A 72,089-nucleotide genomic window follows, 5' to 3' on the forward strand; every position below is an offset into this window, starting at 1 on the left:
ATTATGTCATCCTTTCTTTCGAATACATGGCTACATTGGTTGCGTAAAATTCATTCATAATTTTACAAGAAAATAGAGAAATTGAATAAGTCAGTGCTTAATTTGTATTTAAGAAATCATAGAAGCAGAAAGCATTGTCATCCGACGTGTCCCTCAATGGTATTTATCTTGCAATTAGAAATTATTGCCGACGATAATTTACAAATATATGTAACACTCCCAAACGTGTCCTTCCCCCCAAACGTGTCCACTATTTTACGCCAGAATGTCTCACGTCTTTTAGCGCAAATACATGGATGTCCTAAATGAAATCGATAACGTTTTTGGCAATTCTATTAAGAGGGAAGCAATTCATGAGGTAGCCATTTATTAGCATTACTTTGTTCAATGTCGATTTTGTAAATTTAATCTGTATCATATGAATTAAATTTTGACTGAAATTGCTTATTGTCCAGTTGCAAGTATTTCATGCTCATTAATAGCGAACATGTACAAAAAATTAAAGGTAGTTGAATTTATTGTTTACTTTGTAAATTATTTGTGTATTATAAACTCCAGTGATGTCTTTTATATCAGTTCGACGGCGATCGTTCAGCAAAATTTACTTCCATTTATTCAACAGTTCTGATATTTTAAAAGCTCACCAAATAATAAACTGTTATTCAGTTTAAAAAAAAGGTTTCGAGCATCACTTAAGACACACGATTAAACATAACGTCCAATGGCAAATATTTCATGCATTATTTGATTGACATCATGTTAAAATTTAGATAGGTTCTACAAATGTATTATTATACCGGGAGCCAGTCCACATTTGTCAACACTGGTACATGTATTAAGCAGTACTTTGATAGTGAACAAATGTATCCTGTGGAATTATTTAGTAAAAACTCCCTGGACGATATGTCAAGCTACAAATATTACAATAAAGGAGATATCGTTGATTACAGAATCAATCCTGATATGAACAAAGGGACTGCTGTTTTAAGTAGCGTTTTCTAGCGAAGAGGTGAAGTAATACAAATAGATAAGTGTCCTAGACAAGGCACATTTTACACGTTTAAAAGATGATATAACAAATTTCTATCTTCAAATAAACAGACACTAGATAAGAATGGTACAATAAAAATGTATTTTTACTAATTGCAAATTAAATTTGTACTGTATCTATTAACTTCAAACTGTTGATTGCATATTGTCCAATTGTTTCATGCATATTTAGAGAGAAAATAAAAGTTCTAATGCGCAGAGAAAGGGACATTTTGACCAGCCGTATATGTACAGTTTGTACAAACATGTTTGCTTACAATTTACATACGACAGAGCCGAAATGACGCCCCACTTTTACCCAGCTTATACTGCCGGTTTAAAAAGACCTTACGACTTTATCTTTATTTTTAATGAAATGATGAAATTATTATACATTAATGAAATAGCACTAACAAAATAACGCTTGATATGGACACGTTCGGGAATTAGTTGAAAAATGGACACGTTTGGGCGCCCATACGTGTTTTGCAGTTCAGTGACGTCGATGTGGACACGTTTGGGGGAATAGGACACGTTTGAGGGGAAGGACACGTTTCTGAGTGTTTCTGAGTGTTATAGAAGGCGTTTACCAACATTAATAACCCTTTTTTTTCTTCTAAATACGTTGAGTGTGAGACACTAGTATAAATTAATCTTTATACATGTATAAGGCGGTGTTTTTGCAGTTCTACAGACACTTACTTAACACAGCTTTCTTATTCGAAGTTCATGGGTATACTCGAAATTTCGGTCGCATCACTTTAAAGTCTTGTAATCTTGTAACAATCTTTTTTATTAGAAGTTTTTATGTTCCCTCAATATGTATCACAGTGCAAATGACTAGTGTTCTCTTTCAAGCGACTCTGATGCAAACATTCCGTAACTCTTGATTGCAATTTTTACAGCAGACGCGAAATGTACAATTGATTCAGGAGAGTTCACGTGTCTATCATCGCCTCACAGAAACTTTCATTCTTAAATACAAAACAACGCATGTAAAAACTATTACGATTATGAGATATTTGTCTAATTAGTTTTGCATAGGTTAGAATAAGAAAAAGATTTTCACGGTGTGTGCTCTGATGACAGATCCAAATGCATTCATATTAGTCGCTGCACAAGCGTTTCATGGACAAAGGCTTTTTGGAATCCAGAAATAAAGTGCGCGAAAAATGTTCACGGTAGTTTAAACCAGATTATTTTTAGGCATTTGAGATAGCAATGAGAAATCATGATAATAAGCCTCCTACTCGAGGCATCAGACGTCTCCTTAAAATGTCAGGAGACATGCTAGAATAATAAGTTCTGAAAAGAATCTGATTGGTTTCAGCAGTGATGACCATAACAATCGCCAGTATCATTAAAAAGTCTTCGGAAAATCAGGAACTGATATTGACAATGACAGTACCATGCAGATTCCACTATAATTAACCAGGGAAAACAATTTTCTCGTTGGTCGTAAAGTGTAAATAAATATCTGTACTGGTCAGTTATTGTTTTCTCTGCGCACCTTATTGACCATATGTCAAAATATGCATTTGAAACTAATTGGAAAATGCATGTGTTGATCATCACAAATGTCAATTAAAATTTCAGTCGGGTGTTGAGTGGCGGCTATCCACTTCAGAAATGACAGTGTATAGCAAACTAAGTTTAAAACAATTTTTTGATAGCGCTTGTGTATGTCAAAATTTAAGACACTTTACATATCTAAAGTATATATATGTGGTAGTTTTCTACGTTTCCAGTCGACTCTTGCGCAACTAATAACTTAATATATTAACGTGTATACATTTTCAATCTAGTTTAAAGATTTCAATTCGTAAACAGTGGTATGCAAAACAAATGAAGGTGTAAAACACATTTTCATTCAACTAATCCAAAACTGTCGATATATCGTATAAACCGTAGCATTCGTTCTTATACGGATTATAATATCAAGTTGTCACAGTACATTAATGGTAACATTTATTGACAACACCGGACAACTTTATGCAATATTTCAATCATAAATCGAGGATCAAACACTTGGATTGAACATATATCGATTGACAAGAAAGACGATGGACCCCGAACATTGCGTGAATTCAAATAGAACTTTAACCTACAGTGACCTAGGCTCCTAGTGAAGATTTACTGAATAAAGAGAAAGAAGCCAGCATTAGCGTTGATTTACTGAACAAATATCCTTGATAAACTATGTGTTGGTATACATGTCAAACATTCATCAATTAACAAAATGTTTTACTTTTACATTTTGCCAAAATACTAAATGACTTGCTCCAAGAGCAATTTAACATAAATAAGAAATAAGTCACAATTCATTTCCTACGTAGCATCTACGAAATATATAGAAACATAGGAATTCTAATGGTGATGCAAGATCATAACTAACACAATGCCGACTGAGTGTCTGGACGTGCGGGGGGGGGGGGGGGGGGGGGGGGGGGGGGGGGGGGGGGGCTGGGGTCGTTTATTCTGTAAACATTTAATTTTCACCCCTTTTTTCTCTAATCTTCAAAAAATTAACCCCTTTTTTCTCTAATCTTCAATAATTTGACCACGCATTTCTCTAATCTTCATTTTTTTGCCCTTTATTCTCTAATCTCCATTTTTTAAGGGCATTATTCTTTCCAAACCCTCATACAGAATGGGTTAAAAAGGTGTTGGTCTTGTGGAAAGTTAGCCGTTATTGGTATTCTACCCCATTGTTCGCTTCTTAATGTCTCATTGTCTTGTAGAATTAATGAATGTTTGATAATTTTCATTTTTTAGTGTGCAAACTCCTAAAAGATGGTTGACGTTAAATATGGCGTAGGCTCCGTTATTATCACAAAAAGGGGGCCTATATCCATTTGTGATCGTGGGAGGCTACCATGACCCGTGATAGTGCGAAAATGAAACATGTTTACATGCAAATCATTTTGTATATCAATACATCTATAGCTTAGTTACAATGTGTTCTCTAATCTTGTAATACACAGTAATATGTTATTTGTTGTTCAATGACTTATAAATATAATAATGTTAACATTATAGTTGACATATGCTTTTTATTACATATTACTGTTTACGTTTACATTGAACAGAGTTTCTGTTCTATACTCGACTTTCTTTGAATGTTTTGGTGGAAGGTGTTCTTCTTGAGGTCGTGTTAATGTTGCATGGGAACGATATTGGTAATACATATTTAGCTACATAACACTTAAAGTGTTAAATGTTTGTTATCTGTCATCCGTTACAAAATGTTGCAATATCATAACTCGGTGTAAACTATCTTTCGTGCGTGCCTTATCATAACTCAGTGTAAACTATTGTCGATGCATTCTTTGGCAATGTTACACCATCATAACTTAGTGTAAACTCTTTATCATGTGTTTCTAGACAATTTTATACACTGTTATAACTTATTTTCCGTGTGTTCCTAGACAATGTATATATCTTCCGTGCGTTCCTTGGCAATGTTACACTATAATAACTTAGTGTAAACTATTTTACATGTTTTCCTTGACAATTTTATACACTGTAATAACTTATATATTCCGTGCGTTCCTAGGCAATGTAACACTGTCATAGCTGAGTGTAAACTATTTTCCGTGTGTTCCTAGGCAATGTAACACTTGTCATAGCTAAGTATAAACTATTTTCCGTATGTTCCTAAGCAATGTTACATTTGTCATAGCTTTTTGTAAACTATTTTCCGTATGTTCCTATGCAATGTAACGCTTGTCATAGCTTAGTGTAAACTATTTCCCATGTGTTCCTAGGCAATGTAACACTGTCATAGCTTAGTGTAAACTATTTAACGTATTTTCTAGACAATTTTTTACACTGTAATACGTTAGTTTCCGTGTGTTCCTATGCAATGTAACACTGTCATAGCTTAGTGTTAACTATTTAACGTATTTTCTAGACAATATTTTACACTGTTATGTTATTTTCCGTGTGTTCCTAGACAATGTCATTCCTTAGTGTAAACTATTTTAAGTGTTTTCTAGACAATTTTTTACACTGTAATACGTTATTTTCCGTGTGTTCCTATGCAATGTAACACTGTCATAGCTTAGTGTTAACTATTTAACGTATTTTCTAGACAATTTTTTACACTGTAATACGTTAGTTTCCGTGTGTTCCTATGCAATGTAACACTGTCATAGCTTAGTGTTAACTATTTAACGTATTTTCTAGACAATATTTTACACTGTTATGTTATTTTCCGTGTGTTCCTAGACAATGTCATTCCTTAGTGTAAACTATTTTAAGTGTTTTCTAGACAATTTTTTACACTGTAATACGTTATTTTCCGTGTGTTCCTATGCAATGTAACACTGTCATAGCTTAGTGTTAACTATTTAACGTATTTTCTAGACAATATTTTACACATTTATGTTATTTTCCGTGTGTTCCTAGACAATATTACAATCCCACAACTTAAGTTAGTGTTTCAGTCATTACTTGGTGTAAATATCCGTGTGTTCCTAGAACATTTTACAGGGTCATATCGTAGTATTATAACTGTCAAAGTGTTAATGCTTTTACTGTCATGTGTTTACAACATTTTATGTAAAATTTACTTTGATATAAAGTTGTTAGTGAAATGAGGAACATATATTTACTGTTCCTAGGTGAAATTTAAGTTGATTTGTCTTTTTACACTACAAATTCTGTAATACAACTCTGAATGTACAGCACATATAGCCCTTAGAAGCATATTGAACTATAGATAAGGACCAAACTAACAATATTTTGAACTTCTAGGGAACATTTCTGCATGACATATTTTCATTTCACTTCAGATGCTCCAGAAAAGAAGGCAAACTGAATATTTACACAAGGATTCAATAAAACTGAACTTGGGGCCATTTTGCAATTGACATTGACAAATGTAAAGATTCTTCAATGGAATGTATCTGTCAAGTTTGGTTTTTTATTCAACTTTCAACAAGTTTTCTATGGTTATCTTTCATTCAGCCAATCAGAAAAAATACCATTGCGGTCATGTTTACTTTACTTTGAACTTTGGTAGATAGTTGTCTCATCGGCAATCATACCATATCTTTATATTGTTGACAAATCAATGAAACAACAGTTAGAAAGAATCTTATATAAGGGACATTTCTTTTATGGCTGTTTAAATATGTTACATTCTCAAGATGAAGATTAAAATATGGTACACTAATACTGTGCAATACGAAGGTACAACGAAATTACAATTTTCCATGCTGATCTCTGTGTAGCTTCAATGCAATGATTCAAGACATGGAGGTGTTGTGGAAACAAAGATGAAACCAGTCCTTCCATTTTGTAGGAGATATAATGTAATGAAATAAAATTAAATTTTAACGTACCATATGATATCACAAGGTTTTCCAAGAACTATATCTTCAAAGTAAAATGTTCCTTTATTCAATCATCTTTAAAATATGATACGTCTAGAAACTATGAAAGAATTTATATGACCATTCAAATTTGCAATCATGAATTATGAAGACAAGAAATAATTTCAGTTTTCAAACATTTTTATTTCTGTCATTATGCATTTTGATTCCTTTTTCATAAAAAAAAATATACAAACATAACTGGACATATGCATAATTTGTGTCAAAGTACAAAATAATTCTTAAAATTTACAAAGTACAAAAATATCAACTAACATTCAACTCCATAGACGTACTTTTACATCTAACTGCAATTTGATTGCAAAATAAAGTCAGGAAAATTCCAATATACCCAAAAACTATTTTGTTATCTACTAACACTGTTACAAAATAACAAATAGTTTTGACTCGCCAACTTTCTGATTGAAATTTAATAGCTGTATGCTGAGAAAGTTCTGTCAAAATATTTAGAAAAGTTAACCTCAAAGTTGATACAAACTTTTTCATAAACATTATGCAAGTATATACACCCCAAACGCTTCTTCTAACATCTCATTTCTAAACCCTAGATGAAAGAAAATATTATAAATCTGTTATAGCCTACTGTGAAACAGAAATTTTTATTCAATTAGCTGCCTATTTTCTAGATATAACTAGTTTATATAAACAAGGGATTTATAGAATTAACTTTTAATACTCATAAGGGATTATTCTCCTCTAAAATAAATGAAAAATATGAAATTCTCAAACCCATGCATGCAGTGCATTAGTTCATTCTTCAAAGCAAAAATAAGATATGTTATATTAAGACACTATGGAACTAATCATAGTGACAAAGTAGAAAAATGTACTGACAAAAGTTTTGTATATTTCAAAAAACTCATTTGACAAATCTTAATATTTCTCTTTAATTAAGTTGTTAACTTGAAGTTTTTAAAAACATAATTTGTAAAACACAATTGATCAAGATCATCATTGGAGATTTTTACAATTTTTCATTATTCTTTTGTTGGGTTGTTGCCATGTCTATTCTAATTTTACATCATGCCAGTTTTATTCAGAGTTGTTTTAAATTAAAATAAATGTCATACTTATCTGGTTTAATCTTTAATATGACTTTCATTATTACACAACTTCACTATTAATACAGATGCACGATAAAATCTTGAACAAAACATTACAAAAACTATTTATTATTGAGAGAAACACATATTTTCAAGAGGAATTTATATTTAATTTTAGCCCAATATATTTAATTTGATAAGTTTATTGGTTTACAATTACCCTAATAATACCATGCAGATTTGAGCAAGTTTACATTTTAAAGAACACATTGCCATCTAATTTTCATGTACATGTTATATAAGCTGAAACGGCATCATTGAAATCAAAGACCTAAAGCACTGTGAGACAAGAACTAGAGTGTCAATGAGCCATAACTTCATTCCAACATACATGTACACATAGAAAGAATTGATACATCTAATGAAAGTTTTGAGAGACCAAATCTTCTACTTCCAAATAAATAAATTAAATCTCTAACATAATGTTAAATAAGTGTCTTGTATCATTCAAACATCATTTAAACCACATTCAAGACAGTTCTCCATAATAATCGGTTCTGTGTATAAAACATCTATTTGGGACAGTCTCACAACACACTGATAAGTGTTCAGCTCCTCATACAGGTCATACTTCAAAGAACACATGGTCCATTTCTGAAAAAGAAAATGTACAAGATGTTAAGATTTTTAGGAGAAAACTGTCCATTTAAATATATTCTTGAGTCTTTCAATTTCATAGCAGTAGAGTTGGAAGTTGTTTAAGTGACGATTGCAAACATAACTAACTAAAGTGATAATAGAAGCTTTAAACATGAAAAATAAAATTAAAATCATTTGTCCCTACAATTTTGAGTTTCTTGCCTACTTTTGTCAATTGGCAAAAGGTTTTGTGGAGGCAGATTTAGAGAGGAAATAGGTGTACATTCCTTTGAAAACAAAATATATGATTATCTCCCTTGTAAGTTTGATATGAGTATTGTTTGATGCAAGCAGCACAAAAAAAAACATTTTTTTATGTATATAATCAACTCAAACTTATTATTTACCTGATCAAAAGATGTTCATGGAAAACCTTTTACAATCCTGTCTTTAATTGGTTTTACATCAGCTCTTCCATACAGTATGAGGTACTACAATTTTCTTCAACCAATTCCACCAGTTTTATCCACCTTCAAACTGGAGAACATCACTTTTTTTTTTAATTTGATAGCTTTATTCAATGTTTCCCCCATATATGTACAGAGTTTCATAATTGGAAGATTGTTGGATTTTCATATTTTGCTCGTCTAGAGCAGAGTCAGAATGTATTCTTCATTACAATTCCACGTCAAAATGTTTTGTAGAAATCATGTCAATATTTTGTAGAATCAAAACAGCACTCACATAACACAACATTTAAAGTTTCATAAATATTGTTTTTGAACACATTTTAAAGTTATATCACAGACAACACTATGGCGGTAAAGTCAAGACAGTATTTGATTGGTCAGACTACACAGTCAATCACTGGTCCATTTTCTTGTTGGTCGAAATGAAAAATATTTCTCGGATTGTCTGTATGATACTTTAATTGTCTGGACCCGTGCTGTTCGTTCATTTTAGATGGACTATACAGCAGGGGTTGGGAATGTGAGATTTTTCTCGGTGAGAACAATGAGTCTGAGTTTCCAGAATGTTTTCCCTGTTTTCCTTTATGCTGCGTTCTGTTGCCTGAAAAGATAAAACAAAGCATATGTATAATAGTGTTTAATTTATAACAGTATAACTATCCTCTGTCGCATAAGGAAAACTTTTAAAGTTCCAAAAAGAAACAGTTGTTGAATTAATTTCTGTAAAATATCTTATTTTTGATTACAAAATATAAAAAAAAATACCAGATAAATATTTACTCAATCAGTATTGGTTTTGCAAATCAATTTTAAAAGCATTTCACACAAATCACAGTTTTCAATAAAGTATCAACAGATCAATATAATTATAGAAATTTATAAGCCAATAAATAATCTCCACCTCAAATATTTTTGATTATTTACACTTGTTTAGAACAGGTGCCCCCAATTATAGAATTTGGACACTATGGACAGATGGAGTGATACTTAGTATCAATACAACTGTTCTAATTGAATTGCTGGAATAATTTTCCTCTGTCAAAATATTTCCTTCTTGTTTATTTTTTCTCTCCCTGATAATTTTTTTTATATTTCAACAGCAGGTCAATTTTATTTGTTTTTACAATGTCTCTTATTACTTACTATCAGAATTGTTTTCTTTAAACCACTAATTTACTTAAATATTTTTCTTGAGAAGGCAGATTTTTTTTCTTGTGCTTCTAGACATACTATCATTGAAGAAAATAATTGATGAATTTAATCATAAATACAACTATATAGCAATGATCATTAAAAATGTGATATGTATTATTTTCAAATCCTTACATTTTTTATCCAGTAGAAGACAATTTGTATATTCTATCTGGTTTTAAAAGTCTTAATTTATTAAGTTTGATGGAGGTCATATCATATTGACACTACATCATTTTGTACTGAAAAATCAATTTTTGGTCTGTCCAACAATGAGATATGAGATATATGAAGAAGAAATACAAAAAGCTACAGAAATGTTTATATAGAGGAATCTCATTTCTATTGACTTAATTGATTTATATTATAGAAATAACTACATGGAACAGATAATTCAACAAATCTGGGAGATCATTTTCAAAGAATCTTTAATGAAAAGGAATCTAGGCATACTAACCCTTTGGTGTGTTTATTTTCATCATACTATCAGATGATAAAGGTTCTTCACCACTGAGGTTTAAATTGATAATTCTGTTTTCTTAACACTTTAATTTAGGAAGTATTGGTCATTCCTGGGTCTATAAACTTTTAATGTTTATAATTTTTATATCTTGTCTATTTGCATTGAAAACATTATGTAAAAACAAAGATGTTTAACCATTGATTTCAGTTGGATGAACTTGGGTTCTTATCTTGACTTTGTACTTCTGAGCTATATAATAATGTTCAAACATATCTGTCTTTGTGGAATGTGGGACGAAAATGAACTGAGTTTTAACATTTTACTATATTCTTATAGCATCAGACAAGTTTTGGTCACAAAGTGTCAAGTTGTATACAAATTTTCCCTTCTAGTCCTTCCCGTCCTAAACTTTACAATTATTTCACATCTTTCCAAACTTTTTACTAGGTTCACATTTCTATTCTTTTACCTGTAGAATGTGGTGATCGACTGGTTTCATCATCACTGTTACCCCGCCCACTATCACTGGTAGATCCTATACTGTGACTATCATCTCCTTGTCTTTTATCTTTATCCTGAAAAATAAAAGTTAGTTGGTTAGGATTTTGTTATGTTGATAATGAAGCTCCCTGAGAGCCCACTGTCACATGAACAAGTGAGGGATTTTTGCTTATTGTCCAGTGGTTAATATTTCATAGCGGAAATTATTGAAGAATGTTTTTCTTCTACATAAAAAATAAACTTTTCTGGTTCTCTGTACACGCAGTGGAAATCAATCGGTCAAGCTTTTAGTCACATCAGTAGTTTTATATTTTAATTAAAAATTAGAAAAATACATAAATTGACAACATGTGCCAAGGTCCATAACTCTTGCCCTTAGGTCTTCTAAAATTACAGGAAATAAGTAGAGACTATGTAACTAGCAGATTGTGATAAAGATGTTATCAATATTTCCCTAACCTAAGGTCCAAAATGAGTTATACACAATGATAGGATGTAGATATGGCTAGCTGTGGGTGGACAATACTCATAGGTTAGAGTTCAAGGACATTTGGTTTACCAGTATATCAAAAAATATAATATAGCTCTTTTTATTGAAAAAACGTAAATTTTGAATAAAAAATATGTTTGATGCTATATTCCTCACAAATTAAAGTCAGTTAGCAAAGATTTTATCAAAATACAATAAATCATTTAATTTCACCCTTCATTGGACTAACACCATAGAATTTTCTGGCCCGAATATTATCTTTGCTAAATAATTACTAACAAGTTTTTTTCTTTTTTTCTTTCAAAGTTTGTTTTGGTCATTTCTTTTCAAGTGGGTTGGACCTCTGACCCTAACTGGGCACAGAGCTAAGGTCAGACCAAGTACAACTTCAAACATTGAGAAGCTAATTATGTACCATGTATATATAATAAACAGTGTGAGTTTTTAATTAAAAAGTCAGGTACTTTTCATTATAACGTAGAAAAACCATTGTACCCATGGATGAGTTATCAATAACAACGCCTAAGTGACTTTTTTATCATTATGAAAAACAGGCTTTACAAACTTTATTGAATAAGTTATGAAAAGTTAGTGGTTTTTTATTATCATAAATAAAAGCATTATATTTTAGATAAATTATCTTGCTGTTTTGTATTAGAGGGGCTTATTGTCTGCACTTTTTTCAATGGGTGTTATAGTGAAAGAGAAAATCAATTTCCATGGTTAAATTTTGTCATTGCTTAATCATCTCCGATCATTATCGCCATATTAAATATGAAATCTTTGTCAAAGCGCTGACACTTTTTATAAAAGGTGTATAAAGTAGCTGAAGTTCCACACATTATAGGCTTAGCTCTAAAAATTAAAACTTCACAATGTTTGCATTATTCTCAGTTTATTTATCAATTTTGTAAATTATGGGGTGGCAACCCTAGATAACAAGTGTGGTTTTCTGTTAAATATTTTGAGAAAATATTTTCTGACTTTGTATGACACCTATGATGAATCAATTAAGCCAATTTGTGTCCATAAAACCAACCTTTGTCCAGTAATTGATTGGGTGAGAAATGAGCTACATGTATTAAAATTTTATAAATTTGTGAATTTAAAGAAAGGACAAATTCTATAAATCTTGGAACTGAACAAGACAAATCAATACAGTGAAATATTGTAAAATTGGCTAATTAATATGTTAAATGGGAAGACATGTTATAAATATTTAATTAACTTCCCGTAACAATTCATAACTATAAACCATATAGTGTTATCAATCAACTGAAAAAACGTTTCACAAAATTATTTGTTTATCAAGACCTTAAAATGGTGTAATACTAAATATATACTAGTAGTTTATAACATCTACAAGGAGTCACTATACCTTATCAAACTGTTGGAGGTATCGATAGAGTTAGTTAGTTGAAACGAAGGACATTTATGTCAGTTTCTTTCTGGTAGAGTCTAGCAAGACCAGACAAACATTCATTAGTTTGTAATTTGGTAGATATTAAAATCTAAAGTTACCCTAGTTTCCCAACCCATCCAAACTTCAAACTTCTTTTTTTAAAACAATTATCTGCCTACGTTATTTCTTTAAAACATATAAATCTTCAATCTAAACATAACAAACACCACAGATTTCTAAGCAAAACTATAAATTTTACAGTAATTCTTAATTTTACTGATTCTTACAAATTTTTTCCTAATTAAAAGTTATGTAACTCAATACAAAAAATCTGATGTCTCCAATTAACATTTTTTTCACTTTTTTATTGTTATTTTCAGAACACAGAGAAATTCATTCATGAAGCACTTACTAACAACACGTCTGCTAATAACTATAATATTAAAACCAACTTCTAAATAATTAACACCATACTGGGTCGGAAGAATCAACCTTCATTGAATTAACATGCCATGTTGACTGAATTTTTTTAATTATAAGATAAAGGGAAACAGGATTCAGCATTAATGTTTTAAATACACCTGCTTAAAAGTAATTACGTTTTCACATTGATCATTTCAAAAAGTGAAGATGAACTGAGGTGTAGTGAATTAGGTTTATACAATTCTCATGTTTGTGTCAATTAACAAGAATAAAACATGCTGTGTTTTTTCATTAGATATTAGAAGATCAGATATTGCTGCACTCAGCAATGCAAAAGAAGCTCCTTGTGCAGTAAAGTGTAAGTTTAACACTGATGATTTTTTAAGTAGACAAAAACATTAAAATTCACATTTTATTGATAACCAAACATGAAATATAGCCTCAGTATGTCAGTACTTTATCTATATCTTAACCTGATTACATCAAAATTGAAAGCCTCTCCCCGTATTTTATCTGCCACCCACTGGGTTTTGACAAATATTGACAATTTTACATCCTAAATTTTATAAATGTTCACTGAACAGGCTTCCATTGCCAATCATCGAAATCATTCTATAAGTTTTGATAAAATTTAGTAGAAAATTCAATTAACATTAGATGGTTTTCTTGTGTTCATTTCAAATTTGAAGTCATTGAACACTTGATCGACTTGATCGAGGTGTGAATTCAAAATCCCTTTTTAACAACTAAACACCATCACAGACCCTGGCAAGCTTGAAATATTTCCAAATAAACTTGTAACAATAATCAATGTGTTCAAACGCTTGGATGATCTGGCTTTTGTTAGTTTATCTGCATCTTTGGGCTTGATTAAATTTAAATTCAGATCTTTAATTGGTGATGAAAATCTTGGATGACATCTTTCATGCCTCGGAGGTTCTTGTCAGTATGTTTTTTGGTTTGTAATTTACAAACTATAATTTTAAGACCTGTATAATTTTAAAATATGACTGTATTACTGAATCAGCAAAGTCACTTAACTGAAGTTTTTTTCTTCAAAAAAATTCTATATTTTACTATAAAAAAATAGTTATAAGTTGACATTAATAAGGAAACTATTTTGTCTTATATATTCATCTTGTGACTTTTTTATTTTAAATTAAATGATTCCAATTCAACTCCACAAGATGCATATATTTTAGAAGCCTTCTTTCTATTTTAAGCGCATTTGAACATAATTCAACAATCTGCTGAAATGTGACATATATATAGCAGTGAAAAAATAAAAAATAAATTAAGTTATCAACTGGAAAAAAAACACAAATTTTCTAATTAAGTTCTTGCATACAAAAGAGTAAAAGAAAACTTTAATTTATTGAAAGTGAAAGTTATTTCCTATTATGAATTAACCTATGACAAAGATACTGCAGTTTGAAACATTAATTAAGTTCTTTCATACAAATATATAGAGTAAAAGAAAAGTTTAATTTATTGAAAGTGAAAGTTATTTCCTATAAATAAATTGACCAATGATAAAGATACTGCAGTTTGAAGCATTACATTTGTCATCTACCTTAAATTAACTGCAGTTTTTTTTGTGTATTTAACCTTCCGACAGAGGTAAAACAGGTAAAACAACATCATCAATAATATTTAGTGATAGGATTTATGAGTTTTAAGGTGAGAATGGTATTCCCTGACATTCCAAATGATGATTTCAGTGCTAATTTACCATTCCCTAGAACATGATTGATGGTGTCCCTTAATTACTGTTAAACTTGATAAACTACTGACTTATCTCCCTGCTTCATTACTTTACCAGATTCAAAACTCCTAAAATGGAGAACCAACTGTCAAAATTTAAAGTCAAAATCCCCTCCAAGACGTAAACAGATTTTTTTTTGTATAGTTTAAGTGTGAGTACTTCAATTTGATGAGCTTTTTGTTTTTAAGTGGTGCCAGAAATTAGTCTTTCAATCAGAGACTATCTATTTGGGTGACCAGATCTCGAGGACCAGATACAAGTGTTAAGGCCTGGAGTAGTAAAAACATGCACACTTTAAGCATTATAGCATTATCTTTCACTGCAGACAAATTTTGAAACATCAAGTCTCTTTCACTATGTCCTAATTGTTCCTAAGACAGTTGGTCTAGTCTATTTCGGCCATTTTGAATTTTATGCTCTTGATCATTTTTCTAAAACTTTAATTGGTTTCTAGCATGTGCAATATTAAAATGGTTTTAAAGGAACTACTGGAGTCATGTGTGCATGGAAAATCCTATCATATCTTGAAGGAGAATTAAATTTGATTTAAAATTTACCAATTTGAATCCTTATCAGTATCACTATCAAACAATGAATTAGAAACGGAAATCATTTTTCTTCTCTTACCCATTAAAAACCTGTTTTCAATCATTCAAGAGCCAAACTATGCTAATTACAACAAGTAACATTTTTAGATAAAAACAAATGCACTATTAATTGCATGTTTCATTTCAAATCTGCCTGTCTTGACATTGAGAATGTTATGGTTGGTTTGTGTGAAGCAATACAACTTTAGTGAACCACCTAATCCAGTACACCTTCCAGGACATATTATCTCTCTAATAGTTTATCTTTAGACCTGATGTCTGGATTGATAATTATAATAATCACAAAACTATCTTCATTTTTTAAGGCTTATGTCAGAATGTCATTTACAAAGGTGAGATATCTTAACGTTTTTTTTTGCTATTACACACTGGTGTACTCATTAGCATTTTACAAGATCTGTGCATAAAAGGGTGATTCAAAATATGTTCTTCTTGGATGCTGGGTATGTCTGAAGGACATGTGCAAGGGTTGGACTATACATAAATATGATTTCAGAGTACAATTACTTATCATTTATGAGGGGGAATAGAACCTTTATCAGGACTCCAGGATTGAATGTTTTTTAAAAGCTCTGGATTTTGGGATTAACCTTTTCCGATTCAAGGTTGTTTTTTTTAAATTTTGGGATGGCAGGATTTAAATTTATTTAAATTTCAGGACCTCATGATTTTGTGTTTTTAAGCAGCGATCTAGGGATCAGAACTCTTTCTATCCCCCCTCATTTATGGGTTGTTGAACCATTGACCCTGCTAATTTCAGTCCTGTCTAAAATATTTTGGATAAAACCATAAACAAATATACAGATGCAGACCTATTTGTCTTTTGTTGAAAGACTTCATGTTGACATTAATATATCTTTTAGAGCTTTGTTTTGTAAGGTTGCTGTCAAATACCTAATATCTTCTTTATTTCAAAGATTGTTCCATGTCTGGATGTCTGACCCCTCAAGTCATTTTAAAATCTTCTTTTCAATTGTGAAAGATTTATATTTATAACAACTGTGTTGTAAAAAATATCAAAACTTAAATTTATATGAGCATGTGTTTTGGAAAATTTAAATTCATTAAATCAATTATTTATTAGCTAAAAATACAGATTGGAGTTAACTGAAGTTCACAAACTATTTGCTCCAAGAGATAAAACTTTAGTTTAAGAGCACCTCAGACTCATAAAATTCATGATTTTTGTTGTAATCTTGTTTACAAAATATTTATGTTCCTACAGATCTGTCAGATTTACTAATGTCAGTAGCAGTCAAGAGCTTATCAAGGAGATAGCCACCAATGTGAATGGGACTAATAGGCAAAGTTTTTTTTATCATGTCTTTATCTTGGTATCTTGTAAAACAAGTTACTGCTCTTTGGATTCAGCTGAAGATAAACTGCAAAATGAATGAGATCTCAGTTAGTTGTCTGACCGAAATGAAGTTGAGTCCGTTCCATGGACCCAGCTCTCATTTTCACTTTTGCCCCAAATCTTTCTGCAGCATTAACTGCTTGAGGAATGTACATAAAACTTATTCTGACATTAGGGTATTAAAAAATAAAGTTGAGAATTAAAGATATTTTAATGAGGCTGGAAAATGACAGGGTTAACACTTAATAATTTAGATCTGACCAGATTTCATCTCTGTGTACCAATGTTTATGTTGACAATATAATTATCACCTGTCCTCCAAGTTGACAAATTCAATACCAGTGGAGGGATGTTTGGCTAGTACTTAAAACAGGGGATTTTTTTCACCTGTCCAGTTTAGGAAATCAAATATAATCCTGTCCAAATAAGTCATTGAGAAAAAATTTGACCATCAATGAATTGAGGGTATTAAACTTATGGTATAAGTTCTTATTCTAACTAAAATAATTCAAGCCCTTTCCGTATCCGATTTTCTCCCACACAAGAGTTTTAAAATAAATAGTTCTCAGCCCACTAATATGCTTAAGAGAAATTTTCAAACTTTTTGAACACAACAAGATCCCTTTTGCATTGTATTCTATAAGAAAAAAAATCTTTTTTTAAAGTAACAACAGTTTAAGAATTTTCCATGAACCAAATAATAGTAAACGCTGCACTGATGTCAGCTGTCTCTTTACATTTTGAATGAAAATAAAATCTAGAAAACCGATTTGTTTCACCATAACAAGATTATGATAGTATTTTGCTTCTTTAATTTTAGTTAATGCAAACCTTTAATTGTTATTTCATAGAAATCAAATAAATTAACTTTTATAAACCTCTCAGTTTACATATCATTAATGAAAATAATTGGTGAAAGACAAAACATAATTATCTTATCAGTAATCGGCTGTGTTATCACGGGGCACTGAACTACACTTTGAGTTATCTGCTACTGAAACTTGTTTTTTCCTCAAATGAGAGATAAGCTGAGATTTTAAAGACTTTTAGAAGCCAGCATTTAATTAGGCACTAGAATGAAACTGACAACTTACATGCAGCTTCTTATGTTTTACAAAGAGTCCTTAATTGTTGTTTTATTAGCGGTAAAGAAAAGTTATCAGTATTTTATATGTTTTGGGTGTTTGTGTAACAGGCTATTTAGATTGTTAATAAACTTTAAGTGATATATTTGTACAACAATTAATTGAATTTATTCAATTATGTTTAAATTAGGCAGACTTTCCAAAAGTAAAATTGGTGAAAAACAAAACAATTTGAAAATCCAAACTTTTTAAAACTTCACAATTTTCTTAAACAGATATTGATCAAGTGCTCAAACTTTATATATATATTCTGAAGAGGGTTTTTATTGCAATGTTTTTACAGATAAACCTAACCTTGTTCATGCTATTATAGCTGTTTAATGGTGCTTTATAGATTTATATCAATCCCCCTACAACATACATTTATTACAGAAATATATCATATCAAATTTATTTTTAACTTCTAGTATCTGTTAAAACAATTTGGAATGGCAAAAAAACTGATTTTCAAAACCATTTATTTACCTCATCTCCAGGGAATGAAAACACCTGGCATACAAAATATCAATAGTTCTGTCAGGTAGAAGGTTTTTACATTTCAGAGATTTAACTTGGGTGTACATTTGCTCAGGGAATTCAGATTAGAAGGAATGTGTACTTGTTAAAAAGCTCATTCAAAGATTAATGCAGTCAAATTTATAGAAACTTCAGCATTCTAAAAAAAAAAACCCAATTTTAACACATCTCTAATATGAAAAAGAAATGGAATTTGTAACCCCCCCCCAATTATTTTTTTAATGGTTTTTAAAATGTAACTTGCCCCCTTTAATTTCTGTTTGTGCAAAAAAAAGTTTCAAGACAAGGATTAAGTTCATCACATAATTTCTTGGTTTCTGCAATCGAAAACTGATACCAAATAAGACATGAAGCAAATTGAGTTGGACATCAGAGACAATTCATATTTAACTGAAACTATAATATATATAAAGACTTACCACAAACATTTTATCAAATGGATGGTTTGTCTTTGAAGGAAGCTGTAAAGCATCTACGTGATCCTGATCATCATCAATGGAGAAACTGACTTCCTTCTTTTTCTTCTTGTCGCTACAGAGTATCGAATCATCGGGGAGTGAGAAAACTGTAACACTTGGGTCAATCACATGTCCACCAGAATAATAGTCTGACTTTGATTTAGTCGCTTTGGCATTTCTATCAACTCTCCGTAAGAAAATAATAACGGCAATGATAATTGTCGATGCTACAATTGTCAATGATACAAGAACAATCACGATAACCATGTTAGTAGTGTTCGATGCAGCAGTTTGATCTCCTGTTCCTATCACAACTGTCAAGGTCATAAAACTTTTCTGGGGATAAACACCCTTGTCAGATACCTCTATTTCTAAACTGAATGTGGTCCCCGGTTTCACATCAATGTCTTTTTCTAAAAATATAGCACCACTTTTCGGATCGATGGAGAAATAAGCAGCAGTATTCAAAATGGAGAAGACCAAATCACTATTTTGATCCTTGTCTTTATCGTATGCTACTACGGTGGTGATGATACGACCAGCTTTGGATGTCTGGCTTATAGAGAAGGTATTGTTGGCATAGTTAGGACCTTTGATTTCTGGACGGTGGTCATTCATGTCTTTTACTGTGACCACAACACTGGCAGTACTAGTTCTTGGTGGATATCCTAAATCATAGGCTATGACATAAAATCCATAGGATGGCTGTGTTTCTCTATCCAGGACCTTGTTGGTTGTTATCTGACCATGTGGTAGTACTAGGAATGGTAAGTCAATAGGTGTACCTTTTGGTAGATTGAACACTATTTTTGCATTGTCACCTTCATCTAAATCTCGTGCAAAAAGCTGTCCTATTTCAATTCCTGACTCTTTATTCTCAAAAACTTCCATTGAGAATACTTCTTTCTCAAACTTTGGTGAATTGTCATTCAGATCTAAAATCTTAACTACAATATCTGCAGTACCAGTCATGGATGGTGTCCCCTGATCAATAGCAAATATCTTGGTGGTTATGGTTGGTGTTTGTTCCCTGTCTAACTCAATACTAGCCCTTACTACTCCTGTTGTAGAATCTACAGAGAATATTTTACTCCCCTCATTGTCAAGGAAATAGTAAATTTCTGCATTTTTACCTTGATCACTGTCTAGAGCAAATACCTGTACGATTACATCTCCTTTCTTGTTCCCTTCAAATATTGTCTCTGTGTATTGAATAGATGAAAACTTTGGGGGACTATCATTTTCATCATCAATTTCAATGTTAAACTCAGATGATACATTAAAAGGTGGCTTTCCGTTATCCTGACATGAAATTGACACACGGTGGTTTGGAATTTTCTCACGGTCAAGTTTTTGCTTCACAACAACATTATATTCCTTAGTCCCAAGTAACATCAATTCGAAATAGTCAGACATCATTGTACAATAGACATTACCATTATCCCCCGTGTCATCATCCTCGATGCTAATGTGAGCAACGGCAGTTCCTTTATTAGCGTACTCTGTGATATGAGCTACATTAGAGCCAGATAACAGGTTGACAACAATTACAGGTGCACTATTTCCGACATCTTCAACAACTACAATAACACGAGTTTGTGATGTCAGTGGCTGATCAGCAGTGTCACTAGCTTCTATTATTATTTGATATTTTTTCCCTGGAGCATATGAAAGTTTTTTAGACACTCGTAATTCCCCAGTTAAATGATCTATTGAAAAGAGGTTAAGAATTGTGTCAGACTGATGAGACGAGAGCCTGTACGTCACCTTACCATTACCACCTTCATCTAGATCTACAGCTTTGATGGTGCCGATAATAGAGCTAATGTTTACATCCTCCTTCACGGTGATGTCATATTGAGATTTCTCAAAGTTTGGCGGGTTGTCATTGACATCAGTGATGAGGATGTTAGCGAAAAGGGTACCAGATTGTGGAGGTGTCCCGCCATCTTTGGCAACAATTTCAAGTTGATAAGAACTCTTTGTTTCACGGTCCAAAGATTTCTCAACTTTCAATCGGACAATTGAAGTTCCATCCAATTTTTTCTCAAATTCTATCGAAAATGGTGTGTTGGCAGGAGAAACCTGATAGGTTTGGAGGGAATAAGTATCACTAGTGTCTCTGTCTCTGGCGCCATCTATTGTTACCTTGGTACCAACTAAAGATGCTTCTGATAAAGACAAAGTTATGTTTGGTTTATCAAAAACTGGAGCATTGTCATTCAAGTCATTAACATTAATTTTTACTGGAATTTTTAGGAAGAAACTGGTCCTCGTAGATTGAACAGCTATATCTAAGCTCAGTGAACAGATTTTAGTAAATTCACAAACTGATTCCCTGTCTAATATGCCTTTTGTTTCCAATCTGCTCGTTCTCTCATCTATCTTGAACAGGGATAAAATCTGGCTATCTGTTCCAAGAAAAGTATATTTAAGATTTCCAAAGTCATCCTTTCCGGCTAAGTCCTTTAAGTTAGTACTATTAGATATAGTTCCAATATATGTTGCAGGGGTGTCTGTTTCATCAACATTGTAAACCACAGAATTTCCATCAATTACGGAATAAATGTTCAAAAGCAGAAAACACTGAAAAATGTTAATCGCTGCCATTTCAGTATTTAACTATCAGCATGGCCTGGAAATGTTAGTCGATATTAGTATGTCTGATTTACGTACTTTTTATATGGTCCCTTTTTCCTATTTTAATTAATAGTAGTCCTTTTAAATAATGATGACACTGTTTCGAATAGGAATAATTTGTTCATTAAAAATCCAATATCTTAATAAGAAGCACTGTTTAACTAGTTCTTGACAGGTCTACAAAGATTCACAACATCAGAGACAGGGACAGTCAACTAATCCTCTATGTTGAAGCAGGAATCACGGCTCATCAGACCACCACTTCTAACAAATCTGTAAATGTAATATTGGAATAAATATTTACATTTAGTTTTATACACAAAAGCACAACAATGGAACTTTGAGCTAATTGTTTACAATTATAATAAGTAAACATAACCATTGCTCTATAGACATGAAAAAGTTAAATCCGTTTTCTTTTGAGAAAATTTGTTGAATGTTTGTAAAACTAATACAGAAAATTCCTCAATTGTTGAAACGTACAATTTATACATCCCCCTATTGAAGCAAACTATACCTGCCTACAAATCGTGAAATCAATCAACAAGTTTACAAAGTGACTGAGAAATGTTTTCAAACTTGTAATTAACTCAGCTGGCTTCTGTGTGATCTCCTGTCAATAACACACTTAGCTCCTCCTTCTGATATACCTCTTATCCAATGAAAGGCTGGGGAAGTGTACAATTTTATTTCTTTCTGATTGACAATTTATTACTATTATTACCATGCAAGGTGCCCCACATGCTTTTAATCATGAAGTATGAAATATTGATGAAGGCCATAATTGTTTTATTTAAATATAAGGTGGCTACTGTGTAAGTTTATAGATTTTAATTGAAATTTGAGTATCTGTCTATAATTATCACATATTTTTTTTTTTAAATACAACTAAAGACAGCCCCACCTTCAACCAACTAGCTAAAGTCAAAATTAATTTTAAAATATAACAGTAAAATTACTGTTTCCAATGTTTAAGTTTACTCAATTATATTATAATTTATATCTATTTGTAAACACTGATAAGAGTGTTTTATTTTACAAGTCAAAATTAATACTTTCGTCTTCTATATCAAATTGTCTGATCATTCGTTTCTTATCACCTTTAAGTTTTGACTTTTTTTCAGTAGAAAGTTCAATAATTAGTCTAAATCAAAATAAGTGCAATCAAATTCATCACGAAACTGACATTTTATTTAGAGATCGATTATCTATTATCATATTATTATATTATGCAACATACAAAATATACATTGATCGAAAAATTTAGGCATTTTAAAAACATTGTCACATTTCATCCATCAATCAAAATCTGACACAGATAATTCATTTATTGATATAAACTCAGGTTTATGATAAAAAAAATATCAAAAATATTAATAATATTCAGCTTAAATATCCTAAATACATGGACTGAATAAATTATTTACTAACAAGAAAAAAAAATCCAATAAAAATTGTATGTTCTTCATTAGGAATTCAAAAACACATAAATAACCAGTATTTTTCCATAAAATGTCAATTTGTATATTTATTTCTTTGCTAATTTGTGGGACAATACATACATCACATTTTTTAGTATGCAAAAAATCTAATTTTCTCAGGTATTTAACCCAAAATAAGATAAACTGCTTGGGAAGTGCTCAAGAGGACAAATTAATAAATAGTAAATAATACATGGTAGGATGACCAGCATCAACAAATATGCTGTTTATTTGGTGAAGTTTCTTATGTCATTGAAGTTATGTGTGTAGGGATTGCATCATGCATTTCTGTGTTATCCCTAAAACTTTCAAAAAGCACCATAGAAACTAAAATAGCACTGGTTTTCCAAAAAATATAACACCATCGTCCTTATACATTATATTACAAAATTAACCATGATTGCCCCATGATATAAAATACAGCACTTGGGTACCACTTTATAAGAACAGTCACATGGTAAGAACACTAAATTCATATCACATTTTCCTTCTTTTACATTAGTTTTACATCAACATAGCAAAGTCAATAATCAAAGGGAGAGCAACTAAAGGCCACCAAGAATATCTACATATATGTCTAGAGACTGTATGCAACATATAAGAAGGTTTTTTTTGGAGAGGAGGGATTTCATCAAACAAATCAATTATCTTTCATTAATGGTCTTAACAAGCAAAAAAACTCAAATGTCAGCAAAATAACCTTACCTTTCAATTAAAGTCAATGGTTATTCTTCCAACATCAAACTCACTTAACCTTATGTTTTGATGTCCTCATATCAAATTTTATGCATATATACAAACTTCAAGATAAGTTTTTTTAAGGAAAGTAAATATCTTTTTAACCAGATAAAGTGCAAGTTTCTCACCTTCGTTTAAGACTAATGGTTTAGTAACCAGGTGTGATTGTTTCAGAGGATTAATGGCATCTTTAAAACAACCCTAATATAATCCTCATTACTAATAATAACCTCAATGTTACTGTTGCTAAAATAATTCTGACTGATATATCCTTGTACTTGGTATAGTTTCATCTAATTATTATATATATAGGCAACTGGCCTAATATGGAAAAGTGAATCTGATAAACTGTTCTATTACTGAATGCTATTTTACCACTCAGTGGTGGATAAATGTATAAGATACATTCAACTGTATACTGGGTTTATTTCAATCTTGCACGTGATACCGTTTCTATTCCATTGTTTTTTGGGTAAAGGGGGGATAGAGAATCTTTGAATATGTCAGTCAGTCCTCCCTCCCTTATCTCATTCCCCTTTTAATCTGTTAATGAACAAACTGAAAATTCATTATACCTAAAAAGAATTTCAAAAACTATCAAGAATATTTATAAACTACAAATGCACAGTAGTAATGCATAACAGATCTACTTCCCTCAACCAACTCCTCCAATAAAATAGACCACAGATGTATTTTAAGAAATCAAGGCAAAGATCAACTGAATTTACTCTGATGTATTTTAAATATTAATGGTATAATGCCGATTCTTTTTCATGATAATATCTCTAAATGCCTCCAGCCCATTAAAGTGCTCTTCAGCAACCATTTGCATAATATCAACATTTAAAATCAGATTCATATAAGATATAAAAGTACCAGATGCTCTTTAGTTTGACCAAAATCCATACAACATTGTCCAAGGACTGTAACATCTGCAGTATGGCAGTACTGTTATAACTTAGAAATGTTTGCAAGTAATTCCCCCTTTTTCTATTTCCAGTTTTCATTTTTTTTTAAATAGCCAAAATTGAATAAAAATTGCAATTAGAAACAGTATCTGATATGCTTATTTGCTGTTTTGAAAGAATTGCTGAGAATAAATAAAAACATTACCTTATGTATAAGTATTGGTCCCAAATTTAACCAAAAAAACAGAACAAGAAACTTAATGATCCTTCTTAACCCAAATATCACATATGACTAAAAATGTGTCATGTAACAATCCTAAATAAATAAAATTTACCCCCAAAAACTTGTAGATTAATATTTTGATAAAATTTAACAATGACTAATAAGCCAAAAGTACCAGCAGCACTGAGCTGGTCGCTACATAGTAGGAACACCAGATGCCAGATTACTGCTAGGCCCTGAAGGTACCTTCGGGACCTACACAGGTGATTATCAGCTGATTAAGATCAAAACATGAGGACCACATGTCATCTGGAGGGAACTCAAAACTGGTATTTAGGACTTGTAAAGAAGTTTGTGAAATAAAATAATGTTTTGACACTTTGTGTGTGAAAAACTGAACCTGTTTTTGAATTTGTCTGATTGTAAGCAGGATTATCAAATTAAATAGGTGTCAAGGGATGTAACTGACAACTTAACAAGATTATTTTTAAGTCTCTTTTCTGGAATCTAAAATCATTGATTATTTTTCTATATTACAGAAATTTTCATAAAAATTAAGATGTGACATAAGACTTAAAATCAATTACAATTTTGTTTAGTACAAGTCAAGTATTCATCATGCTTATATGACTATAGCAAAGAAAGATGCTTAGAAAGGAAACAGAGAAGAATGGAATAACATCCTCGAGACAAGCAAACCAACCCTACAGAAAAAAATACAATAAGAAAAGCTAAGCATCGAATACTTTTGATGGAATTTGAAAAAGGTACCCTTTGAAAACCACGGAAATCAGATGAAATTAGCCTCCTAATAACTTTTAACACTCAAATTCTCTTTAGTCATAATAAACACTTATTTAACAACAGGTAAACATTTCATGGATGATTTGAGAACGTAGGTGACACAATGGAGGATATCATTCTTTCCGATCAGGACCATGGAGGATTGTCTTTCTCTAGGGGCAGACATTATATAGCATGTGTTCACACGATTTAAATTCAATATTCTAAGATACAATCTTGTTACAAAAGGCATAAGTTACTAAGTTTATATTCTGCCAGGTTTATAACAATTATAACATTGTAGTATTTATATCATTCTTTCCATTCAGATTTAATATGCAAATTATATCACTAAAAAAAAATCACAAAAATTTTAGGTTTACAAGATTTGACTTTTAGAAGCATACTGAAAAAGTATGTTGTAATGTTAAATGTTTAAATTGAATGTTTTTGTATTAAATTTGACATGTTCACCTGTTATTACTAAAACATCTGGAAGGTTAAAAAAATAACATCCAGGAGTTGTCAGTATTCCTCACATACTTTGAAAAAGTGCCAAAAAAGCCTTAATTCAAATCAGTATTGCTTTCTGTGCAAACCACCAGCCTTAAATAAACTACTGACTAACCAAACTAAATATGACAGACTTCAATTAACTTTTTTCACATTAAATTTAGATGTTTTACACTATAGTTTGAACATGAAATAATTTTATGATCATACCTTTGTCCAGGTGATATAAATCTAATGCATTTACTATGAGGTTGCATTTTTATCAAACTGTCAGGTATATTTCATTTTGTTTTTAATGAACTTATGCCATAATCTGATACATGTATAACAATTAGGGTTTTGTTAAAACTTTTACATCACTAAATGGATCTTTACAAAAGAGGAAATTTCAATTTGACAACTGGGACTATTATGTAAGATAATGTAAGATAATAGTCCTACTTAACACAGTGATATATCTATTTCAGAATAACAGAAGTCATTATATTTATAAATAAAGAGAGAATGTTTTAATCCAAGGATTAATTTCATATGCCAAAATTTGATACACTATAAGAAATTTCATACAAATATGATGAAATTTTGTTTGAAATAGTTTTTGATATCACAAAATCTCTTTATAGAAACTTGTCGAATTTAAACTGATGATGAATTAAACTTATTTGACATATGCCCAAATAAGCTTATAATTTGAACCATGATAATTCATACCTACAGTTAGGAAATGATCTATGAAGTTGTACCAAACTAATTTCAACCTTTAAGCTTCCCAACACAACCTTTAAGTTTCGATCACAATTTTCTGAATGGATAACTGTGAATTCCTAAATGCAGATTTTATTCAAATTTGTTTGTTTTGAAAAAAGGGACATAGATAATACATATTTTTAATCTTTCAATATTTTCTTATCCTCTTCTTTGAAGGGCTTCCTAAGTATTTTAGTTATAACAATTAGCTGTTTATCTGTTAATTACAGGTAGGTAACATGAAAGGCATGTAAATACAACAAAGTGTTGAAGGTAATGGGATCTGTTTGTTTAACTTTTGTTGGATTAAAAACAGCTTTCTGATGTTATTGAATGCCTTGTATGTTTATATAAATAAATTAAGTATTAACTTTTAATTGTCCATGAAAATATGCTTATCCTTAACCTATACAAAGGTCAAAGTGTAAAGGAATTTGTAAATGTTCAAAATCCAATAAAACTGCTTAGACAAAGCCCGTTACAAGGGATATGTAATAGTTATTTTAATATGTTAAATTCTCATGAAATACACTTTAATTTTCCTGCATATTCTATTAGTAATAAAAATATTTTTGTCTGGAATTAATCTATGGTTTTAAAATTAGCATTTCCTTTCCCACAAATCTACATAAATTCCTATTATTTATCTACATATTTTGTAGTAACTTGTACTCTCAATGCCTGAAGTTAAAACCTTTTTATTTCAAGGATCATTATTCATCAAGTTCACTCCATCTTTAAGGGATATATTTGTAGCAGTACAACTTCTTACAAAGACCCTGGTTTGTTCATTCAAAATACTCATTGAATCTATGAGGTGAAATCAAACACATATTTTTAAACAACTGTATCTGAAAGCAGTCAAAATGATGCCTATAGTTTCTGCAAAACACAAGCTTATTGCTGAAACAATTTTAATTGAAATAATTTGCAAGTTGGGGAAAAGGCCCTGTCTAAAAGTCCAGTTTTCATTCAGAAAGTTAAATTGACTGGAATATTTTACATCAGTTTTTGTGCTGGAAATTATAGCAAATGGAAGACAACAAAAGCAATTCATTTTCCCTATTTATAGATTTGATGACATGCTGAATCGTTGTTCTAAATCATTTATATTCCTAATTTCCAATAATACTATAGACTTCTATTATCAAGGAAATCATCTGCCATACAGAATGAGATATCAATTTTATTGTCCCATCAATGTTTGATTCTATTTAATAAAGCCAGATAATTCTTGCCAACCTAACACTACATTATTTACATGGTCCGGGTCATCTTGATCAGCTAGCCAACAGTCTATCGAGCTTTTGGGAAACCACAATAGCCATGAAATCATCTATAGATTTCTTCAATACTACCACCGACTTAACTTTACCATGGGACAATAAGACCGATCGACAAACAATCGTCAAATCGACACTTTGAATCTTTTTTATATCTAAATCTGTAACAGTGTTAGTCACTTCAAAGATATTCTTTTATTTTCGATCAGATATCGTTAAAATTGTAAAAATCTTCATTAACTGGTCTTTGGAGATAACATTCATGAGCTGTCCTCCTTGGATTAATGTTTTAATTAATGCGTAGTTTAACGGTGTGAGAATTTAAGATGTCAACAGTTACAAAAAGAAAGATTTTAAGATAAAACTCAACTATAGGTAAAATATATAACGGGTAATGAGTAATTATTTAGGTGTTAAATGAATTGAAAATAAAATAAACAATGGGTCCTATTTTAAAAATACAAAAAAACATAAATTCCCCACATTTTTCCCATTTTGAGAGGTTGTGAAAAAATAAATAGGAAATGCCTGAACGTCTTCAGAAAGTAGTTACAATGTACCAGTAAAACTATGGTTTATTACAGTTTCAGTAATCATATTTTTTTTTAATGTTCCAATTTCATGGTTAGCAAAAGCTGAAAACCAGAACAAAAAGTCACAAACCCTAATGAGTAACATCCATCACATAACACTAAGTGTTGGTACATCATTTAATATGGCAGTCCAACAGCCTACGCCTAGAACAACCTGATATTTGCGTTAGAAATTAAATTTTAAAGTTTGAAGACCTCAATAATACAGATAGTCTACTTCTTCCTTTTAGTTTCAAAAAGAGCAGTGACACTGCCCTCTATTATTCTGAAGTATAGTATGTGTGTCTAAGACTGTTTTTCATAGTACCCTGTATAAAGAGTAACTTGCCAATTCTCTAAAACCTTAACAAAACTTACTCTCTAAACTCAATCCAAATTGTACCATCAACTGAAGTGAAAACACTCAATCAGCTAGGTTACCCTTAAATATCAAAACAGTGAAGACCATGGTTCCACAGTCAGTGTACCTCTGGTATTGCAACACAAAAAAAAGTCAATGTTTTTCTGATAGAAACTACATTGCATGATCTAATTATTTTCTGCTGAAATTATTCAAGTGAACGTCAGTATGATTTTAAAAATACATTTGAAGATTGAACACACAAGATCATCAAAAATTTTATAAAAAAAATAATTCAGAAAGGAAAAATTGACAAATAAATTTAGGTAATGAAAATTTAACTTACAAGTTTTTGAACCTTTTTCAATGCAGAGAAAAGCACTACTGAATATACTACTATCTTCAAAGATTTAAACACATCACATAAATTAATTAAAATGTACAATATTATCTGGCTTTGAAACCTAGTGACAGTGGTCTAAGTCAATGTCTGAACTCAGAATGAATACAACTGGTCATCTTATCTTAGACCTACTTCAGAGGCTCCAAGTATCCAAAAGTGTATGGACCAAGATATTAAAACTCTACAGACAAATGGCGATTTCCTTTTGTGTGTCTGTCAGGAATGGATTAGACAAATGTCATCTTGAATTGCAATAAATTTGTACTGTAAATTTGATATTCATTTTAACATACTTGAAATTTAAATTTCCTGTAATTTTGTATGTAATTGGATTGTAATGTTACATAATGATTAACTGATAAATTTCAGGTCTAAATATGTAATTTACTAAAATATAAATAATAGGTTTAAGTTTTGATAATCGGTATCAAACATCCGCAAAAGCCTGTCTGCTAAACAATAATTTAACGTATTAATTTAGGTGCAACTTCCTTGATATAAGTTCAAAACTTCACTGTGCACACAGGCACATAATGTCATTCAAATTTTTACTATTTTGAATTAGCATTGATAATTTAAATCATAATCTCACCTTTAACATGCAACTGTGTCTTTTCTTGTTCTTGATCGAAAGTGTATATGAAACTGTAAAATAAAAACAAATTTTTGATTGTCCTCAAAATATAAGCATGACAGAGAGCATTGTAAATTTTGTCATAAGGGTATGAAATGGATTATTTTTTTTTTCAAAGAAAGAATTTAAAAAATCTGAATTGTTTGATGCTTACCAATCAAATACTTTGATGATGAAAAAACTTGAAAATTGGATGGGAATACAAAGCACTTCAACCACCAAGCATCACCTAATGTCTTTATGTATGTCCGACTACCTTCAACCTTTTCCTAACATCTGAATACTTACACACAAAACATAACAGGACAGACAAATAAATTTTTAATCTGGTCAATAGATTCCGTCCATAGGACAGTTCTATACACAATCATGGAGAGAGTTAATTAAGTGGCTCACCACAGAGATAATCGTAATAATAATAGTACTCTAAATACTTATATTCACTGAAGGAGCTACTTATCTTTAGTAAGTAGGGATGATATGATTTAGAGATATAGCGGGTTTGTATTGTTAGCCATATCCAGTCCTTTCAAATTTTAAGATTTAAAATGAGCTATCCTGTAATTAGTAGCAAAGCCGCATGGCCTGCAGACCACAACGGCATGCTGTTTTACAGCCAAAACATAACAGGACCTAAGCCAAAAATTAAAATTTAAATTTAGTGGTTATATTTCGGGAGAAGGTAGTCGCAAGACTAGACATAGAAAAGAGGGTTGGACTATATATGTTTTGTTGCTTTAGTACCTCAAGGTCTCCTAAATTTGGAATCAGAAGATAAAGCTCTGTTTCTTTGATTCCAAGGTTTAGGTAAAAAAGATTATTATAAAGTCACAAAAATCCTATTTGTAAGATGTTATTATTTCTTACTAGCGTGGGAAACGATTAAAACATATTTATTTTTCTTGTTTACCTGATTTTTCATAAAAGTCAAGGAAATTGCTAGAAGATACAAAGTTTGATTTAAAAAACAAAACAAATTTCGTGCATTTGTTTGAGAGATGGTGGAATAATACCCCTAAATATATAAATTTTTCATAATTTTAAAATAATAATTGAAATGTTTAATGATTGTATTCATATTTTCAATAATGAAGTCTATAATTTGAGGTCCTATACATTTAAAAGTCATTAGAACTCAGAGGGCAGGGGACTCTGGACTATATACTGGAATTAAATGATTGTATAATACATTTTCATTTATAATTGTGTACTTATTTTTTTATCCTTGTTCCAAATAATTACTCTTAGATTTTAAGATTTTAAATTTTTATGACATTAAACATTTGAATTTAACTTTTCAAACACAAAAAAGGTCATCAAATAAATGCCTACCAAAATTATAAAAACATTTTTTTCATAATGCAAAAAATAGGATCATAAACTAATCAAAATGTATTATAACCTTGATGATATTGCCTATGTTTTCCCAAGGATATATCCTATTGAAGATGACACTTGTAAGTTTGTTATTCAGTGAAAATAAAGATCAATCAAAGTTAACTAGCACATGTCTATCAAAATTTGTACAGATTTATGAATTTACATCTGACCATGCTAGTCCAGAAATATCATGATAAAGTATATTTGATATAATTTCTATTTTAACACCTCCACTTCTGAATGAAAGGAGATAGAGGTAATATGTCAATCAGACAGCAATTCAACAATATAGTAAAACAAGAAAATACAAGAGTTCTTAACAAAAGACATGTATCGCAACAATCAAGCAACCTTAAATTATCTGTTTATAAATTTTGAAAACAATTAGGAGGCAAAGGTTTCAAGTTGATCTTAGATAGATTTGGCTATCTTTTTATATCCCTGTAGGATCATATAGCTTTTCAACTGTTACAGCTCTTATCCATCCTCAAGCTTTCAAATATTTGCTTTGAAGCGCTTCTGATAAAAAAAAATCAATAAAAGTGCTTGGAAGTATAAAGTGTATAAGAATTAAAAAATTAAATATTTTAAAGTCTTCCCAAGCAACACATAAAATTCAAATGTAAAGACTTAAAATTTATCAAAAAAGTACATTTGCCCAGAAGTCTTTAAGTTTTAGAAAAATGCCTGAATGTTTAGACACCGGAGCCATAAACCTATTTTAGTTAACAGATGTACATACCTATACACCATGAAGCCAGTAGTTCAAAACTCATCCCAATTCTGATGGAACAAACAATTTACATTGTCTTTTATTCAAAGGAATCACAAAAGATTTCTTATTTTAACATCTAACCTATTAATTACAAATTAATGATCCAAACTCTTTTGTTTTTACATTTTCCTATGAAGAACATTGTCAGTCAGCATGCAAAAATTACCAAATTCCAACCTAACCTTTTGATCACCTATTAATTAAGCATAGCCTCATCAATTTCATACACAGAAAAAAAAAATTCTAACTTTTTTTCACAAAACAGAAATCCACCACCTTGTTTTTTCTCAAACGGTAACCTTCAACCTTTGGTCTGCTAGTAATTAGCCGAATCTTACATTAATCATTGTTTCACACCAACTCTGTTGTTTATTTTCATAACATATAAATAACATCTACAGCATGTATAAGTTAATATACAGATTTTCCATACTTTCTGTTATTCCAGCATTTATACAGATGTAAAAACTTTACAAATTACCCCTACAAGTTTATAAGGAGAACCATATATTTTGAAATTTAAACAACATTTTCCTGTTCTGGTTTAAATATTGCATAAAATGTTTACCCATTAATGTTATTATTACATATGTTTAGAAAATACAGACTGATTTCTGGGGTAAACATGACAAAATATGTTTAGACAAAACCTATTTTTTTCAGATTTTTTTTTATCCCCCATATCACTTCCACACTTTAATTGCACAGACTGTGTTAAAATTGGAAGGCCCATTTTTTTTATAAACATAACAATACTGTGGCAATATCATCATGCTTAGCAAGGATTTGCATATTGCTGTACAAGTCCTTAATGCAAAGTACTAGTAATATATGAGGACTGAGAAAATAAATGTTTTGTGGCAATACTTAATTTTGTGGCTTTAACAAATTTAAATAAAGGCTTCCTTGGTTTGTTGAACTCTTGAAATTTCATATTCTGGGTATACAAGAGAATAATAAAATTTGCTGTAAGACAACACCATTTCTTAAGACCCAGAAACAAATTATGAACAAACAGACTGACAGACAACTGTAAACCATAAAATGTACCACAATCACACAAATTCTTTTCACTATTTAGACTTATTTCTGATGTTAAATAAAGAGGGAAAGTTTTGCCAGGTATGTGAATATCTTAAATAATAGTAATCATGTATTACATGCTGTTTAATGATAATCAGATGATCAACAGCTAGCCAAAATCAGATGGTGGAACAAGATATTATGAAATTTAAGGAATCTTTCTTGCATTAAATATGAAAAAGGTGCAAAAAATATCAACACAACATAATGCCAATGCAATTATTTAGCAAACAAAATATTCTGAAGCAATTATGAAAATATTTTATGATTAACCAAAATGCGTTTTTTCCATACTTCATTAAAATTTCCCATTTTCTGGGATAAAAAACTTGGTAATTAAAAACTCGTCTTTTTACTTACTGTCGATAATTACCAAAAACATCAAAAAGCACGACTAATCCTCCGCAAAAAAGCCACAAGTACAAATAGCAGTAAGATACCATTATAGTCGACTATAAAGGACTCACAACCCATAGAGTTAAAGCCTGAGCTAAAGTACTTAGTGATTCTAATAAAGTGCCAGACAGGGCCTAATTAACTCAGGTTTAATTAGCTTGTTCCATCAGACACTTCAACATGGAGATAATTATCAGCATTTATTACTTATTAATGAATGCCAAGTGAAATTGACTGAGATGCAAAAATTAGAAGGCTTTATAAACACATTTAATTTTTTAAGAATAAAAACAAAACATGCATTCGTTTGTACCTTTACATGAGATGAATTTCTTCACCTTCATGAAGCAAAACAAATGTGAATATGAATAGCTCTTCAATTATTTGAACAGTGAGTAAAATCACCATAATTCTGAACCTGCAAGCTACTATCATGCTGATAATTATCATATAAATAAAATTATAGCAAAGCTTTTTCTAATAAATACATATTCTTATCCATTTTATTTATGGGCTGATAAGTACCTTATCTGTATCAAAAGTAGTTTTTATAAGGTTCTAGTGATACAAAGGACACTGATATAACACACTTTGCGTGATTCATGCAAAAAAGAAAGAAGAAAATACATGCATTTAGATCATTCAGCATATAGGTAATTGCTTTAAAATTAAGCAATGTTGACTTTGGCTATGTTTTTTTTAATGATGTAACTTGCTTCAAACTTGGGGGTATGTATTTATTTCATCACAAGCCAAATTGAATAAATTCAATTTATATAAATGTGAATGAAATGAAAAACCGAAACAGATACTTAAATTAAACATAACTTCCAAAGATCTACCTTGCTTTAAGTTGTATAGAATATAGTGCATAGTAAACTACTTCTCAATTTGACATTAATGAAAAAGTTCATGCTTAAAAATGGTACAACAACACATTATAAAGTTAAATTTCAAACCTTTTTTTATCATTCATTTTTACTGAAGCTGAATACATGTACTAGTATGAATAAGTATAAATTGGTGAAGGTTATATAGATAATGGAAATAACTGCAGTCAGTGGCAGTGTACTATAAATTCTGTGAGTTTGGATAACACAGTTATTGATTTTGGAGTTACTATAGGTTTTTGAACCTTAGCCTTTACTATGCTAGGTTATAAAATAGCCTTGACTACCCACAAAGCTCTTGAATGGTTGGTTCTACTAATATATATGAAAGTTTTCTATTCATAAAATACTACCATAACATTATTTAACTCTTATATATGTGGCTAAATTTTATAGAAAGTGTCCAGAGGTGCATTTTTGAAAATTTTGTGCAGCCTTGAATCTTCTCGTGTTGTACTATATATGTCTGTAACATTGTATGTGACCAGTTCAGTAAGAAACGAATTTTTCAGTCAATCTTTTGTAAATCAAGCTAAAAACTCCAGAAAACTTGCTCAAAGATCAACATCTTTACGCTGGATATATGAGATCTTTCATGAGGTTATTTTCAAATAACTAGCAATTTATATTTTCAAGGGCTTTTCTGTCCATTATTTTTTTTAAATAGCACACTTGCTTTTGAACTCAATATAGACATTGTGTATATAGATCTTTTGATACAAATTTAATCCAAATCTGCTAAAACTTAAGTATTCAATAATTCATATTTCAAAGAAGCACAACTCACATAAAGTTTGAAGACTGGCTCTGCTTTTAATCTACATCATGTATGATAAAACCCCACACAAAACTTTGATGTACAAAATCTTACAATGTAAGACTTTGGGCATTCCAAGCACTTGTATGTCCATGATTTCTAAAGACTATGATTATAGCAATTTGAAGAGTAAAATTAACTTAAATCAATTAAAATTTTGTCACCTTTTAAGTTTTGAAAATTATGTTATATTTGAGAATCCATTGGCACACCAATACCCATAACTATAATATCCCCCCTCCCCCATTTCCCTAATCTCAAGATAACACAGATAAGAAAAGAAAACAAGAATTTCTAGAAACAACATATGCAACCCCTAATGAATACAAATCAAAAGCAGCAATTCAAACCCTTTGTCTGTGGTGCTTAACACACCTCCCTAATAATAATGGACACAGCAGGAATATACAAGCTTTGTTTCATCTTAATCTGAATTATGATTAGCGATAAAATTTGTAATTAAACGGTTGATAATTCATTAGTTTATCTTACAGCGAGTAATTAACTGTCGTTCTTATGTCAGAAATAACATCACTGCCTGCTAATTTACCATGTAAAATATTATAAAAAGACAAATTGGGAGAACTTTTTTATGATTAATGAGAATAATTATATGGAAAATTGATGCCTTAGTCATATTCTTAGATTATTCTTTATTAAATATGATTATTTTTTTTTCAAATTGTTATCAAACGGCATTAAAGGTAATAAACGGAACACATAAAATTAAATTATAATGTTAAACTTCCTGAAAGTTGTATTTAGCTCTTTTCTCAGTATGCAAACAAGCTGACCCTCAATTAGTTGGGATTTGTAGTCAATGCTAGCCCCAGATTTCTAGTATTCATATTATAATTTTCAAGTTTCAAAATGCATGCATTTGACCATTTTCAAATCTTCATATGTTAATTAATGATTTTATAACAAAGGGAGGTGCAAATGGCTTATCCCCCCTTTTTTCTTTAGTATCTACTGAAAACTTACAGTAAAGAACCAACTATTCAATTATTGATGGCCAGACTGAAAGAGATCAAAGTATTATACTATTGACAAGATAGGTCTGCCATATTGTATTCAATGAAATAAGCATGTCCATGTTTTGTTACCAATCTATCAAATCATGGTCATTTATAAGGTATTTTACGACATTTTTATGTAAATCACCATAAATCGGGATATGTTCTGCAATAAAACCCATCACCTGCCTTAGTTTAAAGTGATTTTGATTGTTTTCTTGGACAATGCTGTTTTGTTAATTGTAAAAATATTGATTCTGATTATTTGGGAAAATGATTTTGTATATGATACAGATTTTAAAAGTTTGCTTGAAAAATACAAGTTAATGAAAACTGGCTTTACAACATTTATCTATAGATAATGTTTAAATATTTTTTTAAATCATCTTTTTTCAACTGTTGATTACATATTAGTATTTTGGCTAACACAAACTTCTGCTAAAGTCTTTTAAAATATGTACTGATAATAATTATTGATAACTATACCTAGAACCTTCATATACTTCTATCCTATAATTTTATTATTTGTTTGCACGCAGAGAGGGGGATGGGGCAAGTGAAACAGAAAAAATAATATTTGAATTATGAATTTTATTTCATAAATTCATTGTTTTAAACCTATTGAGTATCAAAAATAAGAAATTTTAGCTTAAGAACTTCAGGTAAGTCCCCATATTCTCAAAATGAATCTTGTTTGATAGTATGTTTCTTAAAACAAAACAAAAAACTATAACATATATCAAAACCCCTCAATTAAAGGTATTTATGCAATGCATTCTATTATAAAAAGTACATGTTCATAAAGAATATATGTCAAAGTAATTTGTTTAAAATAATAAATTTTACCTTTTTTTTTACTTATTAAAAGAAACATTAAAATTAAGACAAGATATTTTTGACACTTGACTGTAATACAGTGGGAAAAAACTACAAATAAAAAAACGATCCTACCTGTTTTGTGAAATAATTTGGTTGTATTCCAACAAAAAACATGTTGTATGACATTATAATTGCTTAATTTTCAATTTTCACTTTGCAATACATAAATACCTTTTTACAGTGTCTCTTTTTTTTTTTATCTGTGCAGACATCTTACCTACCTGATCTAATTTTGTATAATTATCATAATTTCCTCTTGTTAATTAAATTAAACGACTGCCTGACACGACTTAAATTTGCGATCAACGTCTTGATAATTATTGTCAATACAACAAAAAACAAATAATTTTCTTAACACGAGTCCTCCTTATCACTTTCAGTTAAATGAGAGTAATTTTTTTTTTATAAAAAGCTATGATTTCATCTTTTGACCAATTCCTACCTGTATTTTACCTGTTAATAATTAAGTTACCTGGAGTATTCTTCAAGACAGGAGAGGATCAAGCATTGATCAACAAAATTGTTCAATTAAAGATTACGTAACTAAATACCTTTTATAACACACAAAAGACCAACAACTAAATACTATATCACGACTTAGTGTAAATGGCAAAAATAAAATCTGTTTAATTAACTCCTTCAAAAGTCCATTGTATTAGTTAATTCAATCTTAAGCTAATATTTCCTCTCAAAACACCAGAATTGTTGTTAAAACTTTATTACTGAGTGTCTGAGGTTTTGATTGGAAGACAATAAAACTTGACTATAATGGGGGACCTTATATAACTTGAAATAAAAACAATGTCTGCTTTTTTGTTACTTCATCATTTTGACTTTCTCTCTATATTCACACATTTATGGCATCGTAATGTGAATAGACAAATATTTTGTCTGAGGTGAAAATTCTATAACATTTTGAGTGAAACTGACCACTTAGTTCATTAAATGGTCAATAAACTGACATTTAATGGCTTTTGAATAATATGTTCCCTAACTGTAATAATGACTATTATTATGGAATAGCAGACTTTCTGATTTTAAAACAGCTTAGAATAGGTGAAAATAAAAAAAAAGATGTGGTATGATTGCCAATAAAACAACTCTTCACAAGAGACCAAAGGACACATAAATGAACTATACTGTAGGTCATTGTAATGCCCTTAACAATGAGCATAGTCAGCTATAAAAAGTCTTGAAATGCATGTCATATTTTGAAACTGTATTATCATTTTAGTATTTGTGAATTTTTTTACTGTAGGATGAAATGAGAAATGGACTGGCCTAGAACTATGTGGACTGAACACAATATATGATCATTGGCTACTGAAAAAGACTTAAGTAATAAACAACAGTGAAGAACTTGTCGATGGCAACTGGGCAGGACTAAAACAATTAAAAGGTGCCATTGGCATGACCTGACCAAGAACGATCTTGAGTAATGACAAAAAGAAAAGGACTAGACCAATAAACACTGTTTAGGCTAGTAGAAAATGGCAATATTAATTCACTTTGTTCTTATAGTTAAAGAACCAACATACATCTAGTAAATCTGTCAATTTAAAACAGATGACTAGCCACTTCCTAACCCTGCTTAAATAATTATGCATGTTTTTGCAGACTGAAATATATTTTTCAAAAATAAATGAGATTTTTTTATCCCTGTTTTGACAACTTCACATTTAACACATGACACTGTTGAAATGCTTTCTTCTCACTAAACAGCTAAGTTGTTTCTTACATTAATATATCAACACAGTAAAACATGCAAGTATCATTCTATAATGAACTAAAGTCAGGCATGCAAAAAACAACACGATTTCTGCAGTAAATAAAAGATTTGGAAAGTTATATGCTTATTCTACTTTCTGCAGATAATTAAGGTTGGAGAAATTTATATAATGTGTCTGCAATACATGATTGCAGGAGGATTCTGTGTAGAGGCTACCACAAAAAATCTAAAAACTCAACATTTTCCTCAAGCAAAAATTGAATGTTATGATCCCAGAATAAATTTAGAACACCAATTACAAGAATATATTTGATTTATGAGCAATTAAAATATAGATCTAGAATAAAACAGGACCATATTCAACCAAACAAGTACATGGATTCCCAACTTGCACTATCATTTTCTATGTTCAGAAGACCGTGAAATTGGGGTCAAAACTCTAATTTGGCATTAAAATCAAAAGGATTGTAGCAAAGGGAACATGTTTCAAGTTGATTGGATCTCAACTTCATCAAAATCTACCTTGACCAAAAACTTTAACCTGAAGCAGGACAGACAGGTAGATGTCAGAACAGACAAACGAACAGACGTACAGACCAAAAAAATATTATTATGCCCCTAGGTTGGACATAAAAACTGGGGGAAATTTTTAAACATTAAACATGTTGCTCTGGACAAATCAACTTCAATGGCATTGTACCACCTAGTCTTTTTAAAACTCAAAATACAAGCAAATGTACACAGTGAATGTTTCGCAAGTAAATTACTTCTCTTTTTGGCTCATCTGTTACCATAAAGAAAATAATTTGGGTCAAAGAAAAAGATTTGAATATCGTAACTTATCTGAATAAAGATACCAATTGCAAGCAACATTGTTTATGAACAAAAAGCAGCTTTATATGCTTTAGGCAGAACAAAATGAAATCAGATTGTTTCTACCTGTGTAAATATTTGTGCGACAAAAATTGCTTAAACTGAAATATTTGACAACACAATTTTCTACTGTAAAAATTTGGGTTGACAAAAAATTCTGATGGGGAAAAACACAACTTCTTATTACTGTGCCAAACTTGGGTTTATACAGAAACTGGTGTCTACATAAAATGTACTACAAGTCAGTTCTTACCAAAATAAGTAAAATCTTGCAGAGAAGTAACTACTCTTACAATTGTATTAAAAATTTTCAGATAGACGAAAAATATTTCATGGGTCACTCCAGGAACAGTATATTTAATATATATGTTCCTGGGTCACTGCAAACTTTATCAATATATCACTTATTAATTGGTTGCTATACATCAAAGGCTGCTCTAAATATTTCTTTGGGAAACAAGAACCATTTTGTGTATAAATATTGACTTAATTTTAATCTTTCAATGTTCACTTCGAATCACTATTGAGAATGCATAGTTTTCAATAACTTTTGTTTTTGATCCTTAATTTGACTCAGATTTCATCATCAAGATGTGAATTATCCATTTAAGTGTTGTATTTATTTAATATAATTAGATTTGGGGGATATAAGGAACTTCAGAGGTGTCAAGTTCACTATAATGTACATCTATGATCACTTATAATTCTTCATTACACTAGTAAGGTCACAATGTAAATATTTACTGGGATATCTTGTCTTTTGATATTAAAGAGTGGTATTTAACAAAATCTTAGTATAAAGTACAGAAAGATGAAATATAATGCTTATGTAAAAATTCATAATGTTTGACTGATAAGATGTTTTATAAATGTGAAGCGTTGAAACTCTAATGGCTTATTAGCTAGGTTACTTCAATGATGATAAAATATTCTAGGTAATTGTTTTACATCATAGATTTTAAAGTTTAAAATATATTTTAATGTTTTCAGATGCTTGTTTACTTATTTTGTTTTTCCTGGATCCATTTCAGATAGCACACCCAAAATAATGTTAATGTACATATGTACAAATTATTCTTAATATAAATAAGTAAGGTTATTCAATTACATTTTATTTCCATTAATAGGTATTTCAGATATATTCTAAATGTTAGCAACCCCACAAATATTTTGGTCAGTTGCAATATTCTGTTTCAGCTTACCATTAGGCATAACAATCACTTAAAATCATTCATTATATAAAATTTCACTGAAAATATATTAAGAAAAACCTGGTCTTTATACACATTTTCATCCTGTTGTCCCACAAATCATTTGGCAAGTATTTACACTAAAAAGAAATTTAGATTTGACAACTGTATCTTTGTTAAGTTTGAGACCAAAAGTATCAAAATAAAATTTTCAGGCAAATATATTCTTTCCAAAAAAAATATAATTCTAAATACATGTCATCATATTCGCCACTACAATTTCAGCAGTTGACAATAAATGAATGCAATCTAGCAAATAGATTAAAATATGCTTCACAGTACTTCGTAGCTTAAAGCAGTGTAACCCGAACATATGGTAGAAATGAACAGCATTTATCCTAAAGCAAAGGTTATTAAAGACCAAAGGTTTTTATAGTTTGCAGATTGCAGGCAATTTGAAGAAATAATTGATTTTTAGGGACAAATCCGCCATGAAAGAAAACAGTACTGTGAGTGTGAGCACAGCATAGGCAAGAATAAATTTTTCATCAGAACTTGCTCTAGAGTAATCCTCTTTCATTGCTCCAAGCTAATACCTGCCTTTAAATAAAATGATCCTTTAAAATGCCACTTCAAAAAACTATTTCTATTAGAAAAAGACACTTCAAAATTTTTAGACGCCAATTTCTAACAGTTGAAGTCAATAGTAACATACAATTCTCATTTTAGTTAATCCTTCAATAATTTCAATTTTGTGCATTTTGACCTTACAAATTGATTCTCATGGTTGATTTCACAAGGACAGTTCAAAATAAGTCAAATCCACTTTATCCTATAAATTAAATTTTAATATTTGTTGTATCTGTCAGCTGTTTTATTCACATATGATTAATTAATAAATCACTTACCTGAAACAGATAATGCCGACTCTTCAAAACTCTTTATGGAAGATTTAGTAAATCATTCAGCATCCCTTTCAACAGCAATAATACAAATCTTTATATGTATCCTATAATCATATTCAACAAAATACATAAAATATTCTGTGGAGGTCTATTAGCATTTTATTTTGGCTGCTGAATAGAAAGTGTGGTCTATTAAAAATTATTTGTTTGAAATTATGACTAGACAATTTAAACCAACATTTCAGTATCTCTCGCAGTCTGAAGTAGGAATAAAAAGTGTTTTGGTCATGGAGATGTAATTCAATACCAGTATCCCTAAAATTCAATTAATAATAAAAAAAAAACGTCTAATTTAAAAAAAAATTATTCAATGATTTTCTTCAAAAGCAATAAATATGCTCATTCTGATTTGTTGTATTTTAAGAAACAAAACTATCTTTTTCAAAAAATGTTATTTGAACAATTTTCTTGTAATTTTTTAAAAATAGTAAGCATATCACTTTCCTTATGTTAATTTTGGTCTACATCTGTGTTGAAACAAGAGATACATATTTTGTATCATGTAATTGTTGAATATTTATCTTTTACAAAATCAAAGAGTTAAAATAAAATTAAAATTTTGTCATTTGAAGGAGACTCAATTGGTTGAAACTTATATCCACCTGATAACCTAGTGCTTTCGTTTTACCCTGTTATAGTTGACAAACAATTTAAAGGGGTAATTATTAAAGGTTAAGATTGTTTGTAAGATAAGAAGACAAAAATACTCATAAACAAGAAGGTTACAAAATAACAAGTACAACTGCAGATTATCATCAAAACAACAAGTGTAAAAATATTCAATTTTTTTTCACTTATTTGTCATAATTTCTGAAAAACTAAACTTAATTCAATTTGCTAACTGAAATTTGATTTTAAAGTTATTAAAAGGTATTATCTAACTATCGAGGTTGACCTAAAAATCTATTTTCAAACTAAATTGAAAAAAGAAAGAATAGTGTTATAATCTTTGCTTGTCATCTTAACCTATTAGCAGACAAAAACATATTCTTCATGAATTTTCATTTGAATGTGTAGGTAATTACGTGAGGCGACAAGTTGATCTGTATAATTTGGTTTCATTAAAAATACAGAAATTAAAAAGATAATATTTCTTATTATTCACTGCTTGTAGCAGCTCTGATTTCATCAGTTGATATTACAGAGGATACTACACATTCTGCATATAATTTTAAATCACAACAGTTGTCCCTCTGATAGCAACTATGAGATTTCAATCTATCTTTCACACGTAAATTATAGAAAATGTACTAAATTTAAATAAAATTGTGTTTTTCTGCTTTAGGTTAGAAACCTTGAGTTTTATTTTAGCTGATAACAGTAATTTTGTAGGAAGAATGGCAAAAACAAATATTCTGTGCTCTTCACTGTCAGTAAAATAATTCAATTCTTAAGCATAGCATACATATAATACTTTTAATTGACAATTTATTTTAAATATTATTATTCTATTTTTAATTTATTACATTTGCAAATCATAAACAAACCCTTTTGTACCATATATTTATTTTTTTCCTGTATTTTACTAAATTTATGAGTAAGTTTTCAAAAATAACTTGGCACTTCTTCAATATTTTTTTTTCACTCTCACAGAAACTACAAACAAAGTAAAGGAGTAGGCATCGATCAAAAATAAATTTAACTTACATATTTATATCCATACACAGAATTTGGACGATTTTATGAAACCATTAGCCAGATTATAAGTATAACTAAGTACTCCAATGAAAAAAATTTAAATTCCGTACTTAAGATCTAAACGATGAGTATTTTCTGTCCTAAGAATACTTTCAAGTGGTCACAGGTGATGTACAGGTGTTAAAATTTACCTTATTTTTTTTTTTGCAAGATCAAAGGCTGGACACTCCTCTTGCTGTCCAATATTAAAAATTCAACTGACAATGACCATCTTTAGCGAGCTTACTATTTTTTCTTCAAACTTTTGGCGGCTCATTCATCAACCTGTTAGGAAAAACAAGGGTACAAATTAGAACAAATCATTAGAAAAATTGAAAGGACAGGAAATCAGTGACAATCATTTAGACAGGTGAGTAAACCAGTAATGTAACTACTAAAGACCAATGGTCAGTTTTTGACATTTGTTACAAGTAACAACTTTTCAATTAAAACTGGACAATAGATAGTTGATTTGTAATATTAATCATAAGATAATCAAACAGCTACTGTACATTGGGTGAATTTGATATCTCAGGAATATTAGATTTAAGTATAACAGTTTATAGCATGACAATTGAAAAGAATGTGGTGTCACTCTTCTGTTTTTTGTTTGAAAGTTAAAGAAAAATTCAACAATTAAACCTGACAGACAGAACCAATGATCAAATAAAGTGTCTTATTAGAAAAATTTCCTTATTTTTAAAGTGTTTGACTGTTTCCAAGGCTCATATGAAGTAAAAAACCTTTGCATTGAAAAATACAGTCCCTTCCTTACTTACAGATTTCATATAAATTAGAACATGTAATGCCTGACAGTCTGCTTTTATGTATCAGGCTTATAAAAATAGGGTTGGACGAGGTTCACCAAGCCATTTAAAAATTTTGCTTGGAATACAAAAAAAAACAAATGTTCTGCGTTGATCTAATAATCTCTTAGCTGAATAGGTAAGTTTTTTTTTACAATCCCAAAATACTGACTGAAGAAAATGAAGGACATGGAATTGAAAAATAAAATGTCTCAAATACTAGTTTGTAAGAAAATAAAGACAACAAAAAGATTTTTTTTAAGCTGCAGTATAAAATAAATTCTGGGTGGTACATGCAGAATTCAATAAACTCTGGTTAATAATTCTATGATTTTTTTAAGAACTAAGGTTGTGACTGTAAAATCCTTCGTTAAAATAAAAAACATTAACTAGACTCAGTCAGGTTATTTTAGAATCTATAGTAACAACAGTACCTGGCCAAAAGTATACGTCTCCTGCATTTATTTGCTTTAATTTCATATAAAAACATATATTTTTTCAAAGAGATATTTTGAAGGCATTTATGGTTATATTTTTATAAAAAAAAGGCGTTAAAAGACAGAAAATTGTCCATTAAATAATATTTGTTTATTGGTTCTAATTTTGTTGTCAGTTGTTTTGGTTTTCTCTTGATTTGAACAAATAAAATTTTACAATTTAATTTGGTCGAATATATATAGCCAATTTCTGAACAGAAAATAATGTGTTTATCTCATGTGAAAATGACAAAAATCAACAACAAAAATACAATCAATTAAAAAAATAAAAACCTGTGACAATTCTGCTTCAATTGGTACCAAGGTGCTTTAAAAAAACAAACCAGAGGCAGAACTGACCCCGTATTTTTTTTCTGAAAAATGTAGGTAGTTTTATATGAAATATGTAGGGGGAAATCTCAAGTGCGGAATACTTATGGTCACAGTTTATTGTAGTTACTTTAATACCTTTGCTTAATTTTCTATTCTTAATTTTTAACTTTTGAATCATAAAAGTGCAAATGTGGCATTACAATTTCTGCTCACCCTTTTTCCATTTAGATTTTGTAAATAGAAAATAAATCTGAAAGAATCACTGTTATTTGAAAATGATCTCAAATATTTTAATATGTGTTATGAACATCAACTTTTTTTTCTCAGAATAATATGCTAAAGAAATATGGGACAGTGTGTGATAAGGGAGGTAACTCAATTCTAAATACACTAAAATAGCCAAATCTGATACATTTTGTATACAGACGACACTTCACCGGGAATTTTACAGTGAAACACGAAATGAAACAACTTCCAAAGAAAACATTTTAAACAATTTTACCACAGAAAAGGTTTTTAGACGGTCCCAACTGATACAGAGTCAGAAGTGACCAGAGACATGAGATATTTTATTGCCTCAATCAGAGACATGCACATTTTTATGTTCTCCTGATAACAGTATACAATGCATTTAAGTTTTCGTTGAGACTATTATATTTTATCTAACAAACTGAACCAAATAAATGAACACAGCTGACACAAATCAAGATCACAGCTTCTCTGGCCTCTGCTGATTGCATGTACGCTCAAGGGAGCTAACTCCAAATAACTGTAACAGGTTTTCCCGCGGTTTTCGATTGTCCGGTAAAAGGGGAATAAGTCAAAGACAATAAAAATCAAAACGACCAGGATTGAAGTCAGGATTTCATTCAGTACCAAAGAAGCAATATTAGTAATGCAATAATGTTAATGTTTTTTTTTTAAGTTTTAAAGTAAATTTTTGATACGAAAAATATAGACTTTGCGCCGATAAAATATTGTCAAATACTCCATCCTAGCTGGGGTAAAATGTTGGTGTGGAATTCTAAAATCTATATATCTTTTGAACATGTTGACTGCCGAACATTACCGTTTGTAAAATAATGAACGAACAGCCACGGTACCGATATAAATTATCTCCAAGAATAAAATGGACAATTCAGACAAACAAAATACAGAACATCGCAATGTTCCTATATATATATATATCAACCTCGGACTATAATAATAATAAACCTAGCATTGAACCTAAAACCAGAGACATATAATACAATTTGAATTATATGTCTCTGCTAAAACTAATCTCGCGGGATAATGAATTCAACTTCACACTGAAACTCTCTCTCTATATATATAATATACTGGTATTCACACCGTGAATGTATGTGATTCCTAAATGACAATGAATTCAATTGGAAATATAGTATGTTAGTTTTTTTTTTACTAGAGACGTATTTATAATTGTATGCATGTCTCTTGTTTTATCGTGACATTGAAACGCGTGGTATTAAAGCAACACACAGCAAACAGTAGATCATAAACTTTTTTCCATTGAACAATAAACTCTATTTTTTAAATTCATTAATTTTTGGACTAGTCTTAATTTTACATAAACTGAAATTACTAGAATTTTTTTTTTAAATAGTGTGACAAGTAAAATGAAATCTTATGACTTTGAATGCTTTTCAAAATGCCAAAAAAAAGAAGAATTATTAATAAGTACATGCACAAAAAACAATTCCCCTAACACATGTATACTCACTTTTTACTCTTATCACAAATAGATATCCTCTTTATAAATTAGTTTAAAACTTAATAACATTTTTTTCAATAAAATTTTCTTGTTTCCAATCAAAGATGCAATTGATATTTAAATCAAAATAACTGAAGTTTTTCCTTTTGAGTGAGGTGGAATCATAACGGGTGCATTTCAAAATTGCCAATAGGCAGTCATAAATTACAAAATTGTCATTAAAAAGTTTTACAAAGGTAACTTTCAAAGTTATGACCAGGATTAACAAGATTTCAAAGTCTTCTCATTTGAATGTAAAACCCGTTTTAACAAGAAGGGGGAAATAAAACCAGAGATCAAATAGCCAAAACCATATTGTCCATTCCATTTGACCTGCGGCAGTGGTCGGATCCTTGTAACACCAGTATTGAGCTTTTCAACACGGAACGTGCTATAATGTTTTTAATTGCTCAGTAATTGTTATCGGGGCTTTTATCAGGCAATAAAAATAAAAACGGTGAATAAAACATGAAAAATTAAAGTGGTAAATGTTTTTAGTATGTGTGAATTTATTTGTCATGATGACACCATGTGTGTGATGAGGTCCAATAATAATCATTAAACTTAGTCCTGTTGGTGAGAAGTTAAGTATACCACAATGACTTGTCAAATTGATTTGTTGTTCTTATCATTTTCTTATGAAAATTGCTGGATCCGCCACTGTATATAGGAGATATTTCCACTTCTGTTTCTTTTTTTTTTTAAGGTTTTCTTTAATTAGTTATCAAAAGTACCAGGATTAAAATTTTATACGCCAGACGCGCGTTTCGTCTACATAAGACTCATCAGTGACGCTCAGATCAAAATAGTTAAAAAGCCAAACAAATACAAAGTTGAAGAGCATTGAGGACCCAAAATTCCAAAAAGTTGTGCCAAATACGGCTAAGGTAATCTACTCCTGGGGTAAGAAAATCCTTAGTTTTTCGAATAATTCAAAGTTTTGTAAACAGAAAATTTATAAAAATGACCATATAATTGATATTCATGTCAACATCGAAGCGCTGACTACTGGGCTGGTGATACCCTCGGGGACGAAACGTCCACCAGCAGTGACATCGACCCAGTGGTGTAAATAGTTATCAAAAGTACCAGGATTAAAATTTTATACGCCAGACGCGCGTTTCGTCTACATAAGACTCATCAGTGACGCTCAGATCAAAATAGTTAAAAAGCCAAACAAATACAAAGTTGAAGAGCATTAAGGACCCAAAATTCCAAAAAGTTGTGCCAAATACGGCTAAGGTAATCTACTCCTGGGGTAAGAAAATCCTTAGTTTTTCGAATAATTCAAAGTTTTGTAAACACTTTAAAACAGACACGCTGCTTAGTTTTTTTATTGTCAACATATTCGTTGTTTTGTAGTAGCTTTTACAACACGGATTATCGGCTGTATTCTTTTAAAATTGTCATTTGATACGTCAGTCGTATGAAGAAGGCTTTGTGCAAGGGGTTTTACAGAAACATACAAAATTAATCATGAAATCACTTAATACATGTACAAACATACCAAATTAATTGATATGTCATATATGTTCTTCTCAGATACTTCTGTTTCACACTCGACTGCACCCATTTATAAAAGAACAATGCATTTAATTTTTTTCTCTTAAAGTTGTAACCAGCACCTGCAAGTACCATATTCATTTCTCTTTTATAGTGGATATGATCTTTAAGAGCATATGTTTCCTTTTTCATAAATATTTGAAAGAGTAATGTTGCTGGCTTGGAGCTACGAACACATTACTCCCGTTTAAAAATGATTTTAATCAAGTTCGCGACTTTATTGATCGTAGACTTTACAGATCTACAAAGGGAATGTTTCATTGGTCGAAGTCATAACCAGGCCCATCTATTCAGAGTCATGGTATACCATCGGGTTTATGAACATCTATAGTCAGGTACCCGATTGCTTATTGTTCCATAACACTTAAAATATATAACAGCTCCCAGATAGTAATTCAGTACCGTTAAATTTCAAAAAAAACCCAACAAACTGTATATACCAAAGGCAAAGAAGTTTTAAACATCTAGGACAACTCATTTGTTGTTATTTAACATGGCAAGGTTATCTGTCATAGGCATAACGCGGACAAAGCTAAAAGAAAAAATGTGTAAAATCAGAAAAACGGTCACGTTTTCAACCTCAAATATGTCGTATTCCTTAAGACTCTTACACTGTGAATAAAAATGGTATACATTTTTTCTGCATGCATGTAATACTTTTTTTGTAAATCATAATCCATACTTTGCGTGATGATATCTCATGTCTATAAAATTAAATACAAACATAAATCAGAGCTTAAATGAAATGATTAACTTCAAAGATTGACACTAATTCATCACTGGCACATCAAGGTAACAGGATAATTTTATAACCAGCAAATAATGAGATACTTCAAAAGTATAGACATTTTTGAAATCCAGTATAGCATTTTTATTAAAAAAAAACAAAAAACAAAATGAATAAAACCATGCACAAGCCATCTTGAATGCACTATTAAAAATAAAATGATAAGGTAAAATAACAAATAATAAAAAAGTCAATAACAACGCAACATCGGTATATATGTTTATCACATGTGCAAAAGAATGCCGTATAGAATATTTCAGGAACATAGAATTTGTACGAACCAAAATTAAAACAAAAGCAATAAAAAAGACAACTGACACAGAAACTATCTCGTGGTACACTGGCAAATCATCTGTATTGAATGATTAAGAAATATAATATATAATTGATTCAATAAAAAGAGAACGATATAAAGATTAAAAAATTAGCTAGAATAAACAGGGTATTAATGACGAGAATGGTAAATATAGAAGGGTAAACTTACGGTAGAAAAGAAGAAGCACAAAAGAGACCGTGCAAGCTTTCTGATCTTTCTTGTTTGACTATTGAATATTAAAAGTTTTGCGCATTAGTTTTAGTTGGACTTTTGCTCTTATATTTTCCATTGGCACCCTGAAAGGAACTTCAAACGTGAGCACTATAGAATTTTGTAAGAACTTTGCATGGTAAAGCCGGCAAAAAGCGCAGCCGCGTCTATGGTTCAAGTTGGATGCATACGTATATTTGTTGTGCTGAGTGATTCTTTTGGAAAATATAATTAACGCTTCTTTTTGATTTTTAAATTACGCAATAAAGAGAAGTTATTTTCATTTTCATACTCTTATTTTACTTTCAAATCGAGCAAGTATATCTTTTCTCATAACAAATAGACGTCTTTCAATTCCTGTCTTTCATTTCTGCACATAACTGCCTTTCAATATACTTCTTTGTTTTTACGAAAATGCTATGATATAAAGCATCTTTCATCACAATCGAATCAAGGATCTTTTTGTCAAACATAAAACATAATTTGTTCAGTTGTATAGGAGTGATAATTGTTATTTCAGAACTTGTACTTGATGGTCCTGATAATGAAAAAAAGCAATTATTACAACACCCCCTTACCTAATTAATGTTTCTTTGTTGCGAAAGGCAAAAAAAGGATTTAAAAATCTACAAAAAACTGTTTTTTTCTCTCTATATTTGTTATATTTAAAAAATAGCCTAACATCAGAGGTTATCACTAACATTATACATTATTTTAAGCTATTGATAAATACGTATCAAAAAGAATACTTGAAAACATAAAAGACATAGTGAAATCACCAAAGAAAATTGTGGTTTAGGGCTTACAAAATACATTTTTACAAATGAAGAATTTTGATTTGCTGTCACCACAAGAATTATTGGTAAAGTAGTGCCAGTCTTCGCGTCCGTCCGTCTGTCCTTCTTTTTCGTACGTCACTCAAAAGGTTAAAGTTTGGTATTATATAGTTTTTACCCTGAAGTCATTGTCACAACAACTTTAGATTAAGTACACGTGTTCTCTATAAAACATATGCAAGATTTTCGGTTGACTAATTATATATACCGTGTCCTTTTCTTGTTTATCTTTATTTTCAAGAACAAACCGTTTTATTAATAATGTATCCATATGGTTGCATGTGTGTATGGTTGCATACCATTGCTTTGTTTTCCTACTTTTCAATCAAGTATCTCATATGATCTATCAGAGCTCTGTCGATTTATTATATAGAATTGAAATGAATGTTTGTTCATGCTTTCATATGGCTCTTGGATACTATGAAGATATACATCAGACTAAACATGTGTAACCCCGCTGCAATTTTGCGCCTGCCCCAAGTCAGGAGCCCCTGGCCTTTGTTAGTCTTGTGTGCTTTTTAATTTAGCTTCTGGTGTATAATTCGGAGTTTTTATATGACGTCCATTATCACTGTACTAGTACACACATTTTTTAGGGGCCAGCTGAAGGACACCTACAGGTGCGGGAATTCTCGCTACATTGAAGACCCATTGGTGGCCTTCTGCTGCTGTCTGCTCTATGGTCGGGTTGTCGTCGCTTTGACACATTCCCCATTTCCTTTCTCAATTAGTTAAATTATCACGAGCTTTACGAGAGTAACGATCTTTTGCCAGGCATGCAGGGTTTGCTGATGTCGATACAAAAGTCTCATTCTAGTATATATATGTTTTGATTGGTATCAGATATCTGTTATGCTCCATACCGGTCGATTTGTTATGGTTCTTTTTTTTTTTACATTTTGCTCCAAGAAGTAGCCGTGGAAAGTATCACATAAGATACTAGTATTACATTTATTTTTCAACGATCCACAAACATATGAGTTCCTTTTATGTGACTTATGTTACTCTAATGTGTACTGTCAGAGGTACAATACATATTGTTTATAACATTAGGTTGAGGTAAACTAAAGTAAGACAAGGAAAGTAAAACATTCAGCAACTTTCCCATTTGTAAAGGGAGCATAACAATAGAACAGTAAATAGTTATCAAAGGTACCAGGATTATAATTTAGTACGCCAGACGCGCGTTTCGTCTACATAAGACTCATCAGTGACGCTCAAATCAAAAATATTTATAAACCCAAACAAGTACAAAGTTGAAGAGCATTGAGGATCCAAAATTCCAAAAAGTTGTGCCAAATACGGCTAAGGTAATCTATGCCTGGGATAAGAAAATCCTTAGTTTTTCAAAAAGTTCAAAGTTTTGTATACAGGAAATTTATAAAAATGACCACATTATTGATATTCATGTCAACACCGAAGTGTTGACTACTGGGCTGGTGATACCCTCGGGGACGAAACGTCCACCAGCAGTGGCATCGACCCAGTGGTGTAAATAGTTATCAAAGGTACCAGGATTATAATTTAGTACGCCAGACGCGCGTTTCGTCTACATAAGACTCATCAGTGACGCTCAAATCAAAAATATTTATAAACCCAAACAAGTACAAAGTTGAAGAGCATTGAGGATCCAAAATTCCAAAAAGTTGTGCCAAATACGGCTAAGGTAATCTATGCCTGGGATAAGAAAATCCTTAGTTTTTCAAAAAGTTCAAAGTTTTGTATACAGGAAATTTATAAAAATGACCACATTATTGATATTCATGTCAACACCGAAGTGTTGACTACTGGGCTGGTGATACCCTCGGGGACGAAACGTCCACCAGCAGTGGCATCGACCCAGTGGTGTAAATAGTTATCAAAGGTACCAGGATTATAATTTAGTACGCCAGACGCGCGTTTCGTCTACATAAGACTCATCAGTGACGCTCAAATCAAAAATATTTATAAACCCAAACAAGTACAAAGTTGAAGAGCATTGAGGATCCAAAATTCCAAAAAGTTGTGCCAAATACGGCTAAGGTAATCTATGCCTGGGATAAGAAAATCCTTAGTTTTTCAAAAAGTTCAAAGTTTTGTATACAGGAAATTTATAAAAATGACCACATTATTGATATTCATGTCAACACCGAAGTGTTGACTACTGGGCTGGTGATACCCTCGGGGACGAAACGTCCACCAGCAGTGGCATCGACCCAGTGGTGTAAATAGTTATCAAAGGTACCAGGATTATAATTTAGTACGCCAGACGCGCGTTTCGTCTACATAAGACTCATCAGTGACGCTCAAATCAAAAATATTTATAAACCCAAACAAGTACAAAGTTGAAGAGCATTGAGGATCCAAAATTCCAAAAAGTTGTGCCAAATACGGCTAAGGTAATCTATGCCTGGGATAAGAAAATCCTTAGTTTTTCAAAAAGTTCAAAGTTTTGTATACAGGAAATTTATAAAAATGACCACATTATTGATATTCATGTCAACACCGAAGTGTTGACTACTGGGCTGGTGATACCCTCGGGGACGAAACGTCCACCAGCAGTGGCATCGACCCAGTGGTGTAAATAGTTATCAAAGGTACCAGGATTATAATTTAGTACGCCAGACGCGCGTTTCGTCTACATAAGACTCATCAGTGACGCTCAAATCAAAAATATTTATAAACCCAAACAAGTACAAAGTTGAAGAGCATTGAGGATCCAAAATTCCAAAAAGTTGTGCCAAATACGGCTAAGGTAATCTATGCCTGGGATAAGAAAATCCTTAGTTTTTCAAAAAGTTCAAAGTTTTGTATACAGGAAATTTATAAAAATGACCACATTATTGATATTCATGTCAACACCGAAGTGTTGACTACTGGGCTGGTGATACCCTCGGGGACGAAACGTCCACCAGCAGTGGCATCGACCCAGTGGTGTAAATAGTTATCAAAGGTACCAGGATTATAATTTAGTACGCCAGACGCGCGTTTCGTCTACATAAGACTCATCAGTGACGCTCAAATCAAAAATATTTATAAACCCAAACAAGTACAAAGTTGAAGAGCATTGAGGATCCAAAATTCCAAAAAGTTGTGCCAAATACGGCTAAGGTAATCTATGCCTGGGATAAGAAAATCCTTAGTTTTTCAAAAAGTTCAAAGTTTTGTATACAGGAAATTTATAAAAATGACCACATTATTGATATTCATGTCAACACCGAAGTGTTGACTACTGGGCTGGTGATACCCTCGGGGACGAAACGTCCACCAGCAGTGGCATCGACCCAGTGGTGTAAATAGTTATCAAAGGTACCAGGATTATAATTTAGTACGCCAGACGCGCGTTTCGTCTACATAAGACTCATCAGTGACGCTCAAATCAAAAATATTTATAAACCCAAACAAGTACAAAGTTGAAGAGCATTGAGGATCCAAAATTCCAAAAAGTTGTGCCAAATACGGCTAAGGTAATCTATGCCTGGGATAAGAAAATCCTTAGTTTTTCAAAAAGTTCAAAGTTTTGTATACAGGAAATTTATAAAAATGACCACATTATTGATATTCATGTCAACACCGAAGTGTTGACTACTGGGCTGGTGATACCCTCGGGGACGAAACGTCCACCAGCAGTGGCATCGACCCAGTGGTGTAAATAGTTATCAAAGGTACCAGGATTATAATTTAGTACGCCAGACGCGCGTTTCGTCTACATAAGACTCATCAGTGACGCTCAAATCAAAAATATTTATAAACCCAAACAAGTACAAAGTTGAAGAGCATTGAGGATCCAAAATTCCAAAAAGTTGTGCCAAATACGGCTAAGGTAATCTATGCCTGGGATAAGAAAATCCTTAGTTTTTCAAAAAGTTCAAAGTTTTGTATACAGGAAATTTATAAAAATGACCACATTATTGATATTCATGTCAACACCGAAGTGTTGACTACTGGGCTGGTGATACCCTCGGGGACGAAACGTCCACCAGCAGTGGCATCGACCCAGTGGTGTAAATAGTTATCAAAGGTACCAGGATTATAATTTAGTACGCCAGACGCGCGTTTCGTCTACATAAGACTCATCAGTGACGCTCAAATCAAAAATATTTATAAACCCAAACAAGTACAAAGTTGAAGAGCATTGAGGATCCAAAATTCCAAAAAGTTGTGCCAAATACGGCTAAGGTAATCTATGCCTGGGATAAGAAAATCCTTAGTTTTTCAAAAAGTTCAAAGTTTTGTATACAGGAAATTTATAAAAATGACCACATTATTGATATTCATGTCAACACCGAAGTGTTGACTACTGGGCTGGTGATACCCTCGGGGACGAAACGTCCACCAGCAGTGGCATCGACCCAGTGGTGTAAATAGTTATCAAAGGTACCAGGATTATAATTTAGTACGCCAGACGCGCGTTTCGTCTACATAAGACTCATCAGTGACGCTCAAATCAAAAATATTTATAAACCCAAACAAGTACAAAGTTGAAGAGCATTGAGGATCCAAAATTCCAAAAAGTTGTGCCAAATACGGCTAAGGTAATCTATGCCTGGGATAAGAAAATCCTTAGTTTTTCAAAAAGTTCAAAGTTTTGTATACAGGAAATTTATAAAAATGACCACATTATTGATATTCATGTCAACACCGAAGTGTTGACTACTGGGCTGGTGATACCCTCGGGGACGAAACGTCCACCAGCAGTGGCATCGACCCAGTGGTGTAAATAGTTATCAAAGGTACCAGGATTATAATTTAGTACGCCAGACGCGCGTTTCGTCTACATAAGACTCATCAGTGACGCTCAAATCAAAAATATTTATAAACCCAAACAAGTACAAAGTTGAAGAGCATTGAGGATCCAAAATTCCAAAAAGTTGTGCCAAATACGGCTAAGGTAATCTATGCCTGGGATAAGAAAATCCTTAGTTTTTCAAAAAGTTCAAAGTTTTGTATACAGGAAATTTATAAAAATGACCACATTATTGATATTCATGTCAACACCGAAGTGTTGACTACTGGGCTGGTGATACCCTCGGGGACGAAACGTCCACCAGCAGTGGCATCGACCCAGTGGTGTAAATAGTTATCAAAGGTACCAGGATTATAATTTAGTACGCCAGACGCGCGTTTCGTCTACATAAGACTCATCAGTGACGCTCAAATCAAAAATATTTATAAACCCAAACAAGTACAAAGTTGAAGAGCATTGAGGATCCAAAATTCCAAAAAGTTGTGCCAAATACGGCTAAGGTAATCTATGCCTGGGATAAGAAAATCCTTAGTTTTTCAAAAAGTTCAAAGTTTTGTATACAGGAAATTTATAAAAATGACCACATTATTGATATTCATGTCAACACCGAAGTGTTGACTACTGGGCTGGTGATACCCTCGGGGACGAAACGTCCACCAGCAGTGGCATCGACCCAGTGGTGTAAATAGTTATCAAAGGTACCAGGATTATAATTTAGTACGCCAGACGCGCGTTTCGTCTACATAAGACTCATCAGTGACGCTCAAATCAAAAATATTTATAAACCCAAACAAGTACAAAGTTGAAGAGCATTGAGGATCCAAAATTCCAAAAAGTTGTGCCAAATACGGCTAAGGTAATCTATGCCTGGGATAAGAAAATCCTTAGTTTTTCAAAAAGTTCAAAGTTTTGTATACAGGAAATTTATAAAAATGACCACATTATTGATATTCATGTCAACACCGAAGTGTTGACTACTGGGCTGGTGATACCCTCGGGGACGAAACGTCCACCAGCAGTGGCATCGACCCAGTGGTGTAAATAGTTATCAAAGGTACCAGGATTATAATTTAGTACGCCAGACGCGCGTTTCGTCTACATAAGACTCATCAGTGACGCTCAAATCAAAAATATTTATAAACCCAAACAAGTACAAAGTTGAAGAGCATTGAGGATCCAAAATTCCAAAAAGTTGTGCCAAATACGGCTAAGGTAATCTATGCCTGGGATAAGAAAATCCTTAGTTTTTCAAAAAGTTCAAAGTTTTGTATACAGGAAATTTATAAAAATGACCACATTATTGATATTCATGTCAACACCGAAGTGTTGACTACTGGGCTGGTGATACCCTCGGGGACGAAACGTCCACCAGCAGTGGCATCGACCCAGTGGTGTAAATAGTTATCAAAGGTACCAGGATTATAATTTAGTACGCCAGACGCGCGTTTCGTCTACATAAGACTCATCAGTGACGCTCAAATCAAAAATATTTATAAACCCAAACAAGTACAAAGTTGAAGAGCATTGAGGATCCAAAATTCCAAAAAGTTGTGCCAAATACGGCTAAGGTAATCTATGCCTGGGATAAGAAAATCCTTAGTTTTTCAAAAAGTTCAAAGTTTTGTATACAGGAAATTTATAAAAATGACCACATTATTGATATTCATGTCAACACCGAAGTGTTGACTACTGGGCTGGTGATACCCTCGGGGACGAAACGTCCACCAGCAGTGGCATCGACCCAGTGGTGTAAATAGTTATCAAAGGTACCAGGATTATAATTTAGTACGCCAGACGCGCGTTTCGTCTACATAAGACTCATCAGTGACGCTCAAATCAAAAATATTTATAAACCCAAACAAGTACAAAGTTGAAGAGCATTGAGGATCCAAAATTCCAAAAAGTTGTGCCAAATACGGCTAAGGTAATCTATGCCTGGGATAAGAAAATCCTTAGTTTTTCAAAAAGTTCAAAGTTTTGTATACAGGAAATTTATAAAAATGACCACATTATTGATATTCATGTCAACACCGAAGTGTTGACTACTGGGCTGGTGATACCCTCGGGGACGAAACGTCCACCAGCAGTGGCATCGACCCAGTGGTGTAAATAGTTATCAAAGGTACCAGGATTATAATTTAGTACGCCAGACGCGCGTTTCGTCTACATAAGACTCATCAGTGACGCTCAAATCAAAAATATTTATAAACCCAAACAAGTACAAAGTTGAAGAGCATTGAGGATCCAAAATTCCAAAAAGTTGTGCCAAATACGGCTAAGGTAATCTATGCCTGGGATAAGAAAATCCTTAGTTTTTCAAAAAGTTCAAAGTTTTGTATACAGGAAATTTATAAAAATGACCACATTATTGATATTCATGTCAACACCGAAGTGTTGACTACTGGGCTGGTGATACCCTCGGGGACGAAACGTCCACCAGCAGTGGCATCGACCCAGTGGTGTAAATAGTTATCAAAGGTACCAGGATTATAATTTAGTACGCCAGACGCGCGTTTCGTCTACATAAGACTCATCAGTGACGCTCAAATCAAAAATATTTATAAACCCAAACAAGTACAAAGTTGAAGAGCATTGAGGATCCAAAATTCCAAAAAGTTGTGCCAAATACGGCTAAGGTAATCTATGCCTGGGATAAGAAAATCCTTAGTTTTTCAAAAAGTTCAAAGTTTTGTATACAGGAAATTTATAAAAATGACCACATTATTGATATTCATGTCAACACCGAAGTGTTGACTACTGGGCTGGTGATACCCTCGGGGACGAAACGTCCACCAGCAGTGGCATCGACCCAGTGGTGTAAATAGTTATCAAAGGTACCAGGATTATAATTTAGTACGCCAGACGCGCGTTTCGTCTACATAAGACTCATCAGTGACGCTCAAATCAAAAATATTTATAAACCCAAACAAGTACAAAGTTGAAGAGCATTGAGGATCCAAAATTCCAAAAAGTTGTGCCAAATACGGCTAAGGTAATCTATGCCTGGGATAAGAAAATCCTTAGTTTTTCAAAAAGTTCAAAGTTTTGTATACAGGAAATTTATAAAAATGACCACATTATTGATATTCATGTCAACACCGAAGTGTTGACTACTGGGCTGGTGATACCCTCGGGGACGAAACGTCCACCAGCAGTGGCATCGACCCAGTGGTGTAAATAGTTATCAAAGGTACCAGGATTATAATTTAGTACGCCAGACGCGCGTTTCGTCTACATAAGACTCATCAGTGACGCTCAAATCAAAAATATTTATAAACCCAAACAAGTACAAAGTTGAAGAGCATTGAGGATCCAAAATTCCAAAAAGTTGTGCCAAATACGGCTAAGGTAATCTATGCCTGGGATAAGAAAATCCTTAGTTTTTCAAAAAGTTCAAAGTTTTGTATACAGGAAATTTATAAAAATGACCACATTATTGATATTCATGTCAACACCGAAGTGTTGACTACTGGGCTGGTGATACCCTCGGGGACGAAACGTCCACCAGCAGTGGCATCGACCCAGTGGTGTAAATAGTTATCAAAGGTACCAGGATTATAATTTAGTACGCCAGACGCGCGTTTCGTCTACATAAGACTCATCAGTGACGCTCAAATCAAAAATATTTATAAACCCAAACAAGTACAAAGTTGAAGAGCATTGAGGATCCAAAATTCCAAAAAGTTGTGCCAAATACGGCTAAGGTAATCTATGCCTGGGATAAGAAAATCCTTAGTTTTTCAAAAAGTTCAAAGTTTTGTATACAGGAAATTTATAAAAATGACCACATTATTGATATTCATGTCAACACCGAAGTGTTGACTACTGGGCTGGTGATACCCTCGGGGACGAAACGTCCACCAGCAGTGGCATCGACCCAGTGGTGTAAATAGTTATCAAAGGTACCAGGATTATAATTTAGTACGCCAGACGCGCGTTTCGTCTACATAAGACTCATCAGTGACGCTCAAATCAAAAATATTTATAAACCCAAACAAGTACAAAGTTGAAGAGCATTGAGGATCCAAAATTCCAAAAAGTTGTGCCAAATACGGCTAAGGTAATCTATGCCTGGGATAAGAAAATCCTTAGTTTTTCAAAAAGTTCAAAGTTTTGTATACAGGAAATTTATAAAAATGACCACATTATTGATATTCATGTCAACACCGAAGTGTTGACTACTGGGCTGGTGATACCCTCGGGGACGAAACGTCCACCAGCAGTGGCATCGACCCAGTGGTGTAAATAGTTATCAAAGGTACCAGGATTATAATTTAGTACGCCAGACGCGCGTTTCGTCTACATAAGACTCATCAGTGACGCTCAAATCAAAAATATTTATAAACCCAAACAAGTACAAAGTTGAAGAGCATTGAGGATCCAAAATTCCAAAAAGTTGTGCCAAATACGGCTAAGGTAATCTATGCCTGGGATAAGAAAATCCTTAGTTTTTCAAAAAGTTCAAAGTTTTGTATACAGGAAATTTATAAAAATGACCACATTATTGATATTCATGTCAACACCGAAGTGTTGACTACTGGGCTGGTGATACCCTCGGGGACGAAACGTCCACCAGCAGTGGCATCGACCCAGTGGTGTAAATAGTTATCAAAGGTACCAGGATTATAATTTAGTACGCCAGACGCGCGTTTCGTCTACATAAGACTCATCAGTGACGCTCAAATCAAAAATATTTATAAACCCAAACAAGTACAAAGTTGAAGAGCATTGAGGATCCAAAATTCCAAAAAGTTGTGCCAAATACGGCTAAGGTAATCTATGCCTGGGATAAGAAAATCCTTAGTTTTTCAAAAAGTTCAAAGTTTTGTATACAGGAAATTTATAAAAATGACCACATTATTGATATTCATGTCAACACCGAAGTGTTGACTACTGGGCTGGTGATACCCTCGGGGACGAAACGTCCACCAGCAGTGGCATCGACCCAGTGGTGTAAATAGTTATCAAAGGTACCAGGATTATAATTTAGTACGCCAGACGCGCGTTTCGTCTACATAAGACTCATCAGTGACGCTCAAATCAAAAATATTTATAAACCCAAACAAGTACAAAGTTGAAGAGCATTGAGGATCCAAAATTCCAAAAAGTTGTGCCAAATACGGCTAAGGTAATCTATGCCTGGGATAAGAAAATCCTTAGTTTTTCAAAAAGTTCAAAGTTTTGTATACAGGAAATTTATAAAAATGACCACATTATTGATATTCATGTCAACACCGAAGTGTTGACTACTGGGCTGGTGATACCCTCGGGGACGAAACGTCCACCAGCAGTGGCATCGACCCAGTGGTGTAAATAGTTATCAAAGGTACCAGGATTATAATTTAGTACGCCAGACGCGCGTTTCGTCTACATAAGACTCATCAGTGACGCTCAAATCAAAAATATTTATAAACCCAAACAAGTACAAAGTTGAAGAGCATTGAGGATCCAAAATTCCAAAAAGTTGTGCCAAATACGGCTAAGGTAATCTATGCCTGGGATAAGAAAATCCTTAGTTTTTCAAAAAGTTCAAAGTTTTGTATACAGGAAATTTATAAAAATGACCACATTATTGATATTCATGTCAACACCGAAGTGTTGACTACTGGGCTGGTGATACCCTCGGGGACGAAACGTCCACCAGCAGTGGCATCGACCCAGTGGTGTAAATAGTTATCAAAGGTACCAGGATTATAATTTAGTACGCCAGACGCGCAGTGTAAAAGTGATGCCACCAAAATATAAACTTGATCTGGCTTTAGTGGTAAAAAGCATTGTGTAATTGTTTCATAACATTTTGTTATGGCATACTAAAGTTAGAGAATGGAAACCAATGTTTTGGACGGACGGACGTACAGACGGATAAGGATAAAACGTTATGCCCCCTCCTCTACGGCAGGGGCATACACCATCTATACTAACTTCTATGTGTCTCACCACTGCCAGTTTCATTTTGAAGGAAGTGTAGTAATATGAAGCGCTAACGTTTGAGGACGTCCATATTAAAGATAATATCGGATATGTTCCTAATGTCGTTACTACAATCCCGCCCCTTTTTATGGATGTTACCTATCTAATTAAGAATTTTTACCGGGTTTGTACTTACATGAGAAGCACGATGGGTGCTACATGTGGAGCAGGATGTGTTTACCCTTCCGGAGCACCTCATCGAGATCATCCTCAGTTTTAGTAGAGTTCCGTGTTGATTAGTCTGTATTTGTCTATGTTGCGTTTTGTGTACTATTGTTCGTCTATTTGTCTTTCTTTTTAGCCATGGCGTTGTCAGTTTATTTTCGATTTATGAGTTTGAGTGTTGCTCTGGTATCTTTCGCCCATATTTTATCAAGTTGTCGAGGAATAAATATACTTTTATCCAATGTTTTTTTTCCCAGTTATATTTATTGGATTTGAGTGTGACGTCCGTTTTCATTGAACTAGTTCATAATTATTTAGGTGTGGGATTTTCTCGCTGCGGTTGAAGACCCGTGCATGGCCTTCCGCTGTTGTCTGCTCTTTGTACGTGTTGTTGTCTCTTTGACATTTTCCCAGTTTCAATCCTCAATTTTATGGTTTAAGCGTATGAGTAGAATTTTCAAATTGCAATAGATGTTGTTGCATTTTGTACCATTTAGGAAGTTGTTTCATTTTCACGTATCAACTTTTTAATTTTGAATAATCCTTGGATACTTTGAACAACAATAAAATTTCAATTATAAAACAGTCCAAGAACAAACCCGTATCATATTTACAGCACTGCAGTGAAATGAAGTGACTCGGAATGGGTATTACCTGTTATGTTACACAACATTTGAAAGCTATGCAGATATGAAAAACGCCAACGTTGACGAAGCATTCCTTCTCAATCAACAAATTAGTATACTAATTACTGGGATTTTCTTTGAACTGTGCATAATTATGAAATGCAGAGAAAACTTGCATCAACCTTTTGATATTCTAATGAGCAACACAGTACCAATTATATTAAAAAAAGAAATCATTGCGTAATGACAAAACCATTTATATACCTTCTTGTTCCATAAATTAAAGGAGTAAAGTTTAACAAAGCTGTAAGGGAGGTAACTCTAATCTCACTGAAAAGATTTTTAATCTTTTATTTCTGATAGAGGCTCTGATTTTTTTCCAACTACTGATCCTATTCTAATACAAAATAGAATATTTCATCAATTTATAATTCTCAGTTAAGAAACAGGATTTTATAAACATCATTTTGTAGTCTTATAGCTGATAACTTGTTCTTGGTGTTCAAATTGAACGTGAAGAATTTTGCACATTGCCCCCACATTTAATTAAAATCTTTGTGGTGGTATACTTAAATAATTTAAAAAATCGCTGTATCTAATCAAGAGTAAATTATATAGTAGAAGATTTTATACCATAGACGCCATGGGGATTTTCATGTTAATGTTTTACAACAAATATAAAGAGGCAACAAAGTTCACAAATCATGTCTTTATTATTTTATTAATATCTCATTATTTTGTTACATATATATATTGCACAGCCCGTGGCAAGTATTTAGTGTTGGCTGAGTTTACATTAAAATTGACATGAAAAATGTTAGAATATGATTTAAGAAAACAATGTGAAACAATCTAAGATTGGCATACAAAAGTACGAAACAATTACAATATCTCTACATATTTGCCTTACTTCAGAACTTTCATACAACAAAAATGACTGATAAAATTGAATATGAAAATGGGGAATTTGTCAAAGAGACAACAACTCGACCATAGATAAAACAACAGCAGAAGGTCACCAACAGGTCTTTAATGTAGCCGCACCCTGAGGCGTCTTTCGAGTCGGTATGGCGATCTTACTTTTGAAACATTTGTTGAAACAAGAATTTCTGTTGAAAACGTTGTAAAACCCCCCTTAAAAAAATCATTAATTTACAGTGCAAAAAGAATTGACATAGCCTTTATATAAAGATAAGTAAAAACAATTGCTATGAGGAACACTATACATTTTTTCTAAAGTGGGTAGATTTAAAAGAGATTTTTTTTTAGAACAAAAACCCTATCAACTATTTCATAACCATGTTCAACGTTATTTTTTATGTTTACAACACAGTGGTTTAAAACAAGCACTAGCATCATTTAAATTATCAGTTAGCAACAGATGATATCATCCCGATGTTTATATATGATGACCTTTACACACACATAGGGAAACTGATACAAAAAGACAAGATTGTTCAAATCTTTACTTTGACTCATCTTTGTTGCTTCCATTTTTTTTATCGCGGTTTTAAGTACGAAGGGTCAGCAATGTATAAACTCGACATGACTAATAGCTGTTAATCAATGGAGGAATACAGGAAAATTAAATCTGTCCTATTCCGGTGGCGATTAATATTGTGTCCAAAGAAACTCTGGAAGATTGATGAAGTCTTCACATTTGTGTATGATTAATACAGTGTCAGTTTTTGCTTTATCAATTGCTGTCCTCTGGCAATTAAAAGAGTCCCAGGATAATTAATATCACTTGATGCAAACGAAAAAATCATTTGAACTGCAAAATACAAACATTAGCCTGTGACTTAATACCTCACAAAACTGTCAATTTATTGAGCGTATTTTTTTAAGCCAACAAAAAATCGACTCACTGAAACAAAAGTAATACACTTCTGATTTTGATAATTTTCAAGTTTCTAAAGAGCAGGGAAAATGAATGCAATCCAGAAACAGTGATGAGTGGTCCACTTCAGATTGATTGAAATGCATATCCTGCATCCACACTTCTGTTATAAAAACACATGTAAGAGAAGCGAGGGCACGTGACCTGTATTTGAATCAGAATGAAGTCCTCTAAAGTTTGATAGGATAACATATTCTGAAAGGCAATGATACAACTTCATGTGCACTATCACGAATAGCAATAATTTCAAAATGTAAATAGTTATTCAGTACATCGCTGGGTGATCACCGACATGACATCATTCGTCAATAATTGAAAAGTGTATTTATAAACAATTACAGTATTAGAACATATAATGATAATTATTAATTACATATAAATATATGGACGGAATAACAATGGTTAAACACACAGAAAATTGAACACTGAAACCATTTTTTCATATTTTGGAATACAAAGACGCTAAAACATATACTATAAGACAACATTTGCATAGACTATCATTAAATACTTATGTGTAGGAGGGAAGACCAGTTAAAGGAGTATTTCATTTTAGGTTTAGTTTAGAGGTAGCATTCTGCACTGAATATACTCGGCCCTGGATTTATATATTCAATTCATCTTAAACAACTGTCCAAGTCAGCCAACCATAATGATATAGCCGGTGACAAGTTTTGTTTCCGGGTTCATTTCGATTCCAACATTATATTGTCAGGGTTGTGACTACACCAGACAAATATCTACCTCCGTAAAATATATCAACATCACATTGTACGGTATGAACACATTCGATGTCTTTGGTGTCTGGGTATCATCTAGTTTAAATCCAGCATAGCAAATGTCTGTTCACCAAACTTTGAAACTACAAAATAAACGTAAATTCATTAACATGTTTATACCATAGGAAACAAAGTGACAAGATTTAAAAAAACCCACAACACAATGTCATATTAAAAGATGAAAGAACAGAACACTGCTGAATAAAAAAAAGGATATCACAGTTCTATAAATATTGGTAAACAATAGAACAACAGTTATGAACAAGCAGTATGTTATCAATAATAACATATACACCACACAGCTTTTTATTAACATAGTAAAACTGGTCATTACACTAGGAGTTGTGTAAATTATGGTATAAGGAATATAAAATGTATTATTCATGTGCGGTTGTCATTTTTATTTGTGTCTGAAAAGCAATACCAATATATAGTATATTCCAATAGACTATTGGTATTGCTGTTTCTCCCAATCTAGTTTGCTTTAAATATTCATGTAAAAGTTTAAGCATGATTATAAAGTGAATGCATGGTTTTCTTTGAGATACACATGTGGTATGGAACTATATGTCTCTGGTTTTCCATAATCGTTCTTTTAGGGGATCAAACCGACAGTTGAATAACAAGTTTTTATCGACCATGAGTGTATGTTAACACAATTGAACTTGCTTAAATTAATACCTTTTATAGCTATGTCTAATTTTTGATGACTGCCTCTTCTTTTAATCGTGCACCCCATTTGTGTTTTGCACTTTTCCTCTACATACTACGGACACTTCTCGTCGCAAGTTGCTGTGGATATCGGATAACCTCTTAAAACTATGACGAAAGCATATGATACTATGTGTTTATTAGTTGCACTAATGAAATAGTTATGAATTAATTTATATATCACAGATACATTTTGGAATTATTTTGATTATTTTTCAGACGACATTATTCGCGAAATGAACACTATGGACATCTTCATCAATCGTATGTATACCGGAAGTAGATCCACTATCCTCTTCAAACGATGGAGATTTTGGATGATAGTAAAATGTATTTCCAATGATTTCCATCTCCTTATTGGGACTTGGAGATGCATTTGGATCAAATGAAAATTTTAGTCTTTTTGGGTGATCTATTGGCGATATAGGTACTCGTCCATCATGAAAAAACGGATGTGACGACTTTAAGTGAGGATGCAAATGGATGTTGGATGTTTGTCTACGCCGATCCTTCCCTGTAAAATATAAAATGAAATATATTTATACATATTTTAATATGTTGAAGTCCTAATTTAACAAATAATTCAAATCTTTTTCAGTTGAGTCATTTGCATGCTCATGCACTCAAATGTCACCAACTTCGGAGGGTTCAATGTACCAACTACTGTATTGAAGATGATTTTTATAGTTTTGGTCATTAGACAATTGCAATGACAAAGTAGATGAATATGTATGCATGGAAAAGAACATGTTAGTCATCTGACCTATATCTTATAGTCATAAATAGTCCAATGCCTATTGTTATTATTACTACATAATGTGTTGGGTTTCCCGAGAGGTTGCCATCAACTTGATGTTGGCCAAACTGAATCAATCATCAGTGTTCACAGCATAACGACACCATAAAGACGACTAACAGTCAACCATTTTGGTTTGTCCTAGAAGAAAACTGCAGCGCTATCACCATATGTAGACTAATTGAACAAGTAACCATCATTATACAAAAAAAACAACGTTAAAGAATCTTAACAATTTGGAAAATCTTTGGTAAGCAATAAAGCTAACCAAACTGTTAGAAGAATACTCTCTATACATGTAATTACTGTTAAATTCAACCCCTTGATCCGGAATAAAAAAGGGGGAATAATTGGTTTTCTGTGAACAGCCTCGGTTGTTATGGTCACTGAAACATAACGACTGTACAAACCATCAACACGGGTCAACATAAATAGAGCCACAAGACCTCCTTTCAATATCTTATTCATGTTTATTTTATCAACCGAAGTCACTTTAAATAATAGCAAATCTGGAAGTATAAATAGATCACAAAACTACTTCATCATTTTTTTCTCACTTTTCTAATCAATGTCTTTGTATCTTCTCTGCTTGATATTGCTTATCAAATTAAAAGATCAACATGAAATCTGACAGGAATGTATGTTTGGTACACTATTATCGATTGCAGGTTTACTGAAGTGTGATTTTTTTAAGACATTGATAAAATCGTGTTAAACTAAAGTAAGCATAGCTTAATATGACACATTTATAGAAAGGATAAAACCTTTATAGATACTAGTGTCAGTTGTAATATCCTTTTGAAAATACTTGTTTCCAGCTATTCTGCGTTAAACATCTTGCTGTTTTCATAAGTTTCGTGTTGCCATGCATTAGTTCCAACATAAAATTGTTCTCAGAGCACGAAACTTGGATTCATTTCAAATTTTAATTCAAAGATTTGTAATATATACAATGCATTAACTTATTTTTACAGAAAATCAAATTGGTAAACTGTGCCCCGGACCTGTAGATGCATGCTATAACGTCTACTGCATTTGGTCTATGGTGATGGTGAAGAGTTATCTCATTGATATCAGTCGTACCACATATTCATATATTTATTTTTTCATATTCATTACGCTTCATGATTGATATTTTTGTAGTAAAACATGATTTTTGGAGTAAACAGAAAGTGTTGCTGAATAAAAAGCTATCTGTATATAGTTCAGAACAAACCTTTTTGTAAATTAATTTCGTCGTCACTTAATCCCCTGCCACTATCACTTGTGTTTGTTTCTCCGGATGTCTCGCTGTTATTGTCTTCTTGATGTCTTAATATTTTTTGGTTAAGGGGGTCCTGAAATTATAAGATTCATGTCAAAACTTAGTATGCAAATTTGTCAATTTACTTACAGTTGATACTCATCATACCAATCACTGTTATCGCAAAATTCAAGTTGTTTCAAAGGTTAAATGATAAAATTGATACTAAAAATTGATACTAAGGTAGCAACCATTTGATTTTCGGGGGGGGGGGGGGGGGGGGGGGGGGTGGCTATGTTTTTTTTTCTGTGCAAACTTTTTTTCGCCTTCGGCGAAGAACAATCTATTAGCGACAAACCGAAAACATTTTTTTTCTTTCAATTTTAGCATTACATTTAGTGGCAGCTGAGGGTGATACAAAACAATTTTTTATCTCACCAAATCCTGGAAAAAAAACATAGCCCCCCCCCCCCCCCGAAAAACAAATGGTTGCTGCCTAAAATATGTCGTACAAGATTCCAACAAATACACAATACACACCTTAAATTCTACCTGTTTTTTTTAAGTTTCGACCCCCCCCCCAATGAAACCCTGGAATGTTGACTGTTCTTTAGATACGATATATAGAAATGTGGCAAAAATGTGGTAGAAATGAAGAGTTTTCTATATACAGACTGGATTCAATAAATCTTCCTTTTGGTTGTCTTCGTTTGACTATAATTTAGTCCTTGAAAAGAAAAACTTTTGTTTCATGACTGTAAAATCTATGGTTAATGTTAAAAATATTTTTCAAGGAAACAAAAAGATTGTATCAGAAGACATTGATGGTTTAAACCAAGACACATGGAAAATGTCGTATGATGTGTATTGTTTTCCCGCCATATCTGAGCTAAATCAGTACGAAGCTTTTAAATAACAAGTCTTCGGGGCAACAATCTGGTTTTAAGTACATGAAATATTGCCGATATTTGGATAAGAGAACTTTAGATCCAGGACTCTACCCCCAGGTTCAATGTAACTGTCAGAATAGTTATGTGCGCATGATTAATTTATTTTCTACCCGGAACCTTATTACGTTTCTTTCAGACCACAATCGTGTTTTAAGGAGTTCGAAAATAAAAATCAAAGAGATCTGAAATATATGGGAATAAGCCTTTGGAATCTAAATCGTGAACAAATTTCAAACTTGCTATAATGTGCAGACGCGAATTAAAAGTGTTGTCAAGATGTTTTAAACTCAGGACAACGAAAAAGAAAATAACCTGTGACAACAATGGCAGGGTTTTCAATCTCGGGTGCATTGTCTTTTTTGTCAGCTGCCTTTATAGAGTATAATATTTTCCCCTTGTTTTGTTTAAGATTTTGCTCAGATGATCCCTTATATTGGCTCATGTTCTAGTTTCCATTTCCAATAGTCTTCCTATATATGATAAACGTATTGAAATCTTCTGAAATATGTACTTGTGCATTTCAGCAAGATCATGAGTCCTTCAAACTCAATCATTATAGTAATCCCACCTACATCTTTTGAAAAGAATTTGAATATCATCTACAAGCGATGAATAAAACTTAATATTTGTAAGATCATGTAACAGATACGGATTTCAGAGGATTAAATTTACAATTCTGAGAGCCATAAGTCATCTTTTATCATTTGTATATATTATAATGTTAAGTAGGTGTCTTGTCACCGTTTAACTTCTAACTACCTAACGGCCATGTTAATAAGCATATCAAATACGGATCAGCATGCCATATTTTACGGAGATCAAGAGGGCAACGCAGATTTATCTATGTGATGGTCACGTAAAAGTTTTATCTAAATTAATCGGTTTACAAACGAAAATACAAAGAAATAATTTAAGCGTGAAAAATATGTACATATTTGTTTAATTTAGCTTGGTTTAATGCGTTTTAAAAGTTTGATATTTTGTCAATGTCTTATTTATATATCCATTTTGAGAAGAGATTATTTAACATTGAAAATTCCGATACCGTTAATATGTAAAATCAAAATGCATTCAAAAAAATACTTTCGAACAAATTTTCGACTTTTCTCATGTTAAAATGTGGGAACTTACCGGTAAAATTTCAATACACACATAAAGTTTAAAGTCTTTGTCGCAATCTTTGCTCGTAGTCATCAAAAAATTAAGATGATGTTGTGTTTATTTGAAGAATTTGCTAAGCGTAAATCTTAATCATCCCTTCAGCATCTTCCTTTTCTAAAGTTTTGCATCATCGTGCATTTCAAGAAAAATGTTCTTGCAAATCATGAAAAGAAGTTGTGTGCAATTTGTATGTATGAAAATATATGCACAGAATAGTGACATGTAGTTTTGTAAGCTTTTTTGTATAGAAACGACAAAATTAAATAATAAATTCAAAGAACTATAAAATTTTAAAGAGATGTTATGGACGAATGTTATCAAATCTTAACAGTCCAGGCGCGAAATTATATTTTCAAAATTGAGAAGTATTACGCCATCAAAAATAAACCTTAGCCTCTGGGTTCAAGATAACATAGAAGACTTTCAGAGCTTTAAATAGGCAGTATATAAAAGTACAAACGAGGTTGATACAAATCAATTTGTCGACAATTTTAGTAAGTTTCTGGCAAATTTAAATCACATTTATGTCCAATACTTGTGTTGACAATAATGATTTTCTTGTATTTGTCATTGTGTATCTATAATTTAATATCAGGGTTAACACTTTTATTCGTTATTGTTCCGTACGTTTAAATTGCTGTTGAAATACAATTTATCTGTTTGTATAATAACAACAGTGTTGATACCTATGCTATACAGAAATATTTTGTATGTTTTCTAAAATGAAATTTAAATATATCAAAATAATACTTATATAAGTTTGCAAATCGTCAAAATTATTTCATCGATTGCAATGCTAAAATTTGAAGTTTGAAACTAAGAAAATAGCCTACTTTTCTTCATATCCATATTTGTAGACCTTTTTTGTTTCGATTTTAGAAATACTACACATTCTTTGCGAACGGAAAAAGGCGGGATCATTTTTTATAAATTGGTCAGACATGTGGGGTAAATCTAAACTGGAATACCATATCATACAAATTTGCGAGCAAATGGTCCAAAACAAAGAAGACGTTACAACATATTTTGAGAAATTTTTGGCATTAAACTGGAATAAGACGAATTGTTCTGTCTTCCTGTGTCGGTGAAATTATAAACACGTTTTTTGAAATCTTTTGTAGTTCGGCAGAAAATACATTTTGATAGATCTTTATCCTATATTTCAAAGATAGAGAAAAGATAGTTCTGAGATAAGCAAAAACATTATTTAGAAAAGCACGTATTTAAGAATCATACTAGATTAAGGTTTATCAGTTTTGATTACTTTAAGGTTCAAAACAGTCTGTTTAGACAGAACTTTTCATCAAACCTGCATTTTATTACGGAAATTCGGTCAGAAATTGTAAAAATGCACGCATCTATCAAATTCAATTATCTTGTTCTTGGTTTGATAGTAAATGTTTGATTAGATTCAGTTCAAATTGCACTGATTTGATGCTCATCATATGTGTCTGATAATAGTTTATTTATCAAAAATACTAAAATTTTGATTGATCAAATAAGTGATATATTCCAACCATCTTACCAATCAAAGATAACAAAATAAATACTTAATTTTCAGTGCATAAAACACGACCGAAATGAAAACAATTTTCTTCATTATAGAATTAATTCCACGTGGTGATAGATTTCTACTGATTGGACATCCCGTCGAGAAAACTGGTATTTTCACTTGTAAAATTAGCTGTTACTTTTCTGGTCAATGATCGATGCATAAAATATGTCTGGTAAAGTAGTATATATATACCAAATCATAATCTGGAAAATCAATTTCACACATGAGAATGACAAACGTGTCAAACATCTTTCAGACATATAAAATGTCTGTTAGTGCAGATGGCAACTGACGATAAAATGACGGACGAAGCGAGATGAGGTGGTCTGTTTACTATCGGACTTTTAGACCTTGCCTAATAAACCGTAAAACTGTAACACGGAGCTGTCCAAGGCATCAAAAATTAACTAACGTATATTTACAGTACCGCGCTGACGAAATATACATTAATTTTTAGATACGGCCACCGGCCAGCGGGTGATGGTAGGGATCTGGACTTATTTCACAATGAGCAATTTCATTGATATAAATGGTGGGACTTTATTAAAAAAAAC

At 31.8% G+C, this 72,089-nt stretch overlaps 2 protein-coding genes across 11 annotated transcripts in view; both read right to left on the reverse strand.

Moving 5' to 3' along the window:
• Nucleotides 1-8,522: 8,522 nt before the first annotated feature.
• Nucleotides 8,523-37,833, reverse strand: LOC134696477 (protocadherin-9-like). 5 transcript variants are annotated; one of them, XM_063558307.1, is made up of 5 exons: nt 37,643-37,833; nt 30,144-30,196; nt 18,861-21,812; nt 10,704-10,809; nt 8,523-9,181 (listed from the first exon to the last, which is right to left on the reverse strand). In XM_063558307.1, the coding sequence occupies exons 3-5, from the start codon at nt 21,507-21,509 to the stop codon at nt 8,958-8,960; spliced, it is 2,979 nt and encodes a 992-aa protein (XP_063414377.1). In that variant the 5' UTR covers nt 21,510-21,812; nt 30,144-30,196; nt 37,643-37,833; the 3' UTR covers nt 8,523-8,957. The 5 variants fall into 5 exon arrangements, with proteins under 5 accessions (XP_063414377.1, XP_063414381.1, XP_063414382.1 ...); XM_063558311.1 differs by lacking the exons at nt 30,144-30,196; nt 37,643-37,833 and adding an exon at nt 26,897-26,982; XM_063558312.1 differs by lacking the exons at nt 30,144-30,196; nt 37,643-37,833 and adding an exon at nt 26,901-26,970.
• A 25,746-nt stretch (nt 37,834-63,579) lies between these two features.
• LOC134696475 (protocadherin-9-like) overlaps nt 63,580-72,089 on the reverse strand; it is a 23,346-nt gene continuing 14,836 nt past the window's right edge. For all 6 annotated transcript variants that reach the window (XM_063558301.1, XM_063558302.1, XM_063558305.1 and 3 more), the window contains exons 3-5: nt 67,843-67,963; nt 65,801-66,344; nt 63,580-65,202 (exon numbers count right to left, since the gene is read on the reverse strand). In XM_063558301.1, coding sequence (XP_063414371.1) covers nt 66,046-66,344; nt 67,843-67,963 — 420 coding nt within the window. In that variant the 3' untranslated portion in view covers nt 63,580-65,202; nt 65,801-66,045. The remainder of the gene's footprint in view (nt 65,203-65,800; nt 66,345-67,842; nt 67,964-72,089) is intronic.

This window comes from Mytilus trossulus, chromosome 14, assembly GCF_036588685.1.
Source record: "Mytilus trossulus isolate FHL-02 chromosome 14, PNRI_Mtr1.1.1.hap1, whole genome shotgun sequence".
Taxonomy (NCBI): domain Eukaryota; kingdom Metazoa; phylum Mollusca; class Bivalvia; order Mytilida; family Mytilidae; genus Mytilus; species Mytilus trossulus.

Bases quoted from the DNA above. Each gene is read 5' to 3' on its own strand.
- LOC134696477 (XM_063558307.1), bottom strand. From the start codon at position 21,509: ATGGCAGCGATTAACATTTTTCAGTGTTTTCTGCTTTTGAACATTTAT. The intron at 10,810-18,860 runs GTAAGTCTTTAT...TTTATTTTTCAG, and splicing joins CATTTGATAAAATGTTTGTG to GATAAAGATAAAAGACAAGG. The intron at 9,182-10,703 runs GTAAAAGAATAG...TTATCTTTTCAG, and splicing joins TCGATCACCACATTCTACAG to GCAACAGAACGCAGCATAAA.